General features: G+C 46.1%; 2 protein-coding genes across 2 annotated transcripts; one reads left to right on the top strand and one right to left on the bottom strand.

Moving 5' to 3' along the window:
- Positions 1 to 39115: 39115 nt before the first annotated feature.
- Positions 39116 to 49587, top strand: LOC119336479 (pyridoxal reductase, chloroplastic-like). Its single transcript, XM_037608527.1, has 8 exons — positions 39116 to 39312; positions 40390 to 40618; positions 40741 to 40834; positions 41001 to 41124; positions 41339 to 41440; positions 41541 to 41692; positions 41804 to 41897; positions 49162 to 49587. Exons 1-8 carry the CDS (start codon positions 39166 to 39168, stop codon positions 49345 to 49347), a joined length of 1128 nt encoding a protein of 375 aa, XP_037464424.1. The 5' UTR covers positions 39116 to 39165; the 3' UTR covers positions 49348 to 49587.
- Positions 49588 to 49637: 50 nt separating this feature from the next.
- Positions 49638 to 53242, bottom strand: LOC119336475 (methionine gamma-lyase-like). The gene is made up of 2 exons (XM_037608522.1): positions 52367 to 53242; positions 49638 to 50462 (listed from the first exon to the last, which is right to left on the bottom strand). The coding sequence occupies exons 1-2, from the start codon at positions 53148 to 53150 to the stop codon at positions 49864 to 49866; spliced, it is 1383 nt and encodes a 460-aa protein (XP_037464419.1). The 5' UTR covers positions 53151 to 53242; the 3' UTR covers positions 49638 to 49863.
- Positions 53243 to 72089: the final 18847 nt, after the last annotated feature.

The following is a 72089-nucleotide window of genomic DNA, read 5'->3' as shown; positions in this document are numbered from 1 at the left end:
CAACCCACAGGTACCAATTTGTGGTTTTGATACAAGATTGGATACAAGGGATGAACTAGGGTTTTGAGAGGAGATGGTGCTTGTGAAGATGTTGATGGAGATTGACCCTCTCCCGATGAGAGGATCGTTGGTGATGACGTTGGTGATGATTTCCCCCTCCCGGAGGGAAGTGTCCCCGGCAGAACAGCTCCGCCAGAGCCCTAGATTGGTTCCGCCAAGGTTCCGCCTCGTGGCGGCGGAGTTTCGTCCCGTAAGCTTGCCCGCGATTTTTTCCAGGGTAAAAGCGATGATATAGCAGAAGATGGACACTGGAGGCCCACCAGGGGGGCCAGGAGATAGGGGGCGCGCCCTATAGGGGGGTTGTCTCCTGGACAGGGTGTGGGCCCCCTGGTGTATTTCTTTTGCTCAAAAATTCTTATTAATTCCAAAAAGTTGTTTCTGGAGTTTCAGGACTTTTGGAGCTGTGCAGAATAGGTTTCCAACGTTTGCTCCTTTTCCAGCCAGAATTCCAGCTGCCGGCATTCCCCCTCTTCATGGTAAACCTTGTAAAATAAGAGATAATAGCCATAAGTAAAGAGATGTAAAGTGTAATAACAGCCCATAATGCAATAAATATTGACATAAAAGTATGATGCAAAATGGACGTATCAGCAGCCTGACACATGGGGGAGGAGACCCCCATGGATACTGACAGCGGGGGCTATCTTGAATTCGGCCCCCAGCCGGACACAGTTCCGGAGACCAACGCGGCTCCGAAATCGGGCAGTCAACCTTCTTCAACAGAAGGGGGTACGCATATTCCACCGGCGACCTCTGTCCAGCCAGAGGTATTGGATACCTTATCGGCAGCGCTGAAGAACGCTTCCATCGTTGAAGAACACTGTGCCTTTATGGGTGCAGTGATTGAGAAGATTCAGTCTGACAAAAGCGGTCTGACTGAAGCCCGCACCAGCCTTATAACAGGCTTTGAGATAAGTGGTGAGGTTTAAAGAGTGTCATAGTATAGATAGTAGCCCCTGATACACTATTTGGTGTTCGGAAAGAAAAGCCGGACAGAGGATCAAATATATGCTCGCAGGAGACTTACCATGCAATACCTTTTTTTGTCTAAGCAGGCGTCTTTATTGACTGCCACCTCTCATACTGCGGAAGTCTCCGGACTGAAGCAGAGTCTGGAGCGGGCCAAAAAAGAGCTCGGCCAAGTGAAGAAGCAGTTGGAGGATAACCAAGGTATGCAAAAAAAACCTTGTTTGCATTCAGTGTGAATGAATGATTGAATGTGATGAATAAAAATGTCGTGATGTGTATTAGGAGCGACGACCGAAGTTGAGGCTCTTAAGAAGGCAGTGGCCGAGGCCAAGAAGAAGGCGGACAAGGAGCAGGCCATTCGTGAAAAGCACGAGGCCAGGGTCATTGAAGTTCAACAAGAGCTCCAAGAGGCCATGAGGAGGTGCGAGACCTTGGAGCAGAGTTTGATGGATAAAGAATTCGAACTCACCAAGGCTCGTCAAGCCGCACACGATGCCCAGGGCGAAGCCCAAGGCGCCCTCCAGGAAATCCAGGAGGCCAGAAAGATTGCAGCGGGTAAGGCTTTTTCTATGCAAAGCAAGTATTTGAAGGAAAGATTCCTTTTACTAACCCGAATTCGGAGTTCTACAGGGGCGTTTGCAGATCTGCCGCGCTGCGTATCTGATGCCGCACAATTCTACCGAGCCAAAGAAGGGAGCTCTACGGATAAGCTGTTCTGGTCGCAATATCTGGCACCAGAACATCTAGCGCCCTTTATCGATCAGCTGAAACAGCTGGTCGAGCTGCATAGGGCGGCCGAACTAGCCATGAAGGATTTGATTATCTGGCTATGGCCCACTGAGGCGATTCCCAGCAGCTACTTCGGGCTCGTGAAGTGGCTCGTTAGTGCCTGCCATCGGCTTAACGCCATCAAGCGGTCGGTCTGTATTGAAGGTGCGCGAAGGGCTTTTGCCTGCGCCAAGGTGCACTGGGCGAAGATGGATGCTGTAAAGCTGATGACTGAAGGACCGCCTGCAGGGAAGGAGCACCGCAAGCCCAAGTTGTATTATGACAGTGTCCTGGAGGGATCCCGCCTTGTGGCGGAGCAATGTGCCAAGGATATTATATTCCCATGAATACATTCATATTATCCTATGCTGTAATATGGAACAAGGTCATTATGTAATATAATGCTTGTTATTTAAAAAAATTACCTCCCGTGTGGCCGTTTTTATATTAATTCTGAGAGTTGGCCAGTCGTCAGCTTCTGCCCCCATGTAGGAAGTACGGGAGTGTTCAGGATAAATCTAAACACTCTTTACCCCAATTTTGGGTCCTTGAAGGAGGTGTTTAGCGCAACGAACCAGGTAATCGGACTATAAGGCTTTATCACCCTCACTTAGCCATAGGAGTTTGACAAAAAAAAGTAGGCGCAGCCCCTAGTATTCGGAAGACCGAACTAGGGGCTCTATAAGCACCTGATCGGGAGAAAAAAACCGATTCGTCACACGCTGCATTAGTTATCGCATAATGTGGAATAAATCTCTATAGATTTTATGACCTCTCGAACACCTGACCAGCTCTCGCGGCATCATGACAGTCAATTTTCGGCTTTCTTAAGGTGCTCGTCCGGAAGAACTGGGACACATCGCAGTAGTTCTCCCTTTACTACCCTAGCCGATATGGTGGAACGTAGGGTAGCAAGCACAGGAGCCGGGCAACCCAACTATTGACCAAGACATGATTTGGAGCCGATGCATATAATGCTATAAGTTCGGGGTGCCGAACGACCGTGAAGGTGTTCGGACTTTCTTGCCGTATTATGGGTACAATGAAGCCCGTGGCATATTAAGGCATAACAAGGTGTACGGCTGCTACTTGACAAAAAATATCAATAAAGAAGAACAGCAAGTGAACGTCATATACAGCCGCAGATTGTACTTGAATAATATGTTAAAGCGTATGAGTACAAGTAGTGCGATAAAAAGAAATATGACTTCGGAACCTGCTGAGACCAGGGGAGCTGTGTGCGGATCTAGAGAATGATAGGATGATCGTCAAGGGGAATATCTACGGATTCCCTTGCGCGTGCGAGCTGTTTCCCTCCTTGGTATGTCCGTCCCTTCATAGGTCCGGTCGCCAGGTCGCCAGTGATGGCCGAGACAAGAGTGAACCTGAAAAAGAAAATGTAAAAAATGTTTGTGTGTCCAAGAGCGGTTAAGCTGAATTGTGGGACATAACCTAGTTGTGCCTCCGTCTATCGCCGAACTGGTTAGTTGAGCTCTTGACGAGCTGAGCTATCCTGCCGCAGGGTAGTTCAGACTCTTTTGACAGTGTCCGGGAGCTTGGTCGTCGAATTAAGGTTCGATTGAAAGAGGTCGCTCAGTGCTTCTGCTGCTAGGGCGGCGGTGTGCTCTTCGGTACGGAGGGAGCATTCCATGTTTCCATTGACTGTTATGACGCCATGTGGACCGGGCATCTTAAGCTTAAGATAAGCGTAGTGTGGCACCGCATTGAATCGAGCCAATGCGGTTCGTCCAAGCAGTGCATGATAACCACTGCGGAAGGGGACGATGTCGAAGATTAACTCTTCGCTTAGGAAATTATCCGGGGGTCCGAAGACCACTTCCAGTGTGATTGAGCCTATACAACAGGCCTCTACACCCGGTATGACACCTTTAAAGGTGGTTTTAGTGGGTTTGACCCTTGACGGATTGATACCCATCTTGCGCACTGTTTCCTGATAAAGCAGGTTCAGGTTGTTGCCTCCGTCCATAAGGACTCGCGTGATGTGGAATCCATCAATTATTGGGTCAAGGACCAGTGCGGCTGAACCACCATGACGGATACTGGTTGAATGATCCTTGCGATCAAAGGTGATCGAGCAGGACAACCATGGGTTGTACTTTGGGGCGACTGGCTCCATCGTGTAGACGTCCCTAAGTGCGCGCCTCCGCTCTCGCTTGGGAATATGGGTAGCGTATATCATGTTCACCGTCTTTATTTGCGGGGGGAACCTCTTTTGCCCTCCTGTCTTCGGTGGCTGGGGCTCCTCGTCATCTTCATCGCTTTGCGACCCCTTCTCCTTGCTTTCGGCATTTGACTTGCCGGCCTGTTTGAAGACCCAGCATTCTCTGTTGGTATGATAATCTGGTGTACCTGGGGTGCCGTGAATTTGACATGGACGGTCGAGTATGCGGTCTAGACTGGACGTGCCCGGATTGTTTCTTTTGAATGGTTTCTTCCTTTGACTGGTCTTAGAGCTGTTGAATCCGGTGTTGACAGCCATGTCTTCGGCGCTATCGCCGTTGTTTCGACGCTTGTGTTTGCTGCGTCGGGGCTTGCCATTGTCATCTCTGGATTTAGAAGTTCCAGGTTTACTTGAGGTGTTGTTGCTACAAGCAAGCCAACTGTCCTCACCCGCACAGAAGCGGGTCATAAGCATCGTAAGGGCTGCCATGGATCTCGGGTTCTCTTGTCCGAGGTGTCGGGCAAGCCATTCATCACGGATATTATGCTTAAAGGCCGCTAGGGCTTCGGCATCCGGGCAGTCAATGATTTTGTTCTTTTTAGTTAAGAACCGAGTCCAGAATTTCCTCGCTGACTCTCCGGGCTGTTGTGTTATATGACTTAAGTCATCAGTGTCCAGAGGTCGGACGTAAGTGCCCTGGAAGTTGTCAAGGAATGCATCTTCCAGGTTCTCCCAACTGCCAATAGAGTTTTCGGGCAAGCTGTTCAACCAATGCCGAGCTGGTCCCTTGAGTTTTAGCGGGAGATACTTGATGGCATGGAGATCATTGCCGCGGGCCATATGAATGTGGATAAGGAAGTCTTCGATCCATACCGTGGGATCTGTTGTCCCATCATACGGTTTGATGTTAATGAGTTTGAACCCTTGTGGGAATTCATGTTCCATTACTTCATCAGTGAAGCACAGGGGGTGTGCGGCGCCCCTATGCCGGGCTACTTCGCGACGCAGTTCGGATGGAGCTGGTTTACTGTATTCGGCCCGGACAGGTTTGTAGTTAGTATATCCGGCATGACGGTCGTCATCACGCGTTGGGGCGCGCCCCCGCGATCCATAGATCGATCTAGGATGTCCTACTTTGTTTTCCAAGTCATACCGCAGGTCATGTGTGTATCCCCGAGCCTTTGTATTTCTATTTGTTCGGCGATGGGGTGCGGGCTGGTGTTCGGACTGATATGCCGCTTTATCTCGGCCACGCGATGGTCGGTCGACCGCATCATGCGCTGGTAGTGTGGGCTCTAGTGCCTCGTCCTCGAATTGAGGTAGCAACCTGCGCTTTGGGTAACTTTTGGTTGGGTGCTCGAGTCCGTATTCCTTGGCTGCCAGGACCTCGGTCCATCTATCAGTGAGGAGATCTTGATCAGCTTGAAGCTGCTGCTGTTTTTTCTACAGAGTTTTTGCAGTGGCTATAAGCCGGTGAAGCACTCCTGCTCGACGGGATCCTCCGGCATGGTAAATTCTTCGTCACCGAGGCTCACCTCATCCTCGGAGAGAGGCATGTAATTATCATCTTCCGAGTCTTCATTCATGGCCTGTTCATCAGGGCTGGCTTGCCCGTCCTCCTGTCCGGCCTGTTCGAAGCTTGGCTGGGCGGGGTCGTCTTCGTTTTCGGCATCATCTGGAGTGCTATTGTCTCTTGTGCCGGTATTGCTGTTTTTAGCATGGCATGGTTTAGAGCGGCGCCGCTGAAGTCAGTGCTTCGGCTGATTCTCAGAAGGCTTATCCTCAACTGTATCCTTTTTGTCCTCGCCATTGTCTTCTTTGGGTGTATCCACCATGTATATATCGTGAGGAGGTGGTGGTCCAGCGCCATGTGGGCGGTGGTTCCTGTTCTTCCCCGGTATCATTGTCCATAACGTCGATGTCTTCAGAGTCGAAATCAAGCATGTCGGTCAAGCCGTCGAGAGTGCCTATCAAGTAGGTGGTGGGTGGGTAACGAAGTTCTTCGTCGTCCGCTTCCCACTCAAGCTGGACATAGTTCGGCCAAGAATCTCCTGACAAGGAGAGAGATTTTAATGTTAACATGTCGCCCAAGTGCGAGTGTTGGAAGATGCCCGCGGAGCTGAACTCCAAGATCGGTGCCCAGTCAGATTTGATGGGCGCGGATACACGCGGTTCGGAACCTATGGCCGGAGATGAGTCCGAGGGTCCGATGACACAGACCTCGCTAGAGGATAGATCTGTGTTCGGCTCTAGCGCAGTTGAGTATGCGGCTTCCATGGCGGGGTCTATCCTCCCGTCTTCGGATGGCACGATCTGCACTGGATCTAAGACCAGGGCAGTTACAAGCGCTATCTCCTGAGCGTGATCCGATGACAAATTTAAGTCATGTTCATCGTGGCTACAAGGTGCCGATGTCATGGGCTCGAATCCGTCGAAGATCAAGTCTCCGCGGATGTCCGCGGTGTATCTCAAGCTTCCAAACCTAACCTGATGGCCAGGGGCGTAGCTGTCGATCTTCTCCAGATGGCCAAGCGAGTTGGCCCGCAGTGCGAAGCCGCCGAATACGAAGATCTGTCCAGGGAGAAAAATCTCACCCTGGATTGCGTTGTTGTAGATGATTGAAGGAGCCATCGAGCCTTACGATGACAGCACAGTGGAACTCTCAATGAAAGCACCAATGTCGGTGTCAAAACCGGCGGATCTCGGGTAGTGGGTCCTGAACTGTGCGTCTAAGGCTAATGGTAACAGGAGGTGGGGGACACGATGTTTACCCAGGTTCGGGCCCTCTCTATGGAGGTAATACCCTACTTCCTTCTTGATTGATCTTGATGATATGAGTATTACAAGAGTTGATCTATGATGACCCACAAGTATAGGGGATCTATCATAGTCCTTTCGATAAGTAAGAGTGTCGAACCCAACGAGGAGCAGGAGGAAATGACAAGCGGTTTTCATTAAGGTATTCTCTGCAAGCACTGAAATTGTAGGTAACAGATAGTTTTGTGATAAGATAATTTGTAACGGGTAACAAGTAATGAAAGTAAATAAGGTGCAGCAAGGTGGCCCAATCCTTTTTGTAGCAAAGGACAAGCCTGGACAATTTCTTATCATGAGAAAAGCGCTCCCAAGGACACATGGGAATTATCATCAAGCTAGTTTCATCACGCTCATATGATTCGCGTTCGGTACTTTGAAAATTTGATATGTGGGTGGACCGGTGCTTGGGTACTGCCCTTACTTGGAAAAGCATCCCACTTATGATTAACCCCTATTGCAAGCATCCACAACTACAAAAGAAGTATTAAGGTAAACCTAACCATAGCATAAAACATATGGATCCTAATCAGCCCCTTACGAAGCAACGCATAAACTAGGGTTTAAGCCTCTGTCACTCTAGAAACCCATCATCTACTTATTATTTCCCAATGCTTTCCTCTAGGCCAAAATAACGGTGAAGTGTCATGTAGTCGACGTTCACATAACACCACTAGAGGAGAGACAACATACATCTCATCAAAATATCGAACGAATACCAAATTCACATGACTACTAATAGAAAGACTTCACCCATGTCCTCAGGAACAAATGTAACTACTCACAAAGCATATTCATGTTCATAATCAGAGGGGTATTAATATGCATTAAGGATCTGAACATATGATCTTCCACCGAATAAACCAACTAGCATCAACTACAAGGAGTAATCAACACTACTAGCAACCCATAGGTACCAATTTGTGGTTTTGGATACAAGATTGGATACAAGAGATGAACTAGGGTTTGAGAGGAGATGGTGCTGGTGAAGATGTTGATGGAGATTGACCCCCTCCCGATGAGAGGACCATTGGTGATGATGATGGTGATGATTTCCCCCTCCCGGAGGGAAGTTTTTCCGGCAAAACAGCTCTGCCGGAGCCCTGGATTGGTTCCGCCAAGGTTCCGCCTCATGGCAGCGGATTTTCGTCTCGTAAGTGTGCTTATGATTTTTTTTCTAGGATGAAAGACCTCATATAGTAGAAGATGGGCACCGGAGGGCCACCAGGGGCCCAGGAGACAGGGGCGCGCCCAGTAGTGGGGGCGCGCCCCCCACTCTCCTGGCCAGGGTGTGGGCCCCCTCCGGTACTTTCTTTGCCCGATAATTCTTATTAAATCCAAAAATAGTTTCGTGGAGTTGCGGGACTTTTGGAGCTGTGCAGAATAGGTTTCCAATATTTGCTCCTTTTCCAGCCAGAATCCCAGCTGCCGGCATTCCCCCTCTTCATGATAAACCTTGTAAAAAAAGAGAGAATAACCATAAGTATTGTGACATAATGTGTAATAACAGCCCATAATGCAATAATATTGCTATAAAAGCATGATGCAAAATGGATGTATCAATCTACCACGAGATCGTAGAGGCTAACCCTAGAAGCTAGCCTATGATTATGATTGTTCTTGTCCTACGGACTAAACCCTCTAGTTTATATAGACACCAGAGGGGGCTAGGGTTACACAAAGTCGGTTACACAGAAGGGAATCTACACATCTGAATCGCCAAGCTTGCCTTCCACGCAAAGGAGAGTCCCACCCGGACATGGGACGAAGTCTTCTATCTTGTATCTTCATACCCAATAGTCCAGCATACATATATAGTCCGTCTGTCCGAGGACCCCTTAATCCAGGACTCCCTTACTGGGCTCCTGCCCTAGGCGCCTCCCCCATTTCCTTATTTACGGGGTGGAAGAGATGGCAGGGGAGGGGCCGGCGGCTGCCTTGCCTTGGCGCTCCGCCTATCCTTCCTTGGCTCATGGCCAGCGGAGGTGGAGTGCACCCAGCCCTTAGTGGGTTGGTGCGCCTCCCTCCTTTGGCCCATGAGGCCCACCAAGTGTCGGTGGCCTCCCGAAACCCCTTTTGGTACTCCAATAAAACCTATTACATTCTGAAACCTTTCTGGTGACCAAACATCATCGTCCTATATATCAATCTTTACCTCCGAACCATTCCGGAGCTCCTAGTCATGTCCGTGCTCTCATCCTGGACTCCAAACAACCTTCGGTCACCAACTCACATAACTCATATAATACTATATTGTCAACAAACGTTAAGTGTGCGCACCCTACGGGTTCAAGAATTATGTAGACATGACTGAGGCTCTTCTCCAGTCAATAACCAATCGCGGGACCTGGATGCCCATATTGGTTCCTACATATTCTACGAAGATCTTTATTGGTCGAACCTTTATGACAACATACGTATTTCCCTTCGTTTGTCGGTATGTTACTTGCCTGAGATTCGATCGTCGTTATCTCAATACCTAGTTAAATCTCATCTCCGGCAAGTCTCTTTACTCGTTCCGTAATACATCATCTTGCACCTAACTCCTTAGTCACTTTGCTTGCAAGCTTCTTGTGATGTGTATCACCAAGAGGGCCCGGAGATACCTCTCCGTCATATGGAGTAACAAATCCCAATCTCGATTTACGCCAACTCAACATATACCTTCGGAGATACCTTTAGAGCATCTTTATGATCACCCAGTTACGTTTTGACGTTTGATAGCACACAAGGTATTCCTCCAGTATCCGGGAGTTGCATGATCTCATGGTCGAAGGAATATGTATTTGACATTAAGAAAGCAGTAGCAATAAGTTGAACGATCATATACTAAGCTAACGGATGGGTCTTGTCCATCACATCATTCTTTTAATGATGTTATCCCGTTATCAAATGACTACTCATGTCTATTGTTAGGAAACCTTAACCATCTCTGATCAACGAGCTAGTCTAGTAGAGGCTCACTAGAGACACGGTATTTGTTTATGTATCCACACAAGTATTTAAGCTTCCGGTCAATACAATTCTAGCATGAATAATAAACCTTTATCATGATTAAGGAAATATAATTATCACCATTCTATTATTGCCTCTAGGGCATATTTCCATCAGTCTCCCACTTGCACTAGAGTCGGTAATCTAGTTCACATCACCATGTGATTAACATCCAAAGAGTTCACTAGCGTCAATAATCTAGTTCACATCGCCATGTGATTAACACCCAAAGATTTCTAAGGTATGATCATGTTTTCTTGTGAGAGAGGTTTTTAGTCAATAGGTCTGGAACATTCAGATCCGTGTGTACTTTGCAAATAACTATGTCTACAATGCTCTGCATAGAGCTACTCAAGTTAATTGCTCCCATGTTCAATATGTATCCAGATGGAGACTCAGAGTCATCTGGATCGGTGTCAAAGTTTGCATCGATGTAACCCTTTACAATGAACTATTTATCACCTCCAAAACTGAGAAACATTTCCTTAGTCCTCTTTAGGTTCATAAGGATAATTTTGACCATTGTCCAATGATCCACTCCTGGATCACTATTGTATCCCCTTGCCAGACTCATGGCAAGGCACACAACAGGTCTGGAACACAGCGTGGCATAGATAATAGAACCTATGGCTGAGGATAGTGAATTACTTTCATTCTCTCTCTATCTTCTGTCGTGGTCGGGCTTAGAGTCTTACTCAACTTCACACCTTGCAATGCAAGCAAGAACCCTTTCTTTGACTGGTCCATTTTGAACTTCTTCAGAACTTTGTCAAGGTATGTGCTTTGTGAAATTCCTATTAAGCGTCTCGATCTATCCCTATAGATCTTGATGCCCAATATATAAGCAGCTTCACCAAGGTCTTTCATTGAAAAATTCTTATTCAAGTATCCTTTTATGCTATCCAGAAATTCTATATCATTTCCAATCAGCAATATGTCATCCACATATAATATCAGAAATGCTACAGAGCTCCCACTCACTTTCTTGTAAATACATGCTTCATCATAAGTCTGTATAAAACCATATGCTTTGATCACCTCATCAAAGCATATATTCCAACTCCGAGATGCTTGCACCAGTCCATAGATGGATCGCTGGAGCTTGCACACTTTGTTAGAACCTTTATGATCGACAAAACCTTCTGGTTGCCTCATGTAGAACTCTTCTTTACGAAACCCGTTACGAAATGTAGTTTTGACGTCCATTTGCTAGATTTCAAAATCATAAAATGTGGCAATTGCTAACATGATTCCGACAGACTTAAGCATCGCTACGGGTGAGATAGTCTCATCATAGTCAACCCCTTGAACTTGTCAAAAACCTTTCGCGACAAGTTGAGCTTTGTAGACAGTGATATTACCATCAGCGTCTGTCTTCCTCTTGAAGATCTATTAATTTTCAATGGCCTCTGATCATCGGGCAAGTCCACCAAATTCCAAACTTTGTTCTCATAAATGGATCCTATCTTAGATTTCATGGCCTCAATCCATTTGCCTTAATCTAGGCTTATTATAGCTTCTTCATAGTTTGTAGGTTTGTCGTTGTCTAACAACATGATCATCATCATTAGCTTCCTCTCTGGTGCAGTACGTGTTCTTGTCGACCTATGAAGTTTAGTAGTACCTTTGATCTGAAGTTTCATGATCATCGTCATTAGCTTCCTATCTGGTTGGTGTAGCCATCACGGAAACAGGTTTCCCTTGTGTGCTACTTTCCAATTTGAGAGCAGGTACAACTACCTCATCAAGTTCTACTTTCCTCCCAGTCACTTCTTTCGAGAGAAAACTCCTTCTCTAAAAAGGACCCATTCTTAGCAACAAAGATTTTGCCTTCGGATTTGTGGTAGAAAGTATACCCAATAACTTCTTTCAGGTATCCTATTAAGACACACTTCTCCGCTTTTGGGTTCGAGCTTATAAGGCTGAAGCGTTTTGACATAAGTGTTGCATCCCCAAACTTTAAGAAATGACAACTTAGGTTTCTTGCCGAACCATAGTTCATACGGTGTCGTCTCAACGGATTTAGAGAGTGCCCTATTTAATGTGAATGCGGTTATCTCTAACGTATAACCCCAAAATGATAAAGGAAAATCGGTAAGAGACATCATAGAACGCACCATATCTAATAAAGTATGGTTATGACGTTCAGACACACCATTACGATGTGGTGTTCCAGGTGGCGTGAATTGTGAAACTATTCCACATTGTTTTAAATGAAGGCCAAACTCGTAACTCAAATATTTGCCTCCGTGATCAGATTGTAGAAACTTTATTTTCTTGTTAGGATGATTTTCCACTTCACTCCGAAATTCTTTGAACGTTTCAAATGTTTAAGACTTGTGTTTCATCAAGTAGATATACACATACCTACTCAAACCATATGTGAAGGTTACAAAATAATGATACCCGTCACATGCTTCAACACTCGTCTACCGCATACATCGGTATGTATTATTTTCAATAGGTCATCAGCTCACTCCATTGTTCCGGAGAATGGAGTTTTGGTCATCTTTCCCATGAGGCATGGTTCGCAAGTATCAAATGATTCATAATCAAGTGATTCCAAAAGTCCATCCGCATGGAGTTTCTTCATGCGCTTTACACCAATATGACCTAAACGGTAGTGCCACAAGTATGTTTCACTATCATTATCAACTTTTTATCTTTTGGCATCGATATTATGAATATGTGTATCACTACGATTGAAATTCAATAAACCATTTACACTGGGTGTATGACCATAGAAGGTTTTATTCATGTAAACAGAACAACAATTATTCTCTGACTTAAATGAATAATCGTATTAGCAATAAACACGATCTAATCATGTTCATGCTCAACACGCACACCAAATAACATTTATTTAGGCTCAACACTAATCCTGAAGGTAGAGGGAGTGTGCGATGGGGATCATATCAATCTTGGAAACACTTCCAACACACATCGTCAACTCACCCTTAACTAGTCTCCGTTTATTCTACAACGACTGTTTCGAGCTTCTAATCTTAGAAAGTAAACCGGTATCAAATACCCAGGGGATACTACGAGCACCATTAAGGTATACATCAATAACATGTATCTCAGATATACCATTGTTTACTTTGCCATCCTTCTTATCTGCCAAGTATTTGGGGCAGTTCTGCTTCTAGTTACCATTTCCTTTGTAGTAGAAGCACTCGGTCTCAGGCTTGGGTCCAACTTTGGGCTTCTTCATGGGAGCGGAAACTTGCTTGCCATTCTTTTTGAAGTTCCCTTTCTTTCCCTTGCCCTTTTTCTTGAAACTAGTGGTCTTATTAACCATCAACACTTGATGCTCTTTCTTGATTTCTACCTCCGTAGATTTCAGTATCGCGAAGAGCTCGGAAATCGTTTTAGTCATTCCTTGCATATTATAGTTCATCACGAAGCTCTAGTAGCTTGGTGATAGTGACTGGAGAACTCTGTCAATCACTATCTTATCTGGAAGATTAACTCCCACTTGATTCAAGTGATTGTAGTACCCAGACATTCTGAGCACATGCTCCCTAGCTGAGTTATTTTCCTCCATCTTGTAGGCAAAGTACTTGTCAGAGATCTCATGCCTCTCAACACGGGCATGAGCCTGAAATACCAATTTTAGCTCTTGTAACATCTTATATGTTCCATGGCATTCAAAATGTCTTGGGAGCCCCGATTCTAAGCCGTAAAGCATGGCGCACTAAATTATCAAGTAGTCATCATAACGTCTGCATCAGCTCCTGCAACAGGTCTATCACCTAGCGGTGCATCAAGGACATAATTCTTCTATGCAGCAATGAGGATAATCCTCACATCACGTACCCAGTTTGCATTATTGCTACCATCATCTTTCAACTTAGTTTTCTCTAGGAATGTATCAAAAATGGGGAAGCTACATCGTGAGCTATTGAACTACAACATAATTTGCAAAGACATTTTGACTATGTTGATGATAAATCTTAGTTCAATTAATCAAATTACTTATGAAGTCCCACTTAAATCAACATCCCTCAAGTTGTCTAAGTGATACATGATCCAAATCAACTAAACCATGTCCGATCATCACGTGAGATGGAGTAGTCTTCAATGGTGAACAGCATTATGTTGATCATATCTACTATATGACTCATGTTCGACCTTTCGGTCTCCAGTGTTCCGAGACCATGTCCGTACATGCTAGGCTTGTCAAGTTTAACCCAAGTATTCTGCATGTGCAAAACTGGCTTACACCCGTTGTATGTGAACGTAGAGTCTATCACACCCGATCATCACGAGATTCTTCGAAACGATGAACTTTAGCAATGGTGCATACTCAGGGAGAATGCTTTTATCTTGAATTAAGTGAATGGATCATCTTATAATGTTACCGTTGTTCTAAGCAAAATAAGATGCATAAAGGATAAACATCACATGCAATCAAAATATGTGGCATGATATGGCCATCATCATCTTGTGATTTTGATCTCCATCTCCAAAGCATCGGCATGATCTCCATCGTCACCGGAGCGACACCTTGATCTCCATCGTTGCATCGGGGTTGTCTCGCCAACTATTGCTTTTACAACTATTGCTAATGCATAGCGATAAAGTAAAGCAATTACATGATGCTTAGTGATTGACACGCGGGTCATACAATAAATTAAAGACAACCATAAGGCTCCTCCCTGTTGTCGAACTCATCAACATGCAAGTCATGAACTTATTACAAAACATGATCATCTCATACATCAACATATATTACATCACATCTTGACCATATCACATCACAACAAGCCCTGCAGAAACAAGTTAGACGTCCTCTACTTTGTTATTGCAAGTTTTATGTGGCTACTACGGGCAACTAGCAAGAACCGTCCTTACCTACGCAAAACCACAATGGCGATTATCAAGTTTGTTGTTTAAACCTTCTTCAAAGACCGGTCATAGTCAAATTCGATTCAACTAAATTAGGAGAAACAGACACCCGCCAACCACCATTATGCAAAACAAGTTGCATGTCAGTCGGTGGAACCGGTCTCATGTGCGTGGACATGTAAGGTTGGTCCGGGCCGGTTCATCCCACAATACGCAGAATCAAAATAAGATCTTGGTGGTAAGCAATATGAACATCACCGCCCACAACTCCTTTGTGTTCTACTCATGCAAATCATCTACGCATAGACCTGGCTCATGATGCCACTGCTGGGTAACATTGCATGGAAAACAAAAATACATATATGCACACGCAAGATCTATCCATGGAGATGCATAGCTACGAGAGGGGAGAGTGTGTCTACATACCCTCATAGACCGTTAAGAGGAAGCATTTATCAACGCGGTTGATATAGTCGTACACCTTCACAATCCTTCAGATCAAGTACCGAACGCACGACACCTCCGCATTCAGCACACATTCAGCTCGATGACATCCTTGCCTTCTTGATCCAACAAGACAGGCGAAGTAGAAGATGAGTTCCGGCAGCACGACGGCATGGTGACGGTGGTGGTAAAACTATCTGCATGACTTTGCCAAGCACAACGGATGTGGATGGAGGAGGAACTAGAACTAGAGGGAGACAGGGCACCGCACACAGCTTGGGGATCATGGTGTGTGCTGCCCCTCTCCCTCCTCACATATATATAGGTGGAGGGGGAGGGAAGGCAGCCCTAGGGGCACCCCAAGGTTGTCGGCGGCCGCCCTGGGCTGCTGCCCTAGGCGCCTCCCACTTTCCTTATTTAGCGGTGAAGGAGATGGCAGGGGAGGGGTCGGCGGCTGCCCTGCCTTGGTGCTCCCCCTTTCCTTCCTTGGCTCGTGGCCACAGGAGGTGGAGTGCGCCCAGCCCTTAGTGGGCTGGTGTGCCTCCCTCCTTTGGCACATGAGGCCCACCAAGTGTCGATGGCCTCCCAAAACCCCTTCCGGTACTCCATAAAACTCGGTACATTCCAAAACCTTTCCGGTGACCAAGTAGCATCGACCTATCCGGACCATTTTGGAGCTCCTCGTCATGTCCGTGATCTCATCCAGGACTCTGAACAACATTCGGTCACCAACTCACATAACTCATATAATACTATATCGTCAATGAACGTTAAACGTGCGGACCCTATGGGTTTGAGAATGATGTAGACATGACCGAGACGCTTCTCTCGTCAATAACCAATAGCGGGACCAGGATGCCCATATTGGTTTCTACATATTCTATGAAGATCTTTATCGGTCGAACCTTTATGACAACATTGTATTTCCCTTTGTCTGTCGGTACGTTACTTGCCCGAGATTCGATCGTCGGTATCTTAATACCTAGGTCAATCTCATCACCGACAAGTCTATTTACTCATTCCGTAATACATTATCTTGCAACTAACTCGTTAGTCACTTTGCTTGCAACCTTCTTGTGATGTGTATTACCGAGAGGGCCCAGAGATACCTCTCCATCATACGGAGTAACAAATCCCAATCTCGATTCACGCCAACTCAACAGACACCTTCAGAGATACCTATAGAGCATCTTTATGATCACCCAATTATGTTGTGACATTTTATAGTACACAGGGTATTCCTCTGGTATCAGGGAGTTGTATGATCTCATGGTCGAAGAAATATGTATTTGACATTAAGAAAGCAGTAGCAATAAACTGAATGATCATATGCTAAGCTAACAGATGGGTCTTGTCCATCACATCATTCTCCTAATGGTGTGATCCAGTTATCAAATGACAACTCATGTCTATGGTTAGGAAACCTTAACCATCTTTGATCAACTAGCTAGTCTAGTAGAGGCTCACTAGGGACACGATATTTGTTTATGTATCCACACATGTATTTAAGTTTCCGGTCAATACAATTCTAGCATGAATAATAAACCTTTATCATGATTAAAGAAATATAATAATAACCATTTTATTATTGCCTCCAGGGCATATTTCCATCACAGGCCACCCCCTCCTGACCAGGCTGGTAGTTCGGCGTGGCAACACCAGCAGGATCCCATGTCAGGCTACGTGTTTCAGCTAGAACCACACCAGCAGGGTCCCACATCGGACTTTGTGATGCAACCTCCGCCTACAAGTATGTTTCTTCATATTACTTCTTTTCACTATCAATTGGGACTACGTATTTCACCATTACTTAGGTTCCCTCCCTCCCGCAGCAGCCTACGAATATATGGCGTCTATGTCCGGAGATGACGCGTCTAAGTCTGGATCCGCGTGGCATAGTAATCATGAAGGTGGGCATAACACACAGGATTACATGTCGTAGCACAATGAGTGGATGGACACGTATTCGACTCCTGCACCACCTCCCACACAGGAAACACAGTACCAGGACAACTCCGAGCTTCCTCCTCGTAATGTTGGGGCACCCCACAGGTATAGGTGGTCGACGCCGCCTCCACCACCTGCACAACATGGCGGACGATGAGGCTGATGCTTGTGTGGCATATATCTATCTATGTATGCGAGAGACATATTCTACCTATGTATGTGTGAGACTTATATCAACCTATGTATGTGAGAGACATATTCTACCTATGTATGGGAGAGACATATTTCTATTAAGTCGCATTGTTATTCAAGTTATATTTCTAGAGAGACTGCTATAGATAATTAAGATACTAGTACATCTGAATTAAACGGTACGAATGAGCTTAAATAATACAGCATACAAACTACATGAAGACATCACCGTCATCGTCCGTCGATGCAACACTCTTGCCCTTCGACGATGAGGCACTCTTGGCATTCGACGATGCTGGTGTCTTGGCCTTGGAGCTTAGCATGAAGATATCATCTTCATCCTCACTGTCGGCAGTGCGTAAATAAGTATATTTTGTTGCAGTCTTTAGGAAAGTTTCACTCTTATGCTCTTGCTTCTTCCACCTTCCATGCAACCTAAGAAGTTCCTTTTGTATCTCCACAAAGGTCCTTGCAGGCCACCCGCACCTACATAATGTGTGACCCAACTCATTCAGTACGGTGTCACTACTGATGAGTTCGTCCCATGGAACTATCCTATTGTCTATCTTGAAATCGAGGCTAACCTCAGAAGACATTTGGTCATACTAGGGTGAAAACTATGATCGAAAGGATAATCGAACATCTTGACGAGACTACACTGCACTGCTTACCCACCTTCATGTGGAGGAGGATTTATAGGTTGAGAAGAGAAAGATGGTGGGAAAGAAGATGGCGGGAAAGGGTTGGCGGGAAATAATGACGGGAAAAGGTTGGTGAGAAAGAAGATAGCGGGAAATGGTTGGCGGGAAGGATAATGCCGGGAACATATTGTGGAAAGTTTTACGGAAATTGCGGCTAAGTCGAGCGAGGGTGGTGGGATAAAATTATGGTTCAAAATGTGGTTCCATGCAACTATGGGCTGAAAAAATTGGTCTCATGCAACTATCGTCTTAGCCTAAGCCGATTTGAACTAACTGGCTTTGGTGTCGCCGATTAGTACTAATTAGCTATGGTTAAGACGATTAGCTCCAATCGGCTTAGGCTAGGACGACTAGAGCTAATGCCTCTACCCGACTAGCGGGTGAAACCTAGTCGGCTTACATTAAGCCGACTGGATCTACGCCGAGGCCGACTGGATCCAGTCGGCTTAACCTAAGCCGACACTGTATTATATTTGTAATATATCAAAACCGTGTATCATTTTTAAAATTTATTAAAAAATGTATTGTTTAAAAAATTAGCCAATTATTTATGTAAACTACATGGCAAAATACTTACTGCATATGGTCTTTTGTTAATTTTCTGTTTTTGCACACGTAGTAGGTTTTGGGCATTTTTTATATGTTTGTTTTAATCTTTTTTTTTTGAGACAATTTGTTTTAATCTTTTGTAAACATGTAATTGTTTTGGGCCAGGAGGCCCATGAAGATCATGGCTGGAGTAGTGTTCGGGACGCAGGGTGATCCTATCGAACAAAAAAGAAATTGGCTCGTTCGAGGGGAAGCTACACGCAGAACCTTTTGTTTAGTCTGGGAAGATTGAACGTCAGGTGGATATCGATCAACGTCCATTTTTAAACTATGTAAATATTCTGGATGACATGATATTCTATATCTGTGTATTATGTACTCCTTCAATAAAGACACACATATAAGAGCGTTTAGACAAAAGTAGATATCTAAACACTCTTATATTACTATACGAAGGGATACTTATTATATTTTTTCAATACTGCAAACGGAAAGGAGCCGACGGTTTACCGGCGAAAAAAAAAAGATGGGCCTGCGACAACTCTTGTGCCCATGGTTGCCGCTTGGAGGCAAGTCTCCAACGCTGTCAGAGCGACCACCGACACAGCGCCCGGGCGCAGTCCAGAACTACTCGATTGCGAAATGATTCGGCGCCCCGTCCCCACGGCGACGGGAGCGCAGGAGCCGCAAACGGCGCTGCCGTGAGTAACCCGCACGGAAACGACGCGAGGATTGTAGAAAACCGAGGAGGAGCAGGGAGCCTGCCTAGCCAGCAGCAGCATCTAGCCCTGGAGACTTTGCACGTCGAGATCTGTGCACCCGGAAAAGCTCCTTTTTCCCCAAGCTGAGGCGCTGCTGCGCGGCCATAAATTCCCATAACTCACGGGACGCTGCCTCTGGCGCCGGTTTGAATGCGACGCATGCAAGACGATGCCGACGCGATTGATGCTCCGGTACGTAGTCCAGTCTCTACGAGTACCACTACTAGCATCAACGGCGCCACCAACCAGGCAAGCAGTCACTGATGGAGCTGCGTGCACACTGCGTGCACAGTGCTCCTCCAGTGCTGGACGCCTCGTCGACACGCGGCTCACCGTGCCCGTATGTTACGCTACTGTGGGCGCGTTTGATTGCCACATGCAGTCCAACCATCAGGTCCGCGCATGATCTGCGTGACCTGTTTTGGTTGCCTGGGTTGTATGCGTTTTGTGGTCTGTACGGACTTTAGAGTAGGCCTGAGATTGGCTCGGCGCGGCCACGCGTGCGAGGGGTTGCACTCCTCGGCCAGCGCGGGAGACGGTGGAACGCCTCATAACTCCCCTCACTCTTCTATCACCGTCCCGCCCGCACTGTTTCCACCGCTCCCTCTCTGCCTCACCGCCCCTCCCTCTTCTCGCATTCAATGGCTCCGCCTCGCCCACCGCCGCGCCATCCTCTGACCACGTCAACCAGCGCATCGCCAGCATCCAGGAGCGATGGCTGGCCGGGTTCCAGAACTCGGGCAGGGACCTGGCGTCGACGCTGTGAGCGCCGTCCCCCATCTGCTGCCGGCCACCACGAGCGCCGGCCAATGCGGTATCGGTCGTTCCTGCTCCGCCGCCTATTCCGGACCTCGTGCTCCTGGGCTTGGCGCCGGCGCCGTCCACGGAGCCACCGCTTCTTGGGACCCCATTGGGCAGTTTTTTTTAAGTGCAACTAATCCATGGATGGTTTTGGTAATTCTTAACAACATATAGTTCATTGAACTAATGCTCTTTCAAGATGATCATTTCATAAAGTTCAATGATTGGCAATTTGGCATGGCATGGACTAGAGATGTGGACCCCTCAAAATGCTAAGGACACATATTGGCAACAAGCTCAAGACTTTACATTTTTTATTTTAGTGATCCAAGATCACATTAAGTCAATAGGAAAGCCAATACTATTAAAAGGGGATGAGATGTTGCTTAATGACTTACTTGCTCAAAATGCTTAGTGATATGCTCCAAAACCCTCAATCACTTTCTCATTTACACACATGTCCTAAACCTAAAAGTCAAACTCGGCCCCATCGATTTGATCTATCCGGCGCCACCGAGTTTCATTTCACATAGCCACTGTCACAAACCCTAGTCACTTCGGTTTCATCGATAGGGATCTCGGTCTCACCGAGATGGGATTGCAAACTCATTGTTTCCTTTTTGTAACATTTTGGTCCCACCAAAATGAGCGAATTGGTCCCACCGAGTGTGCAATGCAAACTCCCTGTTTTCCTTTTTGTAACATTTCGGTCCCACCGAAATGAGCGAATCGGTCCCATCGAGTTTGCCTCACCAACTCTCTATGTGCCTATTGCTAAAATCGGTCCCACCGAGTTCATGTGATCGGTCACACCGAGATTACGTTATGCCCTAACCCTAGCATATTGGTCCCATCGAGTTGATTGTGTTGGTCCCACCGAAAAACCTAACGTTCATATTTTGACCTGAATTGGTATGACCGAGTTTTATCATTCGGTCCCACCGAGTTTGGGAATCTGTGTGTAACGGTTAGATTTTGTGTGGAGGCTATATATACCCCTCCACCCATTCTTCATTCGTGGAGAGAGCCATCAGAATGTGCCTACACTTCCAGCATTCATTTCCTAAGAGAGAACCACCTATTCATGTGTTGAGACCAATATATTCCACTCCAACCACAAGAATCTTGATCTCTAACCTTCCCCAAGTTGCTTTTCACTCAAATCATCTTTCCACCATAGCTAAATCTGTGAGAGAGAGTTGAGTGTTGGGGAGACTATCATTTGAAGCACAAGAGCAAGAAGTTCATCATCAACACACCATCTATTACCTTTTGGAGAGTGGTGTCTCCTAGATTGGTTAGGTGTCACTTGGGAGCCTTCGTAAAGATTGTGGAGTTGAACCAAGGAGTTTGTAAGGGCAAGGAGGTCGCCTACTTCATGAAGATCTACCCTAGTGAGGCAAGTCCTTAGTGGGAGATGGCCATAGTCGGATAGACAAGGTTGCTTCTTCGTGGACCCTTCATGGGTGAAGCCCTCTGTGGACTCGCGCAACCGTTACCCTTCATGGATGTCTCCATCAACGTGGATGTACGATAACACCACCTATCGGAACCACGCCAAAAATCTCCGTGTCAACATTGCGTTTGCTCCCTCCAAACTCCTCCCATTTACTTTCTTGCAAGTTGCATGCTTTACTTTCCGCTGCTCATATACTCTTTGCATGCTTGATTGAATTGTGTTGAGATTGCTTGACTTATGCTAAGTTGCTAAAATCTGCCAATAATTAAAATTGGGAAAAGGTTAAGTTTTTATTTGGTCAAGTAGTCTAATCACCCCCCCCCCTCTAGACATAATTTCGATCTTATAGGTTTCTTGACCCCCGTCCAAGGGTTTTCTCCTGTCGGTGCGCCGTCCTCCTCGACCTCCAGCGTGGCCATGAGCATGGGGCCGATGCCGCAAGCCATCGCCAGGGCTGGCTCCTCCTCTGCTCTGCCACCTCTCTCCTCCCCGCCGTGGTTTTCACCCCGGCCTCGGTTCGCTGCAAATGCGCAAGCTCTAGTGAGTCAAACCCCCCAATGCTTGCTCGTAGATGTAGATTAGGGGTTTATTTCTTAGGCATGTGCTAGTACTAAGTGGATTCGATAGGATTAGATAGGATTCGAGTAGATCCGATTGGATGCGATATCGAATCCAATCCGACCGATCTGTTCTTGTGTGCTACAGTGTGTGTCCTAGGATAATGTTCTTCTGCTATTGCTTTCCTAGGATCTATGTTCACGCTAGGAGCTGTGTTCATGCTAGAATCCCCAATGCTAGTGTGCTTTGCTAGATCTGTGTTCATGGTAGGGTCTTGCTAGTGTTCATGCAAATGGCATGTTCATGTTCAAGCTAGGATCATGTTCATGTTGCTGTTCATGTTGCATGTTGCATGCTCTAGATTGTTATACGTGCATGTAGTAGGACCAGTTTAGGATGCTGCCAAATGTGCATGGGTGCACATGGATGCTATTGATGAGTGGCACTTGTTGTTGCTCCTTGTAGATGTTTCTGTGCTTAGGATAGTGCACTAATGAGTGGCAGTTGCAGAAAACTAGATGCCACTGATCGGTGGCATTTGCTCATGGGTAACTACCATTAACCAGTGGCACTTGCTATTGGGCAAGTACCCTGATCAGTGGCATTTGCCCAAGAGCAAGTGCCATTGGTAAGTGGCATTTGGCAAAGAGTTTGTGCACTGATGAGTGGCATTTGCTCTTGGGCAAATGTCTCTGATAAGTGCCATTTGCTGTAGTGCTAGTGCAACTAATCGGTGGCATTTGATAAGTGCCATCTGGCAAAGAGTTTGTGCACTAATACTTGTCATCTTACCTGACAAGATATTAAACAGTGACTGGGATGTGACGGGTGGAGGAGCTCCGGTGGTGGCCGGAGCTGAGGGCGCCGAGGATTTCATTCTCACGAACAGGTGACTCAGGACGGTGGACCTGCCTGGCAGGATCGCCCTTCATGAGCCTGTCTCGTTCAAGGGGACGATCTCCGAGGCAGGGCCACGAGGAGGGGGCCCGGGAGCCACTGCGCTTCTACCAGCACAACAAGGACAACAAGGACCTCGCCATGCTCTTCATCCCTCGCAAGTTCGTGGACGTGATGAACACCTGGTTGGTCATCAAGCGGCTCCTGCGCGTGGTCAGGCTGTCGGCGAACAAGCGGTGTGTGTTTTGGGTGCAGGTCCAGAACTTCGAGGGGCACATGGTGCTTTGCCGGGGCTGGAACTACTTTTGTCGCCGCCACCGGATCATCCCCGGCTACCTCATCGTTGTGCGCATCTCATGACTCGGCCTCAAGGTACAAATCTACAACCATGACTCCTCGGTCATGTGAAGGTTTCGTTGCAGTAGGCACAACTGCGTTGGTGACATTGAGCATGCAATGTAGTTAACTTTTATGGTGTTAGTGTTGAACTTTTATGATGTGTGGCTAGACTTATGGTACTTGTGTTGGGAACATGTTAATATTTTGGCCAGGAGCAGCACCCTGGCGTGGAGCAAGGAAGAAGGATGCCCCTGCTGTTAATCTAAGTAGTTTGCTATCATTTCTTTGCTTGCTTTGTTTGATCTCATTTGGTTGCTTGCTTTGTTTGATCTCATATGTGCTTGTTGTTGTGCTGATCATGTGGTGGTAAGGCCACCACATTTGAATGGGGTGAGCAGAACACAAACGTTGTTTGCAACCAAACAGCTGAAGTTTGCATCTGCTCACACCCTAAGCACAAAAACGGCAACCAAACAGCAAGGGGGTAACTATCACTTCATGCGATGCAGACAACCAAACAGGTTGCATCTGCTGCATATGAAGAACCAGGCTGACTGGAGATGTGTATGCAATGCGGGTACTATAGCGAACTGCAACCAAACAGGCCCTACGTGTATCCACATGCGTGCGCATACCTTTACCCAGCTATGTCAACAATTTCTTCTTCCTTCCATAGTAACCAGTTTTGGCGTGGCAAAATACTACGAGGACAAAGATCAGCATGAACCGTCTTTCATGTACCAGTTACCACGGGTAGCTGGCCTTGCCGCGGTGGCACAACTTGAAGGCAAATATCCAAATATGTATCGGTAGAACCAGAATCAGCAAACTTTTGGTTTAGGAGCTACTACTATCTAGTTGCAGGTTGCAAATTCAGGCCTTCAAACACCAGCAGGCGTGTCACTGACCTGACACATTTTATTTAATGGCGAACCTTCAAAATCATACAACCCATGCAACGCTATGTAAATACAATCAACAACACGCAGTTCATCTTCATAATGATGACTTTTTTCAGAGCTTCCTATATTTTGAGAAGCCCCCCACTTTTAGGCCGTTCTTCCATTCTGCCTTTGTCTTGCTCTAAGCCATCTGACTTCCTAGATGTATCCCAATCTCTATTTCTCTCGCGTAAAGACTTTTTTTTACGTGAGAAATTCTGGGATCTGCGATTGGACATGGAAAATAGAAATATTTTTTCGGATCAACTTTGCATCGCCGGACAAAAGAAGCATGGTTTATCAAAGTTCAACAGCAAATTCATACTATGAACTTAAAACATGGTTAAAATATAAACATAACAAGGAAGGGCGGAGGAAATCACCATTTCCTCGATGGCCCCTTCCTCTTCCGGTCGTTGGCGCGGCTGTGACCCTCCTCCGTGTAGGCGTCGGCGTCCGAAGGTGCATCGTGGTAGGAACTGGAGGTGGAGCCGTCCGTCGGGTCCGAGTCGGAGCTGCACCTCATGCCCCATAGCCTGCGGAGCAGGCGGTCCTGCTCGAATGCATGGTGGGCCGCCTTCGCCTTTGCCGCCACCTCCTTGGTTGCCTCGTGCTCCGACAATTCGACGGCGAGTCGGAGTGTCTTGCCATTCTTCTGGTGGAGGCGTCGTGCATCCGTCTTCGCCTTCGTCAGAGTGCAGCGAAGGGCCGACGCAAGGAGTGCATGTTGGGGAACGTTGCAGAAAATTAAAATTTTTCCTACGGTTTCACCAAGATCCATCTATGAGTTCATCTAAGCAACGAGTCATGGGAGAGAGATTGCATCTACATACCACTTTGTAGATCGCGTACGGAAGCGTTCGAGGGAACGGTGATGATGGAGTCGTACTCGCCGTGATTCAGATCACCGATGACCAAGTGCTGAACGGACAGCACCTCTGCGTTCAACACACGTACGGTACGGACGACGTCTCCTCCTTCTTGATCCAGCAAGGGGGAAGGAGAGGTTGAGGAAGAAGGCTCCAGCAGCAGCACGACGGCGTGATGATGGTGGAGAGGCAGTACTCCAACAGGGCTTCGCCAAGCGCTCAACGGAGGAGGAGAGATGTTGGGGAGGGGAGGGGCTGCGCCTTGGATCAGGTGTTCAGCCCTCCCCTCGCCCCTCTATTTATAAGGGAAGGGGGAAGGGGGCGGCCCCCTATAGATGAGATCTAGAGGGGGCGCGGCGTCCAGGGAGGGGGGCTTGCCCCCCAAGCAAGGGGGGTGTGCCCCCACTAGGGTTCCCCCCCCCCAACCCTAGGCGCATGGGCCCAAGGGGGGGCGCGCCCAGCCCTCCAGGGACTGGTGCCCTGCCCCACGCGGCCCATGTGGCCCACCAAGAGGGGTGGCCCCTCCCGGTGGACCCCCGGAACCCTTCCGGTGGCCCCAGTACAATACCGATATGTCCCCGAAACTTTCCGGTGTCCGTATGACAACTTCCCATATATAAATCTTCACCTCCGGACCCTTCCGGAACTCCTCGTGACGTCCGGGATCTCATCCGGGACTCCGAACAACATTCGGTAATCACATACATGTCTTCCTTATAACCCTAGCGTCACCAAACCTTAAGTGTGTAGACCCTACGGGTTCGGGAGACATGCAGACATGACCGAGACGGTTGTCCGGTCAATAACCAACAGCGGGATCTGGATACCCATGTTGGCTCCCACATGCTCCTCGATGATCTCATCGGATGAACCACGATGTCGAGGATTCAAACAACCATGTATACTATTCCCTTTGTCAGACGGTATGTTACTTGCCCGAGACTCGATCGTCGGTATCCCAATACCTCGTTCAGTCTCGTTACCGGCAAGTCACTTTACTCGTACCGTAATGCATGATCCCGTGACCAGACACTTGGTCACTTTGAGCTCATTATGATGATGCACTACCGAGTGGGCCCAGTGATACCTCTCCGTAATCCGGAGTGACAAATCCCAGTCTCGATCCGTGTCAACCCAACAGACACTTTCGGAGATACCTGTAGTGCACCTTTATAGTCACCCAGTTACGTTGTGACATTTGGTACACCCAAAGCACTTATACGGTATCCGGGAGTTACACGATCTCATGGTCTAAGGAAGAGATACTTGACATTGGAAAAGCTCTAGCAAAACGAACTACACGATCTTGTGCTATGCTTAGGATTGGGTCTTGTCCATCACGTCATTCTCCTAATGACGTGATCCCGTTGTCAATGACATCTAATGTCCATAGTTAGGAAACCATGACTATCTGTTGACCAATGAGCTAGTCAACTAGAGGCTTACTAGGGACGTATTGTGGTCTATGTATTCACACGTGTATTACGATTTCCGGATAATACAATTATAGCATGAATAAAAGACAATTATCATGAACAAGGAAATATAATAGTAATCCATTTATGATTGCCTCTAGGGCATATTTCCAACAGTCTCCCACTTGCATTAGAGTCAATAATCTAGTTACATTGTGATGAATCGAACACCCATAGAGTTCTGGTGTTGATCATGTTTTGCTCGCGAGAGAGGTTTAGTCAACGGATCTGCGACATTCAGATCCGTATGTACTTTGCAAATATCTATGTCTCCCTCTTGAACATTTTCACGGATGGAGTTGAAGCGACGCTTGATGTGCCTGGTCTTCTTGTGAAACCTGGGCTCCTTGGCAAGGGCAATAGCTCCAGTGTTGTCACAGAAGAGTTTGATCGGCCCCGACGCATTGGGTATGACTCCTAGGTCAGTGATGAACTCCTTCACCCAAATTGCTTCATGCGCTGCCTCCGAGGCTGCCATGTACTCCGCTTCACATGTAGATCCCGCGACGACGCTCTGCTTGCAGCTGCACCAGCTTACTGCTCCACCATTCAACATATACACGTATCCGGTTTGTGACTTAGAGTCATCCAGATCTGTGTCGAAGCTAGCATCGACGTAACCCTTTACGACGAGCTCTTCGTCACCTCCATAAACGAGAAACATGTCCTTTGTCCTTTTCAGGTACTTCAGGATATTCTTGACCGCTGTCCAGTGTTCCTTGCCGGGATTACTTTGGTACCTTCCTACCAAACTTACGGCAAGGTTTACATCAGGTCTGGTACACAGCATGGCATACATAATAGATCCTATGGCTGAGGCATAGGGGATGACGCTCATCTCTTCTTTATCTTTTGCCGTGGTCGGGCATTGAGCCGAGCTCAATCTCACACCTTGCAGTACAGGCAAGAACCTTTTCTTGGACTGATCCATTTTGAACTTCTTCAAAATCTTATCAAGGTATGTGCTTTGTGAAAGACCTATGAGGCGTCTCGATCTATCCCTATAGATCTTGATGCCTAATATGTAAGCAGCTTCTCCAAGGTCCTTCATTGAAAAACACTTATTCAAGTAGGCCTTAATGCTATCCAAGAATTCTATATCATTTCCCATCAAAAGTATGTCATCTACATATAATATGAGAAATGCTACAGAGCTCCCACTCACATTCTTGTAAACGTAGGCTTCTCCGTAAGTCTGCATAAACCCAAACGCTTTGATCATCTCATCAAAACGAATGTTCCAACTCCGAGATGCTTGCACCAGCCCATAAATGGATCACTGGAGCTTGCACACTTTGTTAGCATTCTTAGGATCGACAAAACCCTCCGGCTGCATCATATACAGTTCTTCCTTAAGATGCCCGTTAAGGAATGCCGTTTTGACGTCCATCTGTCATATCTCATAATCATAGTATGCGGCAATTGCTAACATGATTCAGACGGACTTAAGCTTTTCTACGGGAGAGAAAGTCTCATCGTAGTCAATCCCTTGAACTTGCCGATAACCCTTAGCAACAAGTCGAGCTTTATAGATGGTGACATTACCATCCGCGTCCGTCTTCTTCTTAAAGATCCATTTGTTTTCTATCGCTCGCCGATCATCGGGCAAGTCAGTCAAAGTCCATACTTTGTTTTCATACATGGATTCTATCTCAGATTTCATGGCTTCTAGCCATTTGTTGGAATCTGGGCCCGCCATCGCTTCTTCATAGTTCGAAGGTTCACCGTTGTCTAACAACATGATTTCCAGGACAGGGTTGCCATACCACTCTGGTGTGGAACGTGTCCTTGTGGACCTACAAAGTTCAGTAGCAACTTGATCAGAAGTACCTTGATCATCATCATTAATTTCCTCTCCAGTCGGTGTAGGCACCACAGGAACGTTTTCCTGAGCTGCACTACTTTCCGGTTCAAGAGGTAGTACTTCATCGAGTTCTACTTTCCTCCCACTTACTCCTTTCGAGAGAAACTCTTTTTCCAGAAAGGATCCGTTCTTGGCAACAAAGATCTTGCCCTCTGATCTTAAGTAGAAGGTATACCCAATGGTTTCCTTGGGGTATCCTATGAAGACGCATTTTTCCGACTTGGGTTCGAGCTTTTCAGGTTGAAGTTTCTTGACATAAGCATCGCATCCCCAAACTTTTAGAAACGACAGCTTAGGTTTCTTCCCAAACCATAATTCATACGGTGTCGTCTCAACGGATTTAGACGGTGCCCTATTTAAAGTGAATGTAGCTGTCTCTAGAGCGTATCCCCAAAATGATAGCGGTAAATCGGTAAGAGACATCATAGATCGCACCATATCCAATAGAGTGCGATTACGACGTTCGGACACACTGTTACGCTGAGGTGTTCCAGGCGGCGTGAGTTGTGAAACGATTCCACATTTTCTTAAGTGTGTACCAAACTCGTGACTTAAATATTCTCCTCCACGATCCGATCGTAAGAACTTTATCTTTCGGTCACGTTGATTCTCTACTTCATTCTGAAATTCCTTGAACTTTTCAAAGGTCTCAGACTTGTGTTTCATCAAGTAGACATACCCATATCTACTCAAGTCATCAGTGAGAGTGAGAACATAACGGTATCCTCCGCGAGCCTCAACGCTCATTGGACCGCACACATCGGTATGTATGATTTCCAACAAGTTAGTTGCTCGCTCCATTGTTCCGGAGAACGGGGTCTTGGTCATTTTCCCATGAGGCATGGTTCGCATGTGTCAAATGATTCATAATCTAGAGACTCTAAAAGTCCATCAGCATGGAGCTTCTTCATGCGCTTGACACCAATGTGACCAAGGCGGCAGTGCCACAAGTATGTGGGACTATCGTTATCAACTTTACATCTTTTGGTATTCACACTATGAATATGTGTAACATTACGTTCGAGATTCATTAAGAATAAACCATTGACCATCGGGGCATGACCATAAAACATATCTCTCATATAAATAGAACAACCATTATTCTCGGATTTAAATGAGTAGCCATCTCGTATCAAACGAGATCCAGATACAATGTTCATGCTCAAACTTGGCACTAAATAACAATTATTGAGGTTTAAAACTAATCCCGTAGGTAAATGTAGAGGTAGCGTGCCGACGACGATCACATCGACCTTGGAACCATTCCCGACGTGTATCGTCACCTCGTCCTTCACCAGTCTCCGCTTATTCCGCAGCTCCTGCTGTGAGTTACAAATGTGAGCAACGGCACCGGTATCAAATACCCAGGAGTTACTACGAGTACTGGTAAGGTACACATCAATTACAAATATACCTTTAGTGTTGCCGGCCTTCTTGTCCGCTAAGTATTTGGGGCAGTTCCGCTTCCAGTGACCCTTCCCCTTGCAATAAAAGCACTCAGTTTCAGGCTTGGGTCCATTCTTTGACTTCTTCCCGGCAAATGGCTTACCGGGCGCGGCAACATCTTTGTCGTCCTTCTTGAAGTTCTTCTTACCCTTGCCCTTTTTGAACTTAGTGGTCTTATTGACCATCAACACTTGATGTTCTTTCTTGATTTCAACCTCTGCTGACTTCAGCATTGAGAATACTTCAGGAATGGTCTTCACCATCCCCTGCATATTGTAGTTCAACACAAAGCTCTTGTAGCTCGGTGGGAGCGACTAAAGGATTCTGTCAATGACCGCCTCTTCCGGGAGGTTGATCTCCAACTGGGACAGGCGGTTGTGCAACCTAGACATTTTGAGTATGTGCTCACTGACAGAACTGTTTTCCTCCATCTTACAACTATAGAACTTGTCGGAGACTTCATATCTCTCGACTCGGGCATGAGCTTGGAAAACCATTTTTAGCTCCTCGAACATCTCATATGCTCCGTGCTTCTCAAAACGCTTTTGGTGCCCCGGTTCTAAGCTGTAAAGCATGCCGCACTGAACGAGGGAGTAATCATCAGCACGTGATTGCCAAGTGTTCATAACGTCTTGGTTCTCTGGGATGGGTGCTTCACCTAGCGGTGCATCTAGGACATAGTCTTTCTTGGCTGCTATGAGGATGATCCTCAGGTTCCGGACCCAGTCCGAATAGTTGCTGCCATCATCTTTCAGCTTGGTTTTCTCTAGGAACGCGTTGAAGTTCATGTTGACATGGCCATTTGATCTACAAGACATATTTTGCAAAAGTTTTAGACTAAGTTCATGATAATTAAGTTCATCTAATCAAATTATTTAATGAACTCCCACTCAGATTAGACATCCCTCTAGTCATCTAAGTGTTACACGATCCGAGTCGACTAGGCCGTGTCCGATCATCACGTGAGATGGACTAGTCATCATCGGTGAACATCTCCATGTTGATCGTATCTTCCATACGACTCATGTTCGACCTTTCGGTCTCTGTGTTCCGAGGCCATGTATGTACATGCTAGGCTCGTCAAGTTAACCCTAAGTGTTCTGCATGTGTAAATCTGTCTTACACCCGTTGTATGTGAACGTAAGGATCTATCACACGCGATCATCACGTGGTGCTTCGAAACGACGAACTTTAGCAACGGTGCACAGTTAGGGGGAACACTTTCTTGAAATTATTATAAGGGATCATCTTATTTACTACGGCCGTTCTAAGTAAACAAGATGCATAAAACATAATAAACATCACATGCAATTATATAGTAGTGACATGATATGGCCAATATCATATAGCTCCTTTGATCTCCATCTTCGGGGCTCCATGATCATCTTCGTCACTGGCATGACACCATGATCTCCATCATTGTGTCTTCATGAAGTTGTCACGCCAACGACTACTTCTACTTCTATGGCTAACGCGTTTAGCAATAAAGTAAAGTAATTTACATGGCGTTCTTCAATGACACGCAGGTCATACAAAAAATAAAGACAACTCCTATGGCTCCTGCCGGTTGTCATACTCATCGACATGCAAGTCGTGATTCCTATTACAAGAACATGATCTCATACATCACAATATATCATTCATCATTCATCACAACTTCTGGCCATATCACATCACATGACAATTGCTGCAAAAACAAGTTAGACGTCCTCTAATTGTTGTTGCATCTTTTACGTGGCTGCAATTGGGTTCTAGTAAGAACGTTTTTTTACCTATGAATAACCACAACGTGATTTTGTCAACTTCTATTTACCCTTCATAAGGACCCTTTTCATCTAATCCGCTCCAACTAAAGTAGGAGAGACAGACACCCGCTAGCCACCTTATGCAACTAGTGCATGTCAGTCGGTGGAACCTGTCTCACGTAAGCGTACGTGTAAGGTCGGTCTGGGCCGCTTCATCCAACAATACCGCTGAAGCAAGAAAAGACTAGTAGCGGCAAGCAAGTTGACAAGATCTACGCCCACAACAAAATTGTGTTCTACTCGTGCAATAGAGAACTACGCATAGACCTAGCTCATGATGCCACTGTTGGGGAATGTTGCAGAAAATTAAAAATTTTCCTACGGTTTCACCAAGATCCATCTATGAGTTCATCTAAGCAACGAGTCATGGGAGAGAGATTGCATCTACATACCACTTTGTAGATCGCGTACGGAAGCGTTCGAGGGAACGGTGATGATGGAGCCGTACTCGTCGTGATTCAGATCACCAATGACCAAGTGCTGGACGGACAGCACCTCCGCGTTCAACACACGTACGGTACGGACGACGTCTCCTCCTTCTTGATCCAGCAAGGGGGAAGGAGAGGTTGAGGAAGAACGCTCCAGCAGCAGCACGACGGCGTGATGATGGTGAAGAGGCAGTACTCCGACAGGGCTTCGCCAAGCGCTCAACGGAGGAGGAGAGATGTTGGGGAGGGGAGGGGCTGCGCCTTGGATCAGGTGTTCAGCCCTCCCCTCGCCCCTCTATTTATAGGGGAAGGGGGAAGGGGGCCAGCCCCCTCTAGATGAGATCTAGAGGGGGGGCGGCGGCCAGGGAGGGGGGCTTGCCCCCCAAGCAAGGGGGGTGCGCCCCCACTAGGGTCCCCCCCCAACCCTAGGCGCATGGGCCCAAGGGGGGGCGCGCCCAGCCCTCCAGGGACTGGTGCCCTACCCCACGCGGCCCATGTGGCCCACCAAGAGGGGTGGCCCCTCCCGGTGGACCCCCGGAACCCTTCCGGTGGCCCCAGTACAATACCGATATGTCCCCGAAACTTTCCAGTGTCCGTATGACAACTTCCCATATATAAATCTTCACCTCCGGACCCTTCCGGAACTCCTCGTGACATCCGGGATCTCATCCGGGACTCCGAACGACATTCGGTAATCACATACATGTCTTCCTTATAACCCTAGCGTCACCGAACCTTAAGTGTGTAGACCCTACGGGTTCGGGAGACATGCAGACATGACCGAGACGGTTGTCCGGTCAATAACCAACAGCGGGATCTGGATACCCATGTTGGCTCCCACATGCTCCTCGATGATCTCATCGGATGAACCACGATGTCGAGGATTCAAACAACCATGTATACTATTCCCTTTGTCAGACGGTATGTTACTTGCCCGAGACTCGATCGTCGGTATCCCAATACCTTGTTCAGTCTCGTTACCGGCAAGTCACTTTACTCGTACCGTAATGCATGATCCCGTGACCAGACACTTGGTCACTTTGAGCTCATTATGATGATGCACTACCGAGTGGGCCCAGTGATACCTCTCCGTAATCCGGAGTGACAAATCCCAGTCTCGATCCGTGTCAACCCAACAGACACTTTCAGAGATACCTGTAGTGCACCTTTATAGTCACCCAGTTACGTTGTGACGTTTGGTACACCCAAAGCACTTCTACGGTATCCGGGAGTTACACGATCTCATGGTCTAAGGAAGAGATACTTGACATTGGAAAAGCTCTAGCAAAACGAACTACACGATCTTGTGCTATGCTTAGGATTGGGTCTTGTCCATCACGTCATTCTCCTAATGTCGTGATCCCGTTGTCAATGACATCTAATGTCCATAGTCAGGAAACCATGACTATCTGTTGACCAACGAGCTAGTCAACTAGAGGCTTACTAGGGACGTATTGTGGTCTATGTATTCACACGTGTATTACGATTTCCGGATAATACAATTATAGCATGAATAAAAGACAATTATCATGAATAAGGAAATATAATAATAATCCATTTATTATTGCCTCTAGGGCATATTTCCAACAGTGCGGCCTCAGGATCCACTGGCGCACTGACATCACCTCCCCCTCTCCCCTCGCAAGCCGCTGCTCGTGCCGGGCTACACGTGCCTCGGACTCGGGCGTCCTCGTGCGCACCGGCCCCGGCGTGGGCACGAGGACCCGGCGATGGCCGGGTATCACTTCCTGAGTAGAGGATGGTGGAGGTGGACGGCGTACCTAGTGGAGCTGTCGGTGCTGCGCTGAGGGCAGGAAGGGCCGTGGATGTCGCCGGCGCTGCGTCGACGGGCGACAGGCGCTTAGGACGAAGATTCGCTACTGCTGGGGCCGACTTGCTCGAGCAGCGACCTCCGCAATGCGATGCGGAGGGCCACCTTCTCCTCCACGTCAATGTTCGACCCGTTGGATTCTGAACCGGAGCCACCGCTACTTCCCTCGTCGGCCATTGGATCGGAGGGGAGGGGATCAGAAGTGGAGTGGATGAAGAGGGGAGTGAAGTAGAGTTCGGATTGACCGGTGTTTAGGGTTTTCTAGATGGGGGATATTTGTGGGGCGGGTGGACCGGGCTGACGTGGCGGACGCGTCCGGGCGCCCCATATCCGCCCCTTTTTTGGCTGGACATGAGAAATGCCGGTCAGTTTGGGCATTTGAGGCACCCGTGTGGGTCAGATTTTCGTAACCGGTCAGTGGCTGGACGGACCGCCCGGACGTTTTAGGCCGGTTCGAGGCACTCGGCTGTATATGCTCTCAAAGTTGACGCTTCAGTGGTAAGACAAGGAGGATTTCATATTTACGACAGTACACGAGTAACCATTCCCCCCCCCCCCTACAATCCTAAAGTGCAACGTTTTCTTTTCTTGTAGAGAATTTCCGTGACCATTTCATACATGCTCGCTGGGCTTGGGCCGGAACAAATTTAGCCCACATTCTATTTGCCCACCTGCCGAGCTAGCTTTCAGCAAGACCACAACTAGGACAAAACAGGAGATAAAAAAAGGAGATCACGTAATCTACTACACCTATAAAAGAAAGAGAGGACGAAGAACCAAACAATCAGACCAATCCATCAACAAGATCTGATGGCCCTTAATCCTCCAATATTTAACGCAACAAACCACACATCAAGCCACTAACAAACCATCTATCGCTAACCCAACCCCCACCGTTTAGTGAAAAGAACAAACCGCTCGCACGACCTCTGGCCCCCTCCTACTCCTGCGTCGTTCGCCTCGCAGCCCCGACCTCTCGCCCCTCCACCTCCTCCCGCGCAGTTCGCCTTGCCGCCCCTACCTCTCGCCCTCTCCTCCTCCTCCTGCGTCGTTCGCCTCGCCGCCCCGCAAACTCACACAGCCGTTAGACGGATCCGCCGCTGGAGCCGCCACTAGTAGAAAAAGGACCTAATGTGAGACACATTAGTCCCGGTTCGATTTTGGCCCGGTACTAATGGTACCATTAGTGCCGGTTCGAACGGCTATGCATTAATGTCGGTTCGTTTTGAACCTTTAATACCGGTTTGTGCCACGAACCGGTACTAAAGGGGTGGTGGCAGGCTGGCGTCAGGCCGTGCCCCTGCGATCACCTTTAGTACCGGTTCGTGGCACAAACCGGTACTAAAGGGCTAACCTTTAGTACCGGTTTGACCTATAGTCCCGGTTGGAGACACAAACCGGGACTATAGGGCAATTTTCAAAGTCTACCCCCCCCCTTGTGTATCCCCATTTCAGTTTTAAAAAATACAAAAGAAAATGATACAAAATTCAAAAAATAAAATTCTTCGAGATGTAGTTATATTACTACATCTACTAGTTAGGAAAATTTAAAAACTTAAATTTGGACATGTTTTGCAAAAAGTGTAGGGAAAATATAAAACGGATATAACTTTTGCATACGATGTCGGAAAAAAACGTATAATATATCAAAAAATTCAGCACGAAAATCCGCATCCGATTTTGACGGCCTATGGCTTGTTTGAAATTTTTTAGAATCCACAAATTCCAAAAGGAAAAAAAGATATGCTCAAATTTCAGTTTTTTTAATTTTGGTTAAATGTGGTCAAACTATGGTCAAACTACTTATTCAAGAAGTATTAATGCTGCTACATAATTATTCAAGAATATTAGTGTTACTAAATAATTATTTCAATTTTTTGAATTTTGGTCAAATCTGGTCAAACTATGGTCAAACTGTGGTCAAACTTATTCAAGAAATATTAGTGTTACTAACTGTTTTTTAGAATAATAGTTCCAAACTAAAACAGTGAAATGTGTGACCTAATGCTCAAGCTAAACTGTTGAGGGTTAATATGGTTGACAGCTTATATTTATCAGGAAAACAACAAGTGCATACTTGGAAAGTAGGGGAAATAGAACTCCGAAGTTAGGCGTGCTCAGGCTGGGGGAGTGAGAGGATGGGTGACCGGTCGAGAATTTAGACGATTTGAAATGAGTGATCCACACTTGAGCAGTTAAGAGGGGTGATTAGAGAGTAAATCATCAAATAATTCAGAAAATTGAAAATCGAAAAAAATCAAATATTTTTTACAAAATTTTCAAAAAAAAATTCAAAAAAAAACTTTAGTACCGGTTGGTAACACCAACCGGTACTAAAGGTCCCCCATACCACGGCACGAGCTCACGCCACGTGGTGGGCCTTTAGTGGCGGTTCGTGCCAAACCGGTACTGAAGGGGGGGCCTTTAGTCTCCACCCTTTAGTGCCGGTTGCAGAACCGGCACTAAAGGCCCTTATGAACCGGTTTTAAAGCTCTGGTTTCTACCAGTGCGCCCGCCCCACCCCGCGCCCTTCGCCGCAGGGAGCCGCCCGTCCCACCCCGCGCCCTTCGCCGTAGGGAGCCGCCCGCACCTGTAAGCCGTTGAGGGTCGCCACTAGACACGGAGCCGCCCGCCCCACCCCATCGGCCTGTCCTTACGGGTAGGTCGCGACACTCGGGAAGAGCGCGACGAAGGAGTAGGGGAAGGAAATGACGGCGGCGACGATGGAGATAAGGTGACCTTCTCCAGGCTCGGCAATTGCAAGAGAACGACCTCAGCGAGGCCGAACAATATCAGATACATTATCCCTTCGTTGCTGCAGGTCAAGTCGTGTCGTGGCCCTTGTAATGACGGCAGTTGTTGTATGCGCGGACCTGCACTCTTAAGGCCAGGAACTTCTTTCTTTCCATTGACTATCTTAACAAAATTACCGAACTCCTTCCTCTCTTCCATGTGGAGATGATCTGCAGCTCTCTGATGGATGGCAAGGCCTTCCCATTGAGTACCTGAGTTCCCTTGAGTTTCTCTTTCTTATGGTAAAGTTTAGTTTGCAGAATGATAGATTTCGGACCTTTGCTTCACACATAGTTCTGAATTTTGTTGCACGTGCATTTCTAAACTCACAACACTGAACTTGCTTCATCTGGATAATATGCCAAAACTTCAGTTTGCAGAAATGGCAGATTTCAGACCTTTGGTTAACATGATGTTTTCCCCCGGTATCTGGCTCTTCTACAGAATGGAAGCCTGCGTGGAATCGCCAAGATGGACCAGGCCAAGGAAGCTGCACGATCTGCCAACGCACCTCAACATGTCACTCAGTGCATCTTTCTCTTGTAAGTTGTAAGGCCTCCATGGAATTGTTGGCTATATGCATGGAAATTATCTCTGATCATGTGTTGTAGTTCTGATCATCTTCCATATTATTTTTTGTAAATTTACCTATTTCATACTAAGGATTAGGAATCTCTTATGAGAAATGAAATTTTTAGTTTGTGTGTATGTAGACTGTCTGTCAGAAGCAAATTTGATGGGGTTGCCCAACTGGCACTACAACAAAATGTCATGAAGCCCGCCTCGCCATGGAGGAGAATAACATAGTGTTGTTCAATGGGATGCACAAATTTTTGTTTGATTCATCAAGTATCCTTGGTGCTAATTTACATGGCTTAGACGCATTTGCTTTTTCTCAGTGGAAGAATATACCGTAAGGGCAGATACTAAGCTTTTGTGAAATTTTGGTTCCAATCGGTGATTTTCTTATTATAAACTGGTTGTGTCGCTACTTAAATATGGTATGAGGATTGAGGATGTACTTATTATTAGAAATGAATTGTTGCTATGTAGATTTACATGCTGAAGTGAAGAAATCCCATGTGCTGATTCATGTGATTCTTCCCTCGCCGAAGGGTGATAGTGGTTCCGTGCAGTTTAAATATGCTTGTTCTTTCATACTTACCTTAGATGCATATTTGTTTCTTTGATCATTTTCTTGTTTTCCTTCTACGGCCTATCATTGCAGTTTAACCTGAATTTGTATCCACCTCCGCTAGATAACCTACCATATTTAACCTTGATTTGTTTGTTCGGTAATTGGACTATTCAGATTTTACTAACCTTGTCTGTATCATATGTTTTTATCCAGAACTACGTCACATTTCACTTTTAATTGCATCATTTTTTAGTGCTACAGATTACTCCACTATTAATTCAAGTTGGAAAATAACAGGAAATACAACAGTCCGGGTCATCTTTTCCTGCAGATGGATAACCAACCAGGCACGAATTCATTTCAATTCCACTAAGTGTGCCCCGTTTCACAGACTTGACATTGCAGGGACGGCAACTGGCTCCCTAGACACCTTGCCAAATGCACCTCCAGAACAAGTATAGTCGCACACATATAACTCTTCAGAAGCTCAAGGTGATTATCGTTTTTTCATTCTTGATTTCTCCATCTTTGGATAGCCTTTGAGTGATGCTAAATCATCAGATCTCTGCTTTTGTTACTGCCAGAATAGTTCTTTTGCTACTTATTACCGAAACCTTTTTTTGGTTTCCGTAGACTTGTTCTTCCCCATCTACAAATAATGCATGGTGCATGAGATTTGATTCAGATGCTAGATGAGATTATTTGTTGAGAAACTGGTTTTATTATAGGACATCATTGTATCATTAGCTGATATTTGTAAACTGTAAGTGCAGGCCGCGAGCATTCCAAATAATCTTGTTACGTCCATAGGCATTTTCATGGACTACCGCCACAAGAACATGTCAACAGAAAGTTTGCACTCTAATGTCCAGAGGCTCAAGATACAAGGCAAAGTTACAAATCAGCTTTCATTTTTTTGGTAATAGTCAAGCAATGTACTTCATATAATTAAGTTGCTATCACATAAATATTTTGCAAAGATGATGTACCCTCAAGATAATCCTTATTCATTGCACAGATTACATTTTCATTTATTTATTGTGGAGAATAGCACAGCTAACTACAAATGTTTGATACTCCCTTTGTAAACTAATATAAGAGCATTTAGATCATTTGTATGTTAATAGCATGCAAGTTTACTAGTTTTAAAAGGAAAAAAGGAGATCACGTGCGATGCACATGCCAGTAAAACGCAACGCGTGCCGCATCGAAACGAACGGGGTTTTATCGCGAGACGAACGGACACGAACGAACGCGCCTCCTCCCTCCCTCTTCACCCTCCACCGACGATGGCTCTGCCGGCTGCCAAGGCGGCGCCGGCGACGCCTTTCTCGTCGCAGCCGCACGGCGGAGGCGTCCTCCTCCGGCGACCTTCGTCACCGCCGCCGCCCGCCGCGGCGCTGCGCCTCGGACCCCTCTTCTGGCCGTGGCAAAAGGTCCCGACACGCCAGCTCTCCTAAAACATGTCGTGCATATTTATACCGGTTGGAATGCGGCGATTTCACATCGATTTTGCATGAATTTCATAGCGACGAGCTAGAGTCGCGCAACCATCGGAGCACTTCCGCTGTTTTTGATAAACATTGCAGTCTTGCTTATCCAGAATTCCAGAGCCTTAAACTATAGTAGCACTTGCGCCGTGAACTGTGAAGCAGGCATGCAGGGGTTGCTTGCAGTTTTTGACACAGCATCAGACTATCGACACAACATCGAATGGTTACACAGCACCCTCTCTTCCACACTGCGTTGCTGATTTCACGACATGACATGAGCTGTGCTGAACCTACAGTACAGTACAGCTCGCCATCAAAGAACATGGCGAGTAGATGAGACACGAGGACAAACTTCATGTTCCGTCTGAATTCGCACACACCCACACTTGTTCACGAGGCAGGAACGCGATTAGATTAGCAGTAGCAGTAGCAGTACTTTAATCTGTGGTGTCCCAGGGGCTGCGGATCAAACGGAAAAAAGTCCATGTTCGTTTGGTTCAGAGCTATTGTCGATATGCATTCTGATTCTGCCGTTCCTCTTTACCGAAGCCGTGCACGGCGACCCAAAAGTTCCACATCGCATGAGAACGGTTAGAGGCTTGACAGAAGTTTGCTGTTGCTGCGCTTATTTTAACTCTAGGTGGGTGAAAAGCTACTGACATAGCGTCTCTAGTAAAATTGGTTGATAGCACCTCTCGAGAAAAGGAGAAAAAGGGTTGGTTGATTCATCAGACCACCGTCAAAACAAGCAGAGGGTTAGTTGACCTGATCAGCTCTTATCCCTCTTCCACAATGTCCTGATGGACCAGAGCAACATTGAACTTTTAACAAGTGCGGTGTCCAGAAATTTGTAAAGCCAACTCGCTAATTGCTCTTGTATGCTCACATGACAGTCTGAACCATAACATGCAACACAATCTTCAGGAAAAAAAAATGAGGACTGTACAATTAGTACGTTAGGTTATCAACTCTTGTTCACTGAAATCTGCTCAAGGAAACATTGCTGTTTCACAAATGTAGGTGAAAGTTGGGCCCCTTTCGGTTTCCCCCATGGGTTTTGGAACATGGGCATGGGGCAACCAGCTGCTCTGGGGCTACCAGGAAAGCATGGATAGTGAACTGCAGGAGTGTTTCAATTTGGCTCTGAAGAATGGCATAAACCTTTTCGACACCGCCGACTCTTATGGAACTGGGAAGTTGAATGGCCAAAGCGAAAGGCTACTCGGCAAATTTATCCGCGAGTGCCAAGGTTTGGATCGTTGGATAGCATAATTTGCTTAAAATGAATTCAGCAACCGAGAACCAAAACTTTATCTATCATTTCTATGGCTTAAAATTTATGACACTTTGTATGCCCTTGTATTGTCATAGGGCCAATAAAGTCTCCAGATGATGTGATTATCGCAACTAAGTTTGCCGCATATCCTTGGCGACTGACGTCAGGCCAGTTTGTCAACGCCTGCAAGTACTCCTCCAATTTGTGTGCTTAATGTACATCAGCCATATTTCCTTTTGTTCAACTCCATTCAGTGGATTTGTGCAGAAACATATAGCTCACCTGGGACGGAGCATATCTTAGCAGTTACATTACCTTGAGCTTCTAATCACCTTATGGAGTGCCTCTTTTGCAGGTCATCATTAGAAAGGTTACAGATCGATCGGCTCGGAATAGGGCAGCTGCATTGGTCTACTGCTAACTACGCACCTCTGCAGGAGCGCGCTCTCTGGGACGGTCTAGTTGAAATGTATGACAAGGTTGCCATTTTTTCAGACAAATCATATCGTGCCATAGATATAAGTTTCTGAACTCCTTTCTGTGCAGTGCACATTCAGTCCTACATATGTATGATTTGACTATCATTTCTTCAGACACATAACTGGCCAAAGTTTCTGAATTATGATTTGTGCAGTGCCACGCCATGCTACGTTTCCTATCATTCATTTGACTGGAAGTTTGTGGCGTTTTCAGGGTCTTGTCCGGGCCGTGGGTGTGAGCAATTACGGGCCGAAGCAGCTTCTGAAGATCCACAGCTACCTAGCATCCAGAGGTGTTCCCCTGAGCTCAGCTCAGGTAGCTGCGAGAAAATGGCTGGCCGTGCATGTTCGGCCTATTGGGCCTACCTATACTTCTCGTTCAGTGTAGTTATGCCTCAAACTTACTGTGAATGCAGGTGCAGTTCTCTCTGCTGAGCATGGGCGATGAGCAGATGGAGCTGAAAACCGTGTGCGATTCCCTGGGTGTTCGGCTAATCGCTTATAGCCCTCTTGGGTTGGGCATGCTCACCGGGAAATATGACGCCTCTAACCTTCCAAATGGGCCAAGGTAATGGCCGATGGGGGACGAGCAAAAACGTCGTTATCTTGTTCTGAACTTGCATGGCAGTTGCTGAGTGGGTGCCTGTTCTTCTCTTTCTGAACATACCATGCAATGCAGATCTGTGTTGTTCCGGCAGATTCTTCCTGGGCTGGAATCCCTGCTGTCTTGCTTGAAGAGTATTGCCGACCGAAAGGGCAAGACCATGTCCCAGGTACGTATTTTCCTAAGTGCAGAACGACTTTGGAGTGACCCGAATTTTGCTAAATGATGAGTCTGTCAGGGCAAGGGGTCTTTTTTACAGAGTAAATGCAGAGTTCTTGTGGCTTTAACCTACCAGGATATGTTAGGAAACCATATGCATGCCGTAATTTTACATCTGGTTTTTTCTTTCAATCAAGGAGCTTTATTAAACACTAAGAAGGATTACAATCATACTGTAAAACATCAGTAAGAAAAGCAGGAATGAAGTCCATAAGACATCTCGGCTAGCCTGTTTTGCACGTCTGAGAGCTGCCTCATTGGCTTCCCTACGAGTATAACTGAACACACCTACCAAAAGCTCCTCCCAATTCTTGAATCTCTACGAAAATTGCAGCTTCTTTTCCTCCTTTGCTAACAATAGCTTTGCACGAGATACGGCATGTCTGGGACGTGTGCGTGTAGCTAGGAATGTGAGGCGGTTTAGGCTGCAGGTGGGCACAGGCATTAGTCGGCAAGATCAAGCGCATCCCACTTAGGCCCTGTTGGCTTCAAATCACATGTGGATTAGCTTCACTGGCAGAATTTGCTTTACCACTCAAGTACCCTTGGACGTGCTTCAGGAAATTGCACTGAAAAGGGCCCGGATCTAGATTCAGCTTCACTGGCAAAGACAATTACAAATAGTTGTTTGTTTTGGTTTCCAATTTTTCCTACAAAAATCTGCTGCCTAAAGCTGAAACAAACAGAGCCTTAAAACGTTTCATGGGAGCCCACCGGTTATGACAAAAAATAAAATTTGTGGGCTGTCCAACTCAGCCTACCAGAGCCCATCTGCCCCACATATCAACATATACGGCCACTCCACATGCGCCGGCCTACTCGGTAATAGGAGGAGGTGTTGTGTATCGCTCCATGCGAGCAACACAGAGCTCCTCGCTGGAAAAACCTATTTGACGCTCTCTGCTTCAAAGTGTCGACCAGACGCACAGGGGAGCGATTGATTGGGCCGGCCCATCTACATATCTGGCAGTTCCGGTTTTGGGAACATTCCAGAAGATTCCTAGCCGGTTTTCTCGGTTTTGGGATCCAGAACGATCCTGAACCGGTTTCTTTTCCTTTTTTTTCTGTTTCTTTTTTTCCTCTTTCTTTTTCTGTTTTGTTTTCCTGTTTCCTTTTTCTTTTCTTCTTTTTTCTTTCTTTTAGTTGTACAATTTCAAAATTGTTCCAAATATTCATATTTTGTTTTCGTTTCCAATTTTCTTTCAGTATTTTCAAACTTGTTTGAAGCTTTAAAAATTGTTCGTGTTATACAAATATTTTTTCCAAATTTTGGAAAAATGTTTCCCTTTTCAAAAAAATCACGTAAACAAAAAATCTTCAGATTTTGAATTGTATCAGATTCACAATTTTGTTCTGCATTTGGAAAAATGTACCCATTTTCAAGTTTTCTCATCAATTTTAAAAATGTTTGCATTTTCAAAAAAATGTTCTGGAACTTTTTTTGTGTGTTTTACAAAAAATCTTTGAAGTTATCAAAAAATGTTTCCATTTTCAATATTTTGTTCACATGTACAGAAAAGTTTCAGGATTTTAAAATTGTTCCCAGGTTCAAAATTTTGTTCTTCTTTAAAAGTTGTACCTGTTTTCAAAATATGTTCACCAATTTATAAAATGTTTGCGTTTTCCAAAAATATGCCGGCATTTGAAAATTTCTTCACGTTCACAAAAAATGTTTCCATTTTCCATTTTTTGTTCACATATACAAAAAATCTTCAGGATTTTCAAATTGTTCTCAAATTCAAAATTTTGTTCTGCATTTCAAAAGTTGTACCTGTTTTAAATTTTTGTTCACCAATTTAAAAAATGTTTGCGTTTTCAAATCATTTTCTCAAATTTGGAAAATTATTTGCGTTTTATGAAAAAAATGTTCGGTAAATTTATAAAATGTTCTCGTCATAGAAAATTGTTCGGATTTTCAAAAGATCTACCACTTTTCAAGTCTTATTACACATTCAAAAAATCTTCAGGAATTAATAATTTATTCATAGTTTCAAAAGATGCTCGGAAAATTTAAATTTGGTCCCGTTTATCAAAAAGTATTCGTAATTTCAAAAAAAATGTTTACAGTTTTCTAGTAATGCTCAATTTACGCCACTATTTTTAGGTCATTATCTTCGAGCCAAATATTTACCATGAACGATCAGTGGGTGTGGTGGCTAACCAGATTCGTCCACACACGGGAGGTCTGCAGTTCGAATTGCAGCTCTGGTGCTGTTTTCTTTTTACGAAATTTTGCTGGCGCGAGTTTAATCTTAATGGGCCAGCCCTGTCGCGCGCATCCTGTGCGAAGGTGCATCTGCGCGAGTTTAATCTTAATGGGCCGGCCCTGTCGCGCGCATCCTGTGCGAAGGTACGTCTGTTTGACACGGAATGCGTCAAATAGGTGCCTCGCTGGCACCTTATGCGTCCGTAGAGGAAACCAGCGCCCGTGCGCCTGGCTACATGGGCCGGCCCAACAACGAGCAGACGAGCACGCGTACGTTGCGCGCTTCCTGGCTTTCCCTGCTCGACCATTTCTTCCTGGCGACCGTTTCTTCGTGGTTGACTGGTAGTGGTAGATCAGTCGACCATTGGCTGTTGACTTTTGAGATTTTTTTTTGAAATTTCAGAAGAATAATTCGAAAATAAAATTCTCATGGATTCTAAAAAATTCACTGATTTTCGAAAAAAAATCATCAAACTTATAAAAAAGTTCATGAATTTGAAAAAAGTTCACCGATTTTTCAAAGAAGTTCATGACTTTGAAAAAAAGTTCATTGATTTTGTGAAATAGTTCAAAATATTTTGGAAAAGTTCATCGAGTTTGAAAAAAAGTTCATCAATTTTGACAAAAAATCGGTACTTTGAAAAAAATCATCAAATTTGAAAAAAGTTCATCTACTTTGAAGAAAAAAGTTCACAAATTATAAAAAAGTTCATCTACTTTCAAGAAAAAGTTCACGAATTTCTTTCGCAATGGTTTTTCACGAATTTGATAAAAGATGAAAAAAAGGAACAAAAGGCCAAACAACCCACAACCTAAACACACAAGGTTAGTTGGTCTGGTGGTTGTGCCGGCGTACTTGTAGGAAGAGCGTCGCGAGTTCGAACCCTAGCTCGAACACACTTTCTCGGTCGTGAGGTCACGTCCCTAGCTGCTAATGGGCCTGGGCCAGCGCTCAAGTCAAGCGAGCGTCGAGTGACCATAATATTAGTGGTGAAGCGATAATTCCTATATGATGTGCTTTACGTCAAAGTGTCATCCCTTCACACATGAGATTGAGCGAGCGGCAGAGGTATGGCCGACCCATTTGTAGAGAGAAAACACAGTACCGGATCCGATATTGGAAACCTTTTGAAAGGTTCCTAATATGTTTTGGAAAACTTCTCCTGATCCTGTTTTCGTTTTTCTAACGTTTTCTTTTTTAATTCGAAGTTTTTTCTTTTCTTTCTTTTTTGGTTTTTCTGTGACTTTTCATCCAGTTTTGCTTTATATTCAAAAATTCAAAATTTACAAATATATTCTTGTTTTTGAATATTGATTGGATTTTTCTAATGTTTCATTTTCAAAATTTGTTCGCAAACTCAAAAAAGGTTTGGGTTTTAAAAAAACGTATTTCCAAATATTGTTTTGAAATGTCCACTAATTAAAATAATATTCTATAAATTGTAAAACGTTTGGAATTTTGAAAAACTTTCCCATTATAAAAAAACACAAATTCAAAAAAACTGGATTTTTTTTCTAAAAATGTTCCCAATATCTAAAAATGTTCATAGATAATAGATAGGGGTGACACAACTGACAAGCTTTTGCACCGCCAACGAGCGATGCTTACTCAGACAAATTCACCGTACTTAGATGGTCACATGCCGGTTCCTCTCGCCCATGGTATGCGTGTGACCTCGTGTGGAAAGTGATACACTCCAATCGAAGTCACGACCACCGCCCGCGGCGTTTTGCTTGTTTCTCCACCACGACCAGGCTCCCAATAACAATGTCTTTGCCCATGTTTAGGCCAACCCAGCGTGCGACCCCATCAATCCGGGTGCGTCCGTTTAGGGTAAAATGGACATACCAGACGGCCCAGCGCGCAAGCGCAAACGAACTTTTTGTTTGTTTTATGTCTGCTTTCGACCCATCTCCGATCTAAGTTTAGGCCGCTTTTGAGGTGAAATGGACAGCGCGCGGACGGGTGGGACACGCGCGCTTGTCCTCCCATGGCCCGCCCGGCGCCCCTTTTCGCGCCATTTCCTCCCAAACCCTCCCACGTCCCGTCCTCCCCTCCGCCCACCACCTTCCTGCCATGGCCGATGCCCCACCGTATTCAGGCGGCCAACCGTTGACCCGCCCGAAAAGGTGAAGAAGGCGACCAAGGGTCCGAAGAAGCGGCGGTCGAAACTCACGCCGGCGGAGCTCGCAAAGCTGGAGGCGGAATCGGCCAAGAGGAGGAACCGGAGGGCGGTGGCCAAGGGCAAGAACGCCGCGGCCAAGTTCGCCGCCAGCGCGCTGCGTTGGAGGCCGCACGGCGCAAGGCCGACGTCGATGAGAAGGAGGCAATCGTCAACAAAGCCCACACCCTCATGCTTGGGATTTGCCGTCCGACGAGTTTCTCGGCAGCGCCCGTCTGCCCGGCCAACACAGGCTCATCGGTCGTCCGGCCTCCGCAGTGCCCCTTGCCGACGTCGCAGACCACGCCTTTGTCGCCCGGTTTCTCTCCACCAAGGTACGAAGGCCAGAGCCGTTTCTCGGGGTCGCCGGACGTTGGCGTGATCGCGCCGTCCATCCCGCGCCCCTCGGCTGTCTTCGACCTCAACGTCACGCCGGGGTCCAGCAGCGGCGGCCGCCCGTTGAGATGCAAAGAAAGCAAGCACGGCCGCCATCTACGGCCACCATGACGTCGCTCTGCGTCATGTTCGGCGAAATGTCAACACCAATGCCAACGGTCGACGACCCCTTCAACAACCAGTTCATGGAGGATGTCATCTATGAGGGTCGTGGTGAGGCCTTCCAGATGGGTGGTCATGGTGGTGCCTACAATCCCGAGACCCAGAGTAAGGATGGCCGCGGCCAGTACGTTGCTGATGAAGACATTGAGCCCCACGATCATGGTGACTCGTGACATGAAGATGATGACATCTATTACGAAGGTGAAGGTGATGAAGAAGAGGAAGGCATCAATATTGGGGGCGAGCATTGTTCATCGACGAGCTCACACAAAGAGCGGAAGCACAAAAGAGGAAGAAGAGCATTCGTGCGGGATCATACTCACAAGAGGAGGACAAGTTGATTTGCCAAAGTTGGATAGAGGTTGGTCAAGATCCGAGGATCAGTGTGCAACAAAAGGGACTTGTTTTTTGGACAAGAGTTCACAAAACATTCCATGAAAGAAAGTTGTTTCCACCCTACCAATTTACGAGTGACTGTGGCATCACCTCGATTCAAAAGAGGTGGTTGTTCATCCAACAAGAATGCAACAAGTATTGTGCCGCACTTTAGAGCGTTGAAGCACGTCCCGTGAGTGGTCTCGACATTGGGGGCATGGTATGGTCTCTTATCTTTCGTTGCTACGGCCATGACTTCGGCCTTCGGCCTTCTATATGTTTGCATGTCCAATTGTTGTTGATCGTGTACGTATTTCAATCTTTGGAAGCATTCAAGGCCCAGCACGATGACAAGCCATTCACTCGTACGCATTGTTGGACGCTCATCAACAATTGCCCTAAGTTCAAAGATCAATACCGCGAACTTCAAAGGAAGAGGGGCAAGAAGACGGTCGCGTTGGCCGGAGGTGGAGATGGTGAGGCATTGAAGAGGCCAAGGGGCAAGACCAACTCCAAGATGGACGAGAAGCGTGATGCGTCATCCTTTGCCTTGCACGAGACATTGCACGACATGATGTCTCAAAAGGATGTGAGGGACGAGAAAAGGCGACAAAGCAAGGAGGACCAAATGAAGCAATACCTGGAGCTTCAAAGGAAGAAGCTTGAGATGGAGGAGGCGGCCAAGAAGAGGAAGATCGACATGAAGGAGGCGTCTCGGCAGAGGCAGCTCGACATCGAGGCCGCCAATGCCGCGGCCAGGCAGAGGCAGCTCGACATCGAGGCCACCAATGCCGCAACCAAAGCAAAAGAGGTGGCGCTAGCGATCATGAGCGTCGTCATGAGCAAGATGAGCGAAAAGACGAGGAGCTGGTTCGAGGCCCGACAGAAGGAGATGTTCGACGCCGACAGCCTGAACTAGGTGGTCTGTTTGGCCGTGGCCGTTATTTTGGGAGGTTGGCATGGGGTACCAGCCACTGGTTGTGTGCCGGCGACAAAACTATTCATTTTGGAGGTTGGCTGTGTTGCCGGCGAGGTCGTGTAGGCTGGCTATGTTGCCGGCGAGGCCGTGTAGGTTGGCTGTGTTACCGGCAAGGTCGTGTAGGCTGGCATGAACTACGGGTCGTGGTTATTCGAATATTTGCGTTTGAAAAAGGAGGCAGCCAGGATGCGTCCGTGCGTTGGGCGCACGGCCACCGCATCCCAGAAAAGACTCGGACACGACCTCATTGGCCTACCCAAACGGACAGAATCCGGGTAAAACGGATAGAATTCGGGTAAAACGGACATCTGTTTGGGATCGTGCGCGAGAGTTGGCCTTAGTGGGATTGTATTTGCCCACCAAGCCCACCTACGTATTGGGTGGGCTCCCCACTATAGGCCATGTCAGGATCAAGTGGATTGAGGTATGATGTCCACGGGCGGTCCCACATGTAGCCTAAGAGGTGGTCATGCTCTTGCAGTCTTGCCTCGTGTAGGTTTTTTTCCTTTGTAAAGAAGGTATCCTCTTGCCTCTGCATTGATTGATGCACATACAACATTCTTTTCTACTCTCTCGAAATATATGTAGTTGGAGTAGCTGGCTCAACTACTCCAGCGACATATATTTCGGTACGGAGAGAGTATTTAATTATGCCAAGTAAATGTCAAACATCGACATTGAACAAATAGGCAAACATAAGACCCAAGGCCATTCAAATAGAATCTGCCTGCAGCATTATCTCCAAAATTCTACCAAAACCCGAGTGCATGTGACTGAATAACGACAAGGACACTACCGCTAGCTAGAGTTTTCTAGAAGAGACTGTCCTGCGTTGGTCAATGTAATTTGCCATTTGCATATATATATTCATACATATACAAATCTGATTTTTTTTGACACTGATAAACAAAGCCTGACGCTTAACTGAACGCAGGTGGCTATAAACTGGTGCATTTGCAACGGCGCAATTCCGATTCCGGGCGTGAAAACAGTCAGACATGTGGAGGACAACCTGGGTGCGCTCGGCTGGAGGCTGAGCCCTGATGAGATCTCAGAGCTGGAAGCCGCGGCGATGGAGTGCCCGAAGAAGATGGTTCAGAACATATTTCAGACCGCGTGAGCAAACTGGAAACTGCAGTAACGCCAATATTAAACATGGCAGCAACCTGAAATAAAGAGCAGAGAGAGATACCCTTCGATTTGTGCAGAAAGGAGACATGTTGCTTTCTCTTCTCTGCCTAGTTCAGAGTTCAGTTCAGAACTTCCGACTTCAGAGTCCCTGACTGGATATCTTAGAGCTTTAGCTGATTGCTGAAACAGCATTCTGGTGTTGGTATGGACAGCAACTAGTCACAGTAAATGCAGAGTCGAAGCGTGCGAGCGAAAAGAAAAATCGGGACAAATCATCACTGACAGAAAATTACGACAATTTATTCCGATAACACATGCATGATGCATCTCGCAGTACGCTCCCCAAAGACTAATCAGGCCTGCTGCTTAACACACTGGCATGTCCATCCATCTGATCTGGTCCAGATGGCGCTTAACCGTACTTACTTAGCTAGTAAATGTAGGAGCATATAATATATTACACGCCATGAGGATCAGGGCTTGGTTTACTCAGTCTCTTCCGTCGTCAGACGGCCTTGCCGTACTTGGCGGCGGCGGCGGGGGTGTCCTGCTGCTGCATGAGCGCGAGGGCGCGCTCGAACTGCGTCCAGCGCTGCTCCAGGGTGCCGTTGTAGCCGACGGACATGCGGATGAGGCCCGGGGAGATGCCGGCGCGGGCGCGGTCCTCGGGGTCCATCTCGCTGCTGGTGCTGTTGCCGGAGCAGGACATGAGGGTGTCGTAGTAGCCGAGGCTGACGGCCATGAGGCCGAACTGGGTGGTGTTCTGCAGGTGGTACATGAGGCGGTTGGCCCGCTCCTCGGTGCCCATGTCGAGGCAGAGCATGCCGCCGGCGCCGTAGCCCGGGTTGCCCATGGCGCGCAGCCGGGCGTGGTGCGGGTGGTCGGGGAGGCCCGGGTAGGTGACGCGGAGGCCCTGGCGGCGCATCCGGGCGGCGAACTCGGCGGCGCGGCGCGAGTGCTCCTGCATCCGCAGCGGCAGGTGCGGGAGGCGGCCAGCCAGCTCGGACGCCACCTTGGCGTTCATCGTGGGGCCCAGCAGCATCAGTGCGCCGTCCTGCAGGTCCATCATGGAGTTCACCAGGCTCGCCGGCCCGCAGATCGCACCTGGAATCGTCAACATTTTGTTAGCACAGTTATTACTTCGTGCTACTGCAGGAGAGTGCGCAAGTTTGCGAGAGAGAAGTTGGTGGGTGCGCTCGTCTTTGGTGGATCGCGCTAGGCACCAAAAGCGCAACCACAAGATACTATCGTCACCGTGGAGCGATGCCATGCCAGGACATTCACGGGTTGCCGGGTTGGCAATTGTTACGGTGCTGGTGGCAGCGGAAGGAAGCGAAGGAACAGCTCGCTCGCGCAATGATGAACCAAATGGCGCGAAAACGCGCAAGCAGCCAAAAAAAGGACGACCCCGTCGCGTCGTCCATGGACCGTGGAGAGCTAGCAGGCAGCTGAGGCTCCATCATTCGCGTCCGGCCGCGAAACGATCGACGGTGGTGGTGGCATGCGAGGGAGCGTACGCGTGCACGGCCAAAAACGGGTTAGGTGGGTCACTAGCTAGAGATAAGTAGCTGCTGGCTACAGACGACTACTCGTAGTACGTACGTGTGAGGGTGAGCATCGCTGACTCATCGCTTCGTCCTTTTGGGCCTTGTCTCCACACGGGCGTGGCGACCACCTTGCGTGGGGTGGGGTGCAACAGTGAGAGGCGTCCGTGTCGAGAGCCTCTTTGCATCTATGCATGCTCCCTTAAAGTGATGGCCGGCCACCGGCAGTGAATCACTACCCGCTACTGAATTGTGCTTCTAGAGTACTCACTCCGTACAAAAATGCACTATAAATAAGCCACACTTTTTTGAGGCAGAGGGAGTATCATCTTGTACCAAAATATCCATGATTGTACTTCCAGAAATACTTGTCATTGAGATGGATGTATCTAGATGTATTTTAGTTCTAGAACATCTATTTTCATTCATTTTGATGACAAGTAATTCCGGACGGAGGGAGTGCTATCCAGTACTGAGTATCTGTAAGGTAGCTACTGCAGATTTGCTTAGGAGGTTGGATAGTGCTTAATCTAAATAGAGCACGTGTTTGTGTCCACAGTTAGGCATAAGTAATAGTACTACTAGTATTATATGACCAACTATATAAACTAAGGATTACGATTGATCCTATCATAATCGTTACTTAGCGGGGTACCCGTTTCTCCTAATTACTACTCAACGCTATTCCATCATTTTCTTTCTAGAGAATCTCGCGATTCCACTGTTTCTTAAGTACTACTCCCTCCGTCCGGAAATACTTGGCATCAAAATGGATAAAATGAGATGTATCTACGGACGGAGGGAGTAGTAGTACCCCCTCCGTCCGAAAATACTTGTCATCAAAATGGACAAAAAAGAATGTATTTAGAACTAAAATACATCTAGATACATCCCCTTTTATTTATTTTGATGATAAGTATTTCCGGACGAAGGGAGTGTTGTTCTACTAGTTTTTTTAAAACATGGATGCTATTCTAGTTGAATCTATGCAACCCCGGGATGCCCTTTTCCATTCGTCCCGTGTCTTAGGGCATTCCATGTGAGCACTGCTGCTTTGAGCGTAGCTAGCCCCACCATGCATGGTCGCACGTACCATCTGTTTGTGTGTGTGTGTCTAGTGATGCTACTGCCGTATAGTTTTTTCCTAACTTGCAGAACTAATGACACGTCCGGAGAACGATAGTTTCACCGTTAATTCCAAACAAAGCAATGCTAATTCCAAATAAGATGACGGTTGACTAAAAACGTGAGGGTAGTTGCAATCCGAAATTAAAAAAACTAGGTACGTGTGGACTTTATCGAACTTTTAAGTTGGGGAGATAGGCTTGCATGCGTGGGACTTTTAACTAGCATACGTGGATCGTTCTAAACAACAGCTGTTGCCGTTCCTTGTCTTTGCATCATTGCATGCCTGCATGGAACATGCAACATAACTTGGGAGTACTTCCGGGAGTACATCCTTACCGGCGATGATGTCTGCGCCGCCGCTGATGAACTTGGACACGCTGTGGACGACGACGTCGGCGCCGAGCCGCGCGGGCGAGACGACCACGGGGGTGAAGGTGTTGTCCACCACCAGCTTGGCCCCGGCCTCGTGCGCCACCCGCGCCAGCATCGGGATGTCGGCGACGGCCAGCGTCGGGTTCGACATCGTCTCCACGTACACCAGCCGCGTCTCCCCCGGCCTTATGGCCGCGCGCACGGCCGCCTCGTCGTCCGTGTCCACGAACGTCGCCTGCACGCCAGAGGTGCGCGGCAGGAACCGGGACAGCAGCGCGTGGGTGCCGCCGTACAGGCAGCGCGACGCCACCACGTGCCCGCCGGCGCCCACCAGCTGCATCAGCACGCAGGAGATGGCCGACATGCCGGACGCCGTGCAGTAGGCGGCCTCGGTCCCCTCCAGCGCGGCCATCTGCCGCCCCAGCGCCAGCACCGTCGGGTTGAAGTGGCGGCTGTAGATGTACAGGTCGCCGCGCTCCGGGCCCAGCTCCCCCGTGAAGAGCCGGCGCATGGTGTCCGGCTCCATCACGGTGAACGTGGCCGAGGCCTCGATGGACATGTTCACGCCGCCGTGCTCGCCGAACTCGTGCCGGGCCGCGGCCAGTGCCGCCGCGGGGTCGGACTCCCGGCGGCGCGCCTTGGGCGCCTTCTCCTCCGTGCTGCCGTTGTCGTCGCCGAAGCCATCGTTCTGCGGGGGCGGGCGCTTGAGGAGGGTGAGGGGCTCGGCGGCGGCGAGGACGTGGGCCATTGGGATCGTAGGATGGATGACTGGATGTTTTTGCAGAGAAGAGAGCGCGAGCGAGATCGATCAAGAGCGGTGTGGGGAAGCGAGCAGGGGACGGTGCCAATTTATAGCCTATGATCAGGAATTCAGGATCTGGCAGGTAGTCCGGAGTTGGGAGAGCTGCGGAGCCGTGAACGTGGACAATACGGGCAGAGGATTGGAAGGAGGAACGTGCCGGAAAAAAAAAGATCGTACGTTCTTTGTAAATTGTAACGTCAATAATAATGCATGACAAGTGTAATGTTGAGCATTTGTGCCAAAAGATCAGGAAATCGTAACGCATGCATCATGTTTTACTTCCTCCAACCTTTTATGCATATAGACGTAATTTAGAATGTAGGTTCACTCAGTTTGCTTCGTATGTACTCCCTCCGTTCGGTATTACTTGTCTTCGAAATGGATGTATCTAGAACTAAAATATATCTAGATACATCCATTTCTACGACAAGTAATTCGAAATGGAGGGATTAGTCAACATTGAAATCTCTTATATTTCTCCATGACTAATGAGAACCTTTTTCCCTCATGCAAAACAAAATCTCTTATGTATTCAATAAGGGAGTAAATTTATTGGACAGTTCGTAACAGCATACCAGGCTAATTTTGCCCTCTAACCGGCCGGCCAGGGTGAATATGTACGTGCAGCGAACCAGGTTCAATGCACTTATGTTCGGCGGTGAAAAGAGACGGCGTCCATGTTCAATGAACCGAAACGCAGGCCTCCTATACTAAGGCGACCATTACAATAGCAGTCAAAATTGGCCGCCATGCATGCTAATTCTGGTACGTACTCCACAAAGATAGACGATTCGTGCAGATTTCGAATGAATCTGGCCGTGAATCTTCCCAAATCTGGCAGCAAAAGTGAGCATCCGTAGGCAAACCATATCAGGATGCTGCGTCTATCCGCATCTGGGCTCGCCACTTATTAGATGGATGCGTTCCATCACGATCACGGCGGGGTCATGAGTGTTTGACTGATCCTAGCTGGCCCATCGACAAGAAGGCAAAATCGTGTTCAACTTCTCCTTCCAAACCAAACGTATCGGCGTGCGTGTAATCACGTAACTGTGCAAGTTTTTTTTTTCCTTCTCCTCTTGAACGACGAACTCGATCACAGCCACATGTTTGGCAAATTTCGTAGTATAGGTTTTCTGATAGGAAACTGTAATGATGTGTTTAGTGCGGACTACCTGCATGTCTGGCAGGGGCGTTGTCCTTTAATAGGAATAATATCCTCATGTTCTATCTCCGTTTCGATGATGTGTTTAGTGCGGAGGGTGTGTGGAAGTGTGTCTCCCTCGGATCTTGCAGGATTCGATCAGTGTTCGTATTCGGAGGAATTGTTTGGATCCGGTCTTCGTTCGTCTTCGTTTGAGTGTTTACATGCTTGATCCTTCTCATCTACAATTTTCTTCATCAACGATGGTTGTTGCCCTGTTGCGCTGGTCCTATGAGGCCTTAACACGACGACTTCCCGATTGTCTAATATAACAAGGTTTACCTGACTCTGGTGAGGGAGAGACGATGACGGCGGCGCGCCTTCGGCTTGGTCCAATGCTTGTAGTCATTGCTAGATGGCCCATAGACATGATTGTAATTTTTGTTATCTCTATTGTTCTTCGTACTACCATGACCGAAGATAAATAGATTGGTAGTCTCTCGCAAAAAAAAAACATTGCTAGTGCACACACAAATAAGAGAGTAGACAAAGAGAAAGTACATTAAATCTTGAAGGTGCACAAGTCTTCTTCTTCTAATATTTGTTCATTTAAAGGTGTTTTATGAAAGAAAAAGAAATGTTTTTTAGACAAAGAGAAAAACAACTACTTAATGAGTGGTATTTTTACACTCATCACATGTTGTTTCAAACCAGATTATCTTAGAAAATATGAGAAAATCACTCTGATAATGCTACTCATGACCAATGAATATGAGAGATCATGAAATTCTTTCTTTATTCTGTTTCCGTGGAACTTCTTTGATGTTTTTAGAGGCAATACCTCGCATTCATTAGTCATTAGTCATTAGTGGCAATATCTCACATTTATTAGTGAGATATTGTTTCATGTGAATGTCAAAAAATAGTCATTAGTGGTCTTATGTCACTAAATATTTGAATAATGATGTGAGATTTTAGTCATTAGTTATTAGACATTAGTGGCAATATTTCAATAAATATTTCACTAATGAATGCGAGAGATCAAATCTCTTGCATTCATTAGTCATTAGTCGCAATATCTCGCTCATTAGTCATTAATGGCAACATCTCACTAAATTTTGATTTGAGCAAGGACTCGTCGATGTTTTTATAGCAATTTGATATTGTAGTTTCCATAGAATTGTGCATTATTCTATTCGACTAAAAAATATTTTCTTAGAAGATACGTGGAGGTCCGCCTGTACGCTCATGGTGAAGCCACAAGTGTGTCCGAAGAGGCCGCACGCAAGCAACCCATTTATTTCCAGAGGATCAACTTCATCGATCTGTGAAGTCAAGAAGAAGTATCATATGTTAGGATGGTATCCTCCACCGGAGAATTCAAGTGGCTTGACTTTCCACATGTTCATACATGTGGTTGACTCAAAACCAATGCAAACTTTATGATAGTTATGTTCAGAGTGTTTATATCATACATATGCTATCGTTCAATGTTAATTATTCGCAATGCATAATTATGGCCGTTGTCGCTCTTTAGTTGATCGCTTCTTAATCTAATTGCTAGCATTCACTTGTACTAAGCGGGAATGTTGTCTATGCATCCAAATTCATGAAACCCAAAGATTCACCAAAAGAGTCCACCATATCTATGTACACTGGTGCTAAGATGTGTTATACAAATGGTTTTAACCCCTTTCCGCGATGGAGTTTTAAACCGCCGCGTTGCTAGTGTGTGCGATAGAGGCACCACTGCAGGATGCTGCTAACGCGACGCTACAATCAGAGACCATTTGACGAAACTATGTGCGATGCATTAATCACAAACGGTGATATAAAAAACCATCAAAAAGATGCAAAACATTTGCGATGGCGGATACATCAAACACGGTTCAGATTTTAGTTGCATGTGCGATGCGGGCGTACGGTTGATCCATACCAACTGTTTGCGATGATACAGAACAACAGAAATGGGCAGCCAGAGCAGCCACATCAAGGTGTACGGCATATAGTTCACCCCGATGAACTATTTGTGATGAGGCAGAACAACAGAAACGAGCAGCCAGATGAAGGTGTATGCGATATACGACATACAGTTCACTTCGATAAACTGTTTGTGATTAGGCAACACAAAAGAAACGATCAGCCAGGTGAAGGTGTGTGCGATATACGGCATACAATTCAGTCGGATGAACTGTTTGCGTTGAGCCAAGAGAAAAGAAATGGTTCAACTTAATAAGATGTGCGTGATATGCGGCAAACAAGTCTGTAATCAAAAATGTGCAGAAAGACCGATAACAACACAGATGATTCATGTTAACAAGTTGTGTGTGTTGTGAGCAAACGATTGCTAGTATACAATTATGAGTGATTGATGAAATCATCACCAACGGGTTCCATTGTTTGGTCCGTGTACGATGTGATTTGCCCTGTCTACAGAATATCAACATATATACTTATAAGAACAACATTGCATAACCAAATTAAGCATACAATTACATAAGTGACTACACATATAACATTTTCATACACTAAAGTAAGCAATTACATGCATACTAAACTAGGAGAAACGAGCATCTAATCATGTACATCTTGTTGCGACGATGTTTGCCATTGCTCTGCTTCCGGCTGGATCCCTGGTCGTGAATGGTTAATAAAATCTAAGTCTATTGCATATTAAGGTCAAAATAGTACTACCAATATACGAGTCTTATATGATGCCATTTCAACGATTGTACCACAAAAGCTTGAAATATTACAAGGTTCAAATTCCATAGTTACATGGCTCAAATTCGAAGATTACAAGGTTCAAACTGATATGAGAAATAAAATTTAGCTCATTCAGCTGCAAACGCCTGTGTTGATCAGCTGAACATGGATATAAGAGAGGTTCAAACCTCATCATTTCTGCAAAGAGATCAGCCGCTGACAAGTCATGTATGGGGTTGACACAATGACTTTCGATGACTCTGTCATATGCAGTTCCAATACGAAATTTAGCTTTTTTGGAGCCTTTTCCATTCTGCAATAGCTGCCGGTGCTGATCAACAAGCCATTCATTTTTTCGATATAAATGCATGTCCAACCTCATTACCTTCAGCACCTTTGCTCTGATAACAAAGAACCTAGCGAATATAATCTCCGGTAAGGTTCCTTGGTGGGAGTTCAAAATAATTTCTGAGAGATGCAGTGAAATTGCTAGTATTCAACTAGAGGGAGGGGGGGTGAATAGGCGATTTTTAAGAAAGTCTTCAAAACATGAGTGCTTTGAAGACAAATGATAGAAATGAACCTATTGATATGCAGCGGAAGGTAGACTATACTAAACATGCCATAGTCAAGTAAGCAATGTAGTGAAAGTACGAAGACTATCAGCAGCTAGGTAGTATGGATCAAGATGGAAGATAGTATGAAGTCACATAGTACACAGTCTTCACACTGTGAAGTCAATCAGATCAGGCAAGAGAGCAAAGACTTCACGAAGACAAACTGTAAGTAAAGAGAGATAGGAAGGATAGATCAGTTGCTCGAAAAGGACAAGAGGTTTGTTGGGCCAGTTCCAATTGCTGTGACAACTATACGTCTGCTTAGGGAGGCTGAGATTCAACTCAGAAGACCGTATCTTCACCTTATTCCCCTTGAGCTAAGAACACTTAGTCCTCGCCCAATCACTCTGGTAAGTCTTCAAGGGAGACTTTCAAACCTTCACAGACTTCATTCACCGGCAATCCACAATGACTCTTGGATGCTCATAACACGATGCCTAACCGGCTGGAGGATTCACAGTCCTCAAGTGTAATAAGTCATCAGATCACGCCGACAGAAAGACTTCAGTGATGCCTAACACTCTTTGACTCTGGGTGTTTTGGGCTTTGTCCTCGCAAGGATTACTCTCTCAAATGCTTCGGAGGTGGGTTGCTCTCAAACGACAAAAGCCGTGTACTAAATCTGAGCAGCCACCAACTTATGGTGTAGGGGGTGGGCTATTTATAGCCAGGAGGCAGCCCGGCCTGATTTGTCCAAAATAACCCTGGGTCACTAAGGAACTGACACGTGTACAACGGTCAGATTTCAAACACACACGACAGCTTGACTTGGGCTACAAGTAAAGCTGACTCATCCAGCTCTGGATAAGGTTTGCTCTCATTGTCTTCGCTCGAAGACTTAGGATTTGGTTGAGCATCACTTCAGTCACTCTAACTTTGTTCACTTGGACCCCACTTAATAGTACAGTGGTTCCTATGACTCAAAAAAGAAGAAAAGGAAACTACAAAACAACTATGTCTTCGCACTCCACAGTCTTCATGCAATGTCTTTTCTTGTCATAGTCTTCAATGTGAATATCTTCACAGACCACCATTGTCTTCAATGTCTTCAAACATTTTTAGGAGTCATCTCTGGTAGGTAAACCGAATCAATATGGGACTACAACCTGTGTTATCCTGCAATTCTCACAAACACATTGGTCCCTCAACCAAGTTTGTCGTCAATACTCCAAAACCAACTAGGGTGGCACTAGATGCACTTACAATCTCCTCCTTTTTGGTGATTGATGACAAACTGGTTGAAGTTTTCAACGGGGATAAAAGTATGTGAAAGTTTAGTGTTGTGAGTATTGTCTTCATACATATGACGAGGCTCCCCCTGAAGATGTGCATATAAACGATTTGCTTTTGAATGCAAATGCACATGGCAGGTTTTCCTTTGTGGAGGCCATCTTCAAAGTGTGAAGACAATACATTATGCATATTGAAAGATAATGAAGATAATGATATGCATAATGGAAAATGGATGTCTGCAGAATGACTTCATGCGGAATTTATCATCGCAACACATAATAGCAGAAAAAGTAGCAGACGACCATCGAGTTTAAGTGTTACAACTCAAAGAACCAAATGTATCAAAAGATGAGATTTGTAAAACTTGGCAAAATAATGCAACCACCCATAAGGACCCGCTTGAAGACTATCAACTCATATGCTTCTCCCCCTTTTGTGAGTAATGGCCAAAAAGGTTTGAAGACATAGAGCATCTACTCATTTCCAGAAGTAGCAGGGTCGGCGTTGGAGTTTGGTGGTGCACAGGGGCCTTGTGCAGAGTCGAGATGAAGTGTAGCCATGGTCGGTGAAGTGGTGTCGTCTTCTTCATCAACGACATTCGCAACAACAGTTGCAGCCGAAGATGAATACTCAGAATCTTCAAGTGAGGGAGTGTGGCGCCAGCTTGCATTTGGTGGAGGCCTGGAATCAAACTTGAAGCTCTCGGTGAAGCCATCTGCTCACAGATCATCTTCAGAGCATAGCAGAGTGAGGCTTTTCCAGGACCGCCGTGCGTTCTCATGGGCAACAAATGAGTTCTTGGTGTCCAAGTTGCGAATGCGATTGACATCCACCAAGAGACTCTGCATCTGACGCTTTAGCCAGTCATGGTGCTTATCCTGCTTTTCATGTAAGGCCACAAGCAGTTCTCAGTCATTGAGTACACGAGAATGCTTTCGAGGCCTTTGGGCAATCGTACTGGCAGTGGCTTCAGTATTTGCACGATGAGGCATGCGCACATTGCCAGCCAGAGGATAAGTAGTAGTTGCAGCATTGGGAACAAGAACTCCTTTTATAGGTTGTGAGAAGCTGTGATGATCAATATGTTGACGACATAGAGGCTCCTTGGCAGGCTCGGGGTAGATGGTTTCAACTGACAGATCAACCTCAGGCAGAAAGACAAGATGGTTGTGTGCTGAAGGCTGATAACTGACAGAAGAATGGGGTTTGATTAGGCGCATTACCCATGGAGCATAGAACTTGAAACCAAATAGATCAATCCCAGATGCAACAAGTTGTCTGATGAAGAAATCCTGGGAGTTGAATCTGATGCCATTGATAATGTAGAAGACCAAAGTCTTCATGGCTCCTTCAAGTTTGGCTTCAGAAGAATGTCCCTTGATTGGCATAGAGTATGCCTCAGTATATGATAGACTGTGCGGGGCAAGTACTCGAGGTCTTTGACAAAGAATTCCTTGGGATATTCTGCATCTTGAGGTAATAGCTTCATCAGGCTAAGCATCTAAGTCATATTGGGTTCATGCCACTGAAAAATGCTCTGCAGTTCTTCTCGATAACGCTGACAACCAGGCTCATACAGATCACCTGGAGTGGGCAGGGAGGTAAGCTCGATGATGTCTTGAGCTTTAGATTCATGGTGCACATCACTTGTCATCTACTCGAGGATCCATGTCTTAGGATCCCGGTTGTAGCCACGAATGTGAAGAGTAGCATATAACTGCAGCAATAGCTCTTAATTCCAGTGCTCTTTGGCAGTGACAAATTGCAGAAGACCATCATCCTGAAAGCAGTCCAGAGCTTCTTCAAGACAGGGGAGCCCAGCAATAGCTTCACAATCAAGACACATGTGAGAGAAGATTCGGTCTTGATTGTGGAGGACACATGAGTAATAGCTGCGTTGTTGATGGCTCCAGAAGTGATCAGACGAGATCTTTGGCTTCGAGTAGGGGTTCTTGGCACTGTCAAAGAATGTATTGTGTGCCCTGAAGCTGTTTATACTGAATGATCCAGGAGATGTAGCAGCACCTGGAAGCCTTGGCAGCCTCGGCTTAGGCTTCTAAACTTGTGGTCGCTGCTCCACATGATAATCATAGTGTGGTCCGGGAGCAGTGGGAGGAACCATGATTGGCCAGCGAACTGTGAGCAACTCCCCCTCACGGTTGTAAGCTGTTTCCATAGTGTGAGGCCTTGGAGGAGGAATTGCGCCATCAGTGGAGACCGGCGTCACAGAAGCTTCAGAATTCATATTGGCTTCAGGCACAACATTAGCTTCAGGCTACACAGGATCTTCAGCCAAGACAGGGTCATTGGCTTCAGCAGTGTTTGTGGCAGCCTCATTATTCTCAACCTCCATTTCGTCAATGATCGGAGGGTCTTGCACAGTCACATTCTCCTTGAGAATGACTTGATCTCAGGCAAGGGGGGGAGGTGTAGCAACTCTCTCTTCTCTTCTCTCTTCTTCTTCTTCATCGGCTGATGCAACCAGAATGTCTTCAGCAACTTTGGCTTCAGACACAGGAACCGTCACAGAAGGATTCTCTTTAGGGAACACTTGACGTGCCACTGAACTGGATTGTTGTGAATCTTCTTCTGGGATGGTTGACATGGAGACCGTGGCCTGAGACCTTTGCGAAGCCGTTGGAACACTGGAGACGCCTTTGGCCATGGTGTGGTATCCATGTAGTTGTCGTCATTCAGCACTTGATTTGTAACTGGTGCTGGTGGAGTACGAGGTGTTTCATCATGAACTGGGGTTTCTTCTTCCGGGCGCTCAGCCCATGAATCATTTGAGCGATTGGCGTCAATGGACGACTAATGCTGATGTATTCGCTGCTCGTTGGAGCAGGCGATGATACCAAGTGGTGCTCAAGTTGAGGAAGGAATTCATCATCAACAACATTGTCTTCATGACCAATGTCTTCAGCTGCGTTGGGGTCAATAGCTAGAACTTGTTCTTCTTCACAAGCCTTTGTGCAAGCAGGCTGGTGGATCATAACACGACGATCTTTGTTGGTGGAAGCAGGAGGAGCAACTGAGATGTTCAACAATGAGAGGCTGAGAACCCGTAGCACGCTCTTTCTTTGAAGACTTTGTTCCCTTAGTCTTCAATTTCTTCTTGGAAGGAGCATCGTTAGATGCATCCTTGTGCTTGCGCTTCTTGGCTTCATCTTCAGCTGCCCTTTTTTTCTTTAGCTCTGTAGCTGCTGAGGGGACCTTAGGCTTCGAGCCTGTCATACTGGCAGGGAAGACAATCCAAGGTTCTTCCTGCCTTGGTGCAGTTTGGGTCTCAGCAGGCTTCTTCTTCTTGGCAGCCATCCTGGGATCGATGCGAGGGCGCCCAAGAGCTTTTCGCTTCTCAGCTTCATCGTGGGCTTGAACGCATTTCTCAGCAAGGTACTTCATGCGCTCTTGTGAGCCTTTAGCTTCATTTTGCTTCTTGTGAAATTCCTCCTTGAGGTCATGCATCATCTGCTTGAAGATTTGAACATCTGCCATGCTGAGCTTGGTCATGTTCTTCTTGAAGTGAGCCTTCTCATAATCAATCTTGTTTTTCAGCTCAACAATCTTCTGAGATAGGGCCAATTCACCAGCAATGGCCCCATGGAAAGTGACGCTGATGTCCACAGGGAGCTGAAGATCATCAATACTGATGTCTTTATTGTCGAACCATTCATCGATGAAGTTATTCAGAATATCAACATCAAAGAGGGGCAAATCATAGAAGATTACAGCCTCTTGCTTGCTCTTGATGAGCATTTCCAGAGCATCATCACCAAGATCTTCATTGCTTGACAAATCAATGGCTTCATCTTCGTTGCACAGAACAGCAAACGGAGTCAGGGGTTGCCCAGTGGCCTTCTTGGGTAATGGCTTCTTGGTCCTCTTGGACACGCGAGATAAGTCTTCATACTGCACACTGGATTCAGGCGGTGTAGTCTTCAAAGTCTTCCTTGTTGAAGTTTTTGGTGAAGAAGATGGCTTGACAGCTTTTGTCTTCTTCATCTTTTTCTCCTTTGGAGGTGAGGGAGCATCTTCAGAATGAGCTTCACCACCAGATTGATCCACAGCTGCTCTCTGAGCAGCAATGTGAGACAGAAGCCCATCAAAATTGGCAAAGGGGAAAATTCTGTTCTCATTAGCTTCACATGTCCCATCAGATCTTGGAGCGGAGGGGCCAGGGTTGAAATTGAGGTCGAACTCCTTGTGGTTCTTGGCAGCTTAATCTTTAGCAAACTGATAGTTGCGTTTGAACAGATTGTCGTCACGACACCATAACAGAGAAGATGGGTCGGCGACTTCAGGCTGTGGTCCTCTGACCATGCAAGGATAGAATTTCCGCTCAATGGTTTCAGCCTTGCTCTTTGGCACCAAGACACGGTAGAGGCAGTCACCCCATGGTCGCTTGATGGCATTCTTTTTTCAGCATATTCAGGCATGACGAACCTATACTTGAACCATTCCTCAGCCCAATATCTTCGGATCCACTGTATCCGATTTTTGCGCTGGTTGTAACTCTCCTCAGGATCTGACTTATACTATTCATATAGATTAGGAGGCAAATCTAGTGCAGTGTTGCCACAATGTTGCCTGCCACCCTTGCGTGCAGACTTCTCTGAAGCCATGACATTCAGACTGATTGGCTTCAATACAATGAATGGCTTCCGTCTACTGTCAGACAAGAACTGGCTTCAGGTGATTCAATATGACACAGTAGGAATTCTGCAAATGAATGCAGACTACAAGAACCAAGGGATTCTCCCACAGACATGTACCTGTGACAACATTAGAGATGCGAGGGAAGCGGAAGAGGTCATATGCATTCTCAGAAGATTTTGAAGATAAATCACTTTTAGAAGACATTGATCTCGTAGCGCGAAGAAATTCACTTATTTGGAGAGAGTTGGTTCCAGATTTGTACGAATCCATGAATAAGTACAAGTGAGGAATCTAACTAGTTATGAAGCATAAGTGAATATACTTGGCATGATATGAGATGCAGAAGAGAATAAATCCAGATTTGGAAGTGAAGAAACCACTTTTGGTTGAAGTGGATGGATTTGACGGATCAAAAAGGCAGTAAAAATAAGATATATTTACCATGGACGAACTGCTAGACGAGGTTGAAAGGAGGCCGAGCAGTTCAATCTCCCGCGCCCTAACTTGGCAGCGGAAGACACCTATGGCGGCGGCGGAGAGGACAAGGTCCGAGGCCGGCGTGAGTACGGTGTCGAAGAAGTTGCGGCAGCTAAGCGCTTCGTCTCCGGCGTCGACGTGAGCTAGCGGAGGCGCTAGGGTTTGTGCGAGGTGGCGAGGTGGAGGAACCGGTATTGACCGCACGGGTAACTATTTATAAGAAGGAGGAGGGCGGTGCAGCGCAATTACGCAGGTGCCCCTGGCGGTTCACATCTGAGAGACATGTGGCACGCATGCAACTCATTGAAAGTTGTTCCATGTTCTCACGCACGCCTGGATTGTCGGGTGGTTGTTCCGGCTTCTCCGGTTTTCAGGCAACAAGGATGCAACATTAAATAGATTTAAATGTTTGTCAGTTTGTCCTCTGCTGACAAGGACTCAGAGAAGACAATTGACAGTTTTCAATAGAATGCATATGATTTGGACAGATAGAGTTGAGGTAGAAGCATCGAATAGGTTAGGGTCCGATCACATTCACTTAGATCAATAAAGATTCAAGAATTAAGACATAGCTATAAGTGAATGTTGTAGAGGACATAATGCAAATATATAAGTGAATATTCAATAAAGATCAATAAAGATTCAAGAATTAAGACATAGCTATAAGTGCACCGCCTATGATGGTGGCGGCGCGCGAGCACCAAGTCCAGGCTCCACCTCCTCGACGGGCTCCGGTGACCACAGCAGGGTGCCACGCATTGACCTCGTAGCTGCGCAACGCCATCTGGCCAGGCAAGTTCAAGCCTAACCTACCTCCACGCTACGACGGCACCGCCGACCCCGCTGAGTTCCTGCAACTCTACGAAGTGAGCATCGAGGCGGCCAACAGCAACGAGAAGATCATGGCGAACTAGTTCCCCATGGCCCTCAAGTATGCCGCATGCTCCTGGCTCCTGAATCTCCCCGTGGGGTTCGTCTCCTCCTAGGATGAGATGCGCGACTGCTTCATCGCCAACTTCTAGGGCACTCGCGACCGCCCGCCGGCCGTAAGTGACCTATTACGCATCAAGCAGCAGCCAGGAGAGATCCTGTAGAGGCACATCCATCACTTCAACAACGTTTGCCTCAAGATCCCCAAGGTGTCGGACGAGGCCATCATCTCAGCGTTCACTGATGCCGTCCGCGACATCAAGATGAAGGAGGAGCTCGCCATACATGAGGATGATAACCCACAAGTGTAGGGGAGAATTGTAGCCTCTTTCGATAAGTAAGAGTGTCAAACCCAACGAGGAGCTAAAGGTAGAACAAATATTCTCTCAAGTCCTATCTGCCACTGATACGACTCTACGCACGCTTAGTGTTTGCTTTACCTAGAACAAGTATGAAACTAGAAATACTTTGTAGGTGTTGTTGGATAGAATTGCAAGATAATAAAGAGCACGTAAATAAAAAGTAGGGGCTGTTTAGATAAAGAAGCAGTAAAGTAAATATAGCGAGTGTGGAAAAGTGGTGGTAGGAGTTGTGGAGTTGTCCCTAAGCAATCGACTACTTTACTAGACCGATAGCAAGTTTTATGTGGGAGAGGCCACTGCTAGCATGTCATCCCTGACTTGGAATTCTATGCACTTATGATTGGAACTATTAGCAATCATCCGCAACTACTAACGTTCATTAAGGTAAAACACAACCATAGCATTAAGATATATTGGTCCCCCTTCAATCCCGTGTGCATCAATTTCTATGCTAGGTTGAAGCTTCTGTCACTCTTGCCCTCCAATACATAGTCCTATCAACATACAACTAACCCTATGGTGTGATCCACGCACGTGCTCATGTGATGGGCACCAATGGACAACAACATAACCACAAGCAAATTAAACCAATCATAGCAATTCATCAATCACCGATAGGACAACGAAAATCTACTCAAACATCATAGGATGGCAACACATCATTGGATAATAATATGAAGCATAAAGCACCATGTTTGAGTAGAGGGTACAGCGGGTTGCGGGAGAGTGGACCGCTGAATATAGATGGGGGAAGGTGATGGAGATGTTGGTGAAGATGATGGAGGTGTTGGTGTAGATCGCGGTGATGATGATGGCCCCCGGCGGTGTTCCGGCGCCACCGGAAGCAAGGGGGAGAGAGCCCCCCTTCTTCTTCTTCTTCCTTGACCTCCTCCCTAGATGGGAGAAGGGTTTCCCCTCTGGTCCTTGGCTCCCATGGCGTGGGAGGGGCGAGAGCCCCTACGAGATTGGATTCGTCTCTCTGTCTCTCTCTGTTCTGCATTTCTGGATTCTGCCCTGACACCGTTTCTTTTATATCCGGATATCCGTAACTCCGATTGGATTGAAAACTTCGCCCAGATATTTTTCCAAAAATTAGCTTTCTTGCAGCCAAAGTAGAGCATCAACCGCCTTACGAGGGACTCACGAGGGTCAGGGGCGCACCTAGTGGGGCCAGGCGCGCCTCCTTGCCTCGTGGCCACCTCGGGCACCGTTTCACGTTGATTCTTCCTCCAGAAAATCCCAAATATTCCAAAAAATATTCTCCATCCGTTTTTATCCTGTTTGGATTCCGTTTGATATGGGTTTCCTGCGAAACATAAAACATGCAACAGACAGGAACTGGCACTGGGCGCTGGATCAATATGTTACTCCCAAAAATAATATAAAAAGTTGCCAAAAGTATATGAAAATTGTAGAATATTGGCATGAAACAATCAAAAATTATAGACACGACGGAGACGTATCAGCATCCCCAAGCTTAATTCCTGCTCATCCTCGAGTAGGTAAATGATAAAAAAGATAATTTTTGATGTGGAATGCTACAGTTCATAATCTTGATCATGTATCTAATCATGGCATGAATATTAAGACACGAGTGATTCAAAGCAATAGTCTATCATTTGACATAAAAACAATAATACTTCAAGCATGCCAACCAAGCAATTATGTCTTATCAAATAACATATCCAAAGAAAGCTTATCCCTACAAAATCATATAGTTAGGTGAAAGTGCAACTATCCCTAGGTGGTTTTGGTAATTCATAACAACATATAGCTCATTGAGCTAATGCTATTCCAAGACATATATTTCAGGAAAGCTCAATGAATGGCATGGCATGGATGATGAAAGTGGATCCCTCAAAATATCAAGGACAACAGATTGCCTCAAGCTCAAAAGCTCAAGACTCTTCATTTTATATTTCAGTGATCCAAGATCACATTGAGTCTATAGGAAAAGCCAATACTATCAAGGAGGGATGAGGTGTTGCTTAATGAGCCTCTTGCTTCATGTGCTTAGTGATATGCTCCAAATCCCTCAACTACTTTCTCACATCCACATATGACCTAAACCTAAAGCCAAAATCGGTCACACCGATTCTTTCTATCCGGCGCCACCGAGTTCAGATGTCATAGCCACTGCCACAAACCCTAGGCAAATCGGTCTCACCGATAGGGATCTCGGTCTCACCGAGATGGGATTGTAATATCTCTGTTTCCCTTCGTAACGTTTCGGTCTAACGGAAGTGAGCGATCGGTCCCACCGAGATTGCAATGTAAACTCTCTGTTTCCCTTTTGTAACATTTCAGTCTCACCGAAAAGAGCAAATCGGTCCCACCGAGTTTACCTGACCAACTCTCTGGTTAGCTAATTACCAAAATCGGTCCTACCGAGTTTGTGTAATCGGTCTCACCGAGATTACGTTATGCCCTAACCCTAATCATATCGGTCCTACCGAGTTGCATGTCGGTCCCACCGAAAATCCTAACGGTCACTAGGTTTACTAAATCGGTCTGACCGAGTTTGTTGATTCGGTCCCACCGAGATTGGTAAATTGTGTGTAACGGTTAGATTTTGTGTGGAGGCTATATATACCCCTCCACCTCCTCTTCATTCGTGGAGAGAGCCATCAGAACAAACCTACACTTCCAACTTACCAGTTCTGAGAGAGAACCACCTACTCATGTGTTGAGGCCAAGATATTCCATTCCTACCATATGAATCTTGATCTCTAGCCTTCCCCAAGTTGCTTTCCACTAAAATCTTCTTTCCACCAGATCCAAATCTTATGAGAGAGAGTTGAGTGTTGGGGAGACTATCATTTGAAGCACAAGATCAAGGAGTTCATCATCAACGCACCATTTATTACTTCTTGGAGAGTGGTGTCTCCTAGATTGGCTAGGTGTCACTTGGGACCCTCCGACAAAGATTGTGGAGTTGAACCAAGGAGTTTGTAAGGGCAAGGAGATTGCCTATTTCGTGAAGATCTACCGCTAGTGAGGCAAGTCCTTTGTGGGCGACGACCATGGTGGGATAGACAAGGTTGCTTCTTCGTGGACCCTTCGTGGGTGGAGCCCTCCGTGGACTACCGCAACCGTTACCCTTCGTGGGTTGAAGTCTCCATCAACGTGGATGTACGATAGCACCACCTATCGGAACCACGCCAAAAACATCCGTGTCTTCAACTACGTTTGAATCCTCCAAACCCTTCCCTTTACTTTCTTGCAAGTTGCATGCTTTAATTTCCGCTGCCTATATACTCTTTGCATGCTTGCTTGATTTGTGTGATGATTGCTTGACTTGTCCAAAGTTGCTAAAATCTGTCAAACTCTAAAATTGGGAAAAGGTTAAGTTTTTAATTGGTCAAGTAGTCTAATCACCCCCCCTCTAGACATACTTCAAGGTCCTATAAGTGGTATCAGAGCCTTGGTCTCCATTTGCTTTGATTTCCATAGCTTTTGGTGGTCATAGCCTTGGTTTCACAACCTAGGAGAGTATGGCGTCTAGCGAGGGAAATTATCACCATAGAGGTCCTTATTTTGATGGAACTAATTTTGCTAGTTGGAAGCATAAGATGAAAATGCATATTCTCGGACATAAGCCCGCCGTTTGGGCTATTATTTGTATTGGCTTGCAAGGTGAATTCTTTGATGGGAGAGAGCCGAACCGTGAAGCTAATGCGGAAGAATTGAAGATGCTGCAATACAACGCTCAAGCTTGTGATATCATCTTCAACGGATTGTGCCCCGAAGAGTTCAACAAAATCAGCTGTCTTGATAATGCAAAGGAAATTTAGGACACTTTGATTGATATGCATGAAGGTACCGACTCCATCAAGGAATCCAAGTTGGATGTGCTCCAAAGTCAGCTTGACAAGTTCAAAATGAAGGATGGTGAAGGTGTCGCTGAAATGTACTCTAGGCTTGCTCTTATCACAAATGAGATTGCCGGCTTAGGGAGTGAAGAGATGACCGACAGATTCATCATCAAGAAGATCCTAAGAGCATTGGATGGAAAATATGATACTGTGTGCACATTGATTCAAATGATGCCCAATTACAAGAATGTCAAGCCAACGGAGGTCATTGGTAGAATTGTTGCTCATGAGATGTCACTCAAGGATAAGGAGGAACTTCACAACAAGTCAAGTGGTGCTTACAAAGCCTCATGTGAAGCCCCCACATCATCAAGTGAGAAACACACCTTCAATGAAGAATTGAGCTTAATGGTGAAGAATTTCAACAAATTCTACAAGAGTAGAAGCAAAGAAAGAAGCTCTAAGTCAAGGTCCTACAATGACAAAAGATCTTCCAGTCGAGAGCGCAACTGCTACAATTGTGGGAGACCCGAACACTATTCCAATGAGTGTACGGCATCCTACAAAAGAAGAGAAGATTCTCCAAAAAGAAGAAGTAGAAGAGAAGAATCACCACCAAGAGAGAGAAGGAGTAGAGATGATCGTTATGAACGAAGACCCTCACGGAGAAGCAAAGATTCGGAAAGGAAGGACAAGTCATCAAAGAGCTACACAAAATGAAGACATCAACCTCATGTTGGTGAATGGGTATCCGGTTCCGAATCTGAACATCACTCCGAGAGAAGCTATCACTCCGACTCTGAACATACTCAAGATGAAGGTGTTGCCGGTCTAGCACTTGTGTCAACCAACTCCTACGACATATTTGACTCACCAAATGAAGGAATTGGAAGATTCTTCATGGCCAAAGGTCCAAAGGTAACACATCCCGAGTATGTTGATTTCAATAGTGATGAAGATGACTTGCTAGGTGATGATGATTTACTTATTGACAACTCTAGTGATGAATACTATGATGAAATATCAATTAATCATGCTAAACAAGATAAAACGAATGACAATGATAAGGAGAAGATTGAGATTCTAACTAAAGAACTAAACACTCTTAAGTTAGCTCATGAAACTATCTTCGAAAATCATCGAGAACTTTTAAGGGCTCATGAGAAGTTACGCTTTGAAAAGCTCAATCTTGAGCAAGAGCATGAGTTCTTAAAGGCAATCAATGATGATCCTCGCAAGAAAAGTCCTTCTTATATTGCCAAGCGTTTACTCTTATCTACTTACATGCCTCAAGTCAAGTCTAGTAATAATAACAAGAAAGATTCTTCCTCTAGTAGTAACAATAACTATGCTAAATCCAATAGTGTTGCTTCTAGTAGTTCTCTCGATTCCACTAATGATTCTCTTAGCCAAGTTACACTTGAGCAAGAAAATAGCTTATTGAAGGTAATTATAGAGAAAGGTGTATACAAGAGCCTTGCCGGGAGTAAGCAATTCGAGGAAATTGTACGCAAGCAAGGAAGGCATCAGAAGAATCAAGGTGTTCGTTTTGAAAGAAAGTTCAATGCCAATGGAGTTGAGTGGGAAGAAGATCAATACCCCAAGACGAAGTTTGTTCCTCAACAAGAGAAGTATGATCCTACTTCTTTCAAGGGAACACAAGCTCAAGATGATCTTCCACCACAAGACCATAAAGGCAAGGACAAGCTTCAAGAGGAGATTGATGCATTTGAAGAAGCACCTAAGGCCTTGGTCAAGTGGGTTCCCAAGACTACATCAAGTTCTACTTCATCAAGTACAACTACAACTCCAAGGATTCCCATCAAGATGATGTGGATCCAGAAGAAGAAGAACTAGAGAGTTCTTGAGGGTGACTCCGCCAACATTCTTCACTCATATCTTTATGGCAAGAACAAGTGCAATCAACCTCCACGTCTTGCACTAGTTCAAGGAGTCACAAACCCTCATGTTGGTAAGGCAAGGGACAAGGTAATCAAATGATTTCATGGACATCATCTTGTGTGTGCATCACTCTATGTCTATGGATACTCTTGTTTTGTTCCTTGTGGGACTAACCTGTGTAGGTATTGAAAGTGCAACTCACTCCAAAGGATTGCTCCATAAGATCTACATCAACATTGAGCATCCACATCTTCAACACCTACATGAAGTCATCATCGACAAAACCCAAGGTTAGTTCATCCCTCTAAGGGGGGATCTCACATCTAGGGGGAGCTTAACTCTAAGAATTGAGTCAAAGCAACTCTAATGATGTGAACACATCAATGCATTATGTAAAAGTGGTAACCCCACTTGAGCTTAAACGATGAGTATGACCTATGATCAAATGTTCTCATTTTACTCCTAAGTCAATATACTCATATATAAATGACCTAGTCATCACCAATTGTTTGACAGATGCTAGAATTGGTTGTGCATGCTTTGCCACATATTTCATTTGTCACTTTATTGTGTGAGCATGCTGGTTGCATATTTTACTCATTCGAGGACATCCACTTGTTGTTTTGATTGATTGGTTTCCTTTTTTCTTTGGCCAAGTGGATGGAGAAGATTGGCTAAGAACCTTCTCTAGCTATCTATGCTTTTCTCGTCTCAAACTCTATTTATGCTACATCACAAAATTTGATCAAGTCAGATTCGAACCACTTTGTGTGAGGAGCACTCGGAGTCCCCGATTCGTCATGTACTTAAACTTCCAAAACTTCTTTGTGATTCTCGGTCTGACCGATTCCTCCATTTCGGTCCCACCGAGATCACTAAGTCGATCTAGGTTTTCAATCTCGGTGCAACCAATATGAACTTTTCAGTCACACCGAGTTGTTGTAACTGTTAACAGTTGTGCATCTCGGTGCCACCGAGTTGTTCAACTCGGTCACACCGACAGTGTCGGGCTATATATAGACACGGGCAAAAATTTGGAAATT

Source organism: Triticum dicoccoides, chromosome 1B, assembly GCF_002162155.2.
Source record: "Triticum dicoccoides isolate Atlit2015 ecotype Zavitan chromosome 1B, WEW_v2.0, whole genome shotgun sequence".
Classification (NCBI taxonomy): domain Eukaryota; kingdom Viridiplantae; phylum Streptophyta; class Magnoliopsida; order Poales; family Poaceae; genus Triticum; species Triticum dicoccoides.
The sequence above is the reverse complement of the archived record's forward strand: the minus strand, read 5'-3'. Positions and strand labels throughout refer to the sequence as shown.

What these genes read in the sequence shown, in the direction of transcription:
- LOC119336475 (XM_037608522.1), bottom strand. Translation starts at nt 53,150, where the DNA reads ATGGCCCACGTCCTCGCCGCCGCCGAGCCCCTCACCCTCCTCAAGCGC. An exon ending in CGGCGCAGACATCATCGCCG is followed by an intron (nt 50,463 to 52,366) that starts GTAAGGATGTAC and finishes TGACGATTCCAG; the next exon opens with GTGCGATCTGCGGGCCGGCG.
- LOC119336479 (XM_037608527.1), top strand. Translation starts at nt 39,166, where the DNA reads ATGGCTCTGCCGGCTGCCAAGGCGGCGCCGGCGACGCCTTTCTCGTCG. An exon ending in ATTTATCCGCGAGTGCCAAG is followed by an intron (nt 40,619 to 40,740) that starts GTTTGGATCGTT and finishes GTATTGTCATAG; the next exon opens with GGCCAATAAAGTCTCCAGAT. An exon ending in AACCTTCCAAATGGGCCAAG is followed by an intron (nt 41,693 to 41,803) that starts GTAATGGCCGAT and finishes CATGCAATGCAG; the next exon opens with ATCTGTGTTGTTCCGGCAGA.